At 40.1% G+C, this 70,465-nt stretch overlaps 6 protein-coding genes and 1 long non-coding RNA gene across 7 annotated transcripts; 1 reads left to right on the top strand and 6 right to left on the bottom strand.

Moving 5' to 3' along the window:
• Positions 1-712: 712 nt before the first annotated feature.
• LOC141560009 (uncharacterized) lies at positions 713-4,354 on the bottom strand. The gene is made up of 3 exons (XR_012487613.1): positions 4,191-4,354; positions 3,408-3,473; positions 713-1,502 (listed from the first exon to the last, which is right to left on the bottom strand). It is a non-coding gene; the product is annotated as an uncharacterized LOC141560009 (long non-coding RNA).
• A 19,388-nt stretch (positions 4,355-23,742) lies between these two features.
• LOC141564407 (F-box only protein 50-like) lies at positions 23,743-26,973 on the top strand. The gene is made up of 5 exons (XM_074306868.1): positions 23,743-23,874; positions 24,047-24,098; positions 24,327-24,422; positions 24,548-24,686; positions 25,926-26,973. Exons 3-5 carry the CDS (start codon positions 24,415-24,417, stop codon positions 26,064-26,066), a joined length of 288 nt encoding a protein of 95 aa, XP_074162969.1. The 5' UTR covers positions 23,743-23,874; positions 24,047-24,098; positions 24,327-24,414; the 3' UTR covers positions 26,067-26,973.
• A 653-nt stretch (positions 26,974-27,626) lies between these two features.
• On the bottom strand, positions 27,627-28,091 carry SYCN (syncollin). Its single transcript, XM_074306866.1, has one exon. The coding sequence runs from the start codon at positions 28,089-28,091 to the stop codon at positions 27,681-27,683; it is 411 nt and encodes a 136-aa protein (XP_074162967.1). The 3' UTR covers positions 27,627-27,680.
• Positions 28,092-29,306: 1,215 nt separating this feature from the next.
• LOC141562589 (interferon lambda-3-like) lies at positions 29,307-30,632 on the bottom strand. Its single transcript, XM_074302592.1, has 5 exons — positions 30,456-30,632; positions 30,152-30,229; positions 29,847-29,990; positions 29,578-29,658; positions 29,307-29,402 (listed from the first exon to the last, which is right to left on the bottom strand). Exons 1-5 carry the CDS (start codon positions 30,630-30,632, stop codon positions 29,307-29,309), a joined length of 576 nt encoding a protein of 191 aa, XP_074158693.1.
• A 6,923-nt stretch (positions 30,633-37,555) lies between these two features.
• LOC141562587 (interferon lambda-3-like) lies at positions 37,556-38,878 on the bottom strand. The gene is made up of 5 exons (XM_074302591.1): positions 38,702-38,878; positions 38,399-38,476; positions 38,097-38,240; positions 37,827-37,907; positions 37,556-37,651 (listed from the first exon to the last, which is right to left on the bottom strand). The coding sequence occupies exons 1-5, from the start codon at positions 38,876-38,878 to the stop codon at positions 37,556-37,558; spliced, it is 576 nt and encodes a 191-aa protein (XP_074158692.1).
• Positions 38,879-56,355: 17,477 nt separating this feature from the next.
• On the bottom strand, positions 56,356-57,682 carry LOC141562586 (interferon lambda-3-like). The gene is made up of 5 exons (XM_074302590.1): positions 57,506-57,682; positions 57,202-57,279; positions 56,897-57,040; positions 56,627-56,707; positions 56,356-56,451 (listed from the first exon to the last, which is right to left on the bottom strand). The coding sequence occupies exons 1-5, from the start codon at positions 57,680-57,682 to the stop codon at positions 56,356-56,358; spliced, it is 576 nt and encodes a 191-aa protein (XP_074158691.1).
• Positions 57,683-64,487: 6,805 nt separating this feature from the next.
• Positions 64,488-65,928, bottom strand: LOC141562585 (interferon lambda-3-like). The gene is made up of 5 exons (XM_074302589.1): positions 65,752-65,928; positions 65,449-65,526; positions 65,147-65,290; positions 64,877-64,957; positions 64,488-64,701 (listed from the first exon to the last, which is right to left on the bottom strand). The coding sequence occupies exons 1-5, from the start codon at positions 65,926-65,928 to the stop codon at positions 64,606-64,608; spliced, it is 576 nt and encodes a 191-aa protein (XP_074158690.1). The 3' UTR covers positions 64,488-64,605.
• Between the last annotated feature and the right edge of the window lie 4,537 nt (positions 65,929-70,465).

The following is a 70,465-nucleotide window of genomic DNA, read 5'->3' as shown; positions in this document are numbered from 1 at the left end:
CACTGGGAAGTGAATGTAAACTGTTAGCACTACTGTCTATGTACCCAGGTTACTTATACCTTCGGAATCTAATACTTAACCTGCAACAAGAAAATGGTATTTACACACATATATTGTATCTCGGTTATATTGTAACACATGTAAAATGTATGGGATTACCTGTCATCGGGAGGAGGGAGTGGAGGGAGGGAGGGGAAATTTGGAAAAATGAATACAAGGGATAATGTTATTTTAAAAATTGCTCATGCATATATACTGTGGGAAAAAAAATTCTAAAAAAAAAACAAACCAATCTTTCCTCTACAACAAGACAACTGCATAAATATGTATACATATATTGTATTTAACAAATACTTTAACATATTTAACATGTATCGGTCTACCTGCCGTCTAGGGGAGGGGGTGGGGGGAAGGAGGAGAAAAGTTGGATCAGAAGTTTTTACAGAATAAATGTTGAAAAATTACACATGCATATATTTTGTATATAAAAAGCTTTAATAAAAAATAAAATTTAAATAAATAAATACCTAAATAAACAGTTCATCCTTATTAGAAGAAGAAGAAGAAGAAGAAGAACAACAACAACAACAACAACAACAACAAGCAGCAGCAGCTATGAGACAAATAATGAACTATGCAAAGGAATAGAGTGTTATGCTAAAAAAAAAAAAGAAAGAAAGAAAAAAAGAAAGAAAGTAATCTAGTCCTTAAATCCAAGGTATCTTGCAGATGAGGGTACGATAAAGGGAAGAGAGGAAAGGGGAGGGAAGGGAAGAGGAAGGATATGCTGCTGAAGTGGCCAATCCTACTTGGGTCCCCAGTGGGGCAGCTCCTCCTCACAAAGGTTGTTATTAGTCCTTCATTCTCAGAGAGGACCAAGACATTAGGGAGTGTTAGGTTCTTACTAAGTGCTAAGTCGGTACTTAACAATTCTCTAGTTCTGGCCTTTACTGGGAGTTTTACTTGTGAACTCCTGGGGAGGAGCAAGTTCATTGGTTGAAGTAATTTTCCCCAGAAACCCTTGCGATATCCCACGCCCATTCTCTGGGAGGATAAAAGAGGGCGGCACTCCAGAGAGAGAGTGTGTCTCTGCTCTAGGCCAGACTTGAGGCGACTCTCTGGAAGAAGAAGTCTCTCCTCTAGACCAGAGAGCGATCGGCAGTCTCTGGAGACAACAGCACGTTACAAGGAAGGAGATGCCATGACATGCATTGGAACTGGATTTCAGCCAGGGAGGCAGGGCGGAGTCACCAGAGGAACTAACTTTCTCCTCCAGAACCATGGCCAGAACTTCCCTTCCCAGCAGATTTTTTTTGGACAGAGTGAAGGAGGTCATTCTCTGCCTCATTTCTTACCTAGCCTTCATCACCGAGTGGGTGCAGCCTCAGCCAAAAGGCGAGTTGGTCAGGGCCTTAGCTTAGAAAGGCCATGTTCTCCCATTACATCCAGGGCCATCTCCAGTCATTCCTGACCTCTGTCTATGCTATTGGACCCAGATGACTCTGGAAAAGGAAAGGAGGCTGGTGACTCTGTGTCTATCCTTTTGCCTCTCCCTCCTTTCTCTTTGCACTTTTCTGTCTCCCTCTTTCGCTCTCCCTCCCTTTCCCATCTTCCCTCTTTCTTCTTTTCTGGTCCATATGGTTGAACATCCAGGCATGGGCGAATGGGCCACTGGGAGTTATCGATTCATTGCATTTTTCATCAGGGGATCATCTATATTCTTAGCACATCCAGCATCAAATATACAACCCTATTTTAGGTTCAAAAACCTTCAGCACCCAGCCCCCTCCTACATCCCAGTCTTCTTACATCTTACAGTCCCACCCTGTTCTCTATGATCTGGAGACTCTGGTCTCCTGACTGTTCCTTGAGCTAGACTCCATCATCTCCACATTTGTGCTTTTCTGTGAGTAGTTCCTCATGACAGAGAGGGGTGTCCTGGATTACTTGGCTTTCTTTCATCTCAGCTAAAATTCTCCCTCTTACAAAAGCCTTTTCAGGTCATCCTTAATTCTAGAGCTCTCACTTTGCTGATTATTTCTAATTTATCCCATATCTATTTTGTGTGAATATACTTGTTTACATGCTGTCTCCCCCATTAGGCTGTGAATACTTGAGAGTAGAGATTGTTTTTTGACTCTTTGCCTCAAAGCTTAGCACAGTATCTGGCAGACGGAAGGGGCTTAATAAATGTTTGTTCACAAATTTTAATAGAAAACTTAATCTAGGGGTCAGCAAACTACAGCCAGAAGTCCAAATCTGGCCGACTAACTGCATTTTTTAGTGTGATTCATAAACTAAAATTTTTTTTTAATATTTTTAAAAACAATAAAAATTTTTTTAGAATATAAAAAAGCTCAAGGGCCATACAAACCAGGCAGTGCCACCCCTTCTTTAATCTATTCACATTTCAAATTGTGAGTTAGTTCTACTATTCTTTTTTCTAAAACTATTTTTTCCTAATTGTTTTTGTTTGTTTGTTTGTTCTTCCTTTGTAAAAGCTAGTATTTCATTTCTTCAGTTATGTTTGCTTACCCTATTTTCAGGCAATCCTATTCATTCCCACACACTCTCTTTCCCTCATTCTTGAACCATGTCTACGTTCTCATTTTCTATTCCTTTCTTCATTTTGAAGTTTAACTCATTAATTTCTTGTTCTTTCTTTATCTTGTTTTCTAATTCTTGTCTTTTTTCTCTCTCAGTTAAGTACTTGGGTAAATTCCTCCTCTTCCATGAAAAAGTAAAATAAAATAAATCCTCATTCTTCTATTCCCCTTCAATTTGGTTTATTAATCATGTTTGGGACTGCCTGCCATCTAGGGGAGGGGGTGGAGGGAAGGAGGGGAAAATTCAGAATTGAAGTGAGTTCCAGGGATAATTGTTGTAAAAAAATTATCCATGCAGGGCAGCTAGGTGGTGCAGTGGATAGAGCACCAGCCCTGAATTCAGGAGGACCGGAGTTCAAATCTGATCTCAGACACTTAACACTTCCTAGCTGTGTGACCCTGGGCAAGTCACTTAACCCCAGCCTCAGAAAGAAAAAAAAATTACCCATGCATATGTACTGTCAAAAAAAGTTATACTTATAAAATTAATTTTAAAAATAAAGTATATAAAAATTTGGTTTATTAATTTTTGTTTCATTTTCTTTTCTTTTCTTTCTTTTCTTTGCTGAGGCAGTTGGGGTTAAATGACTTGCCCAAGGTCACACAACTAGGAAGTGTTTAGTAATGTCTGAGATCAGATTTAAACTCAGGTTTTCCTGAATTAAGGGCTGGTACTCTATCCACTGCACCACCTAGCTGCCCTCATTTTCTTTTTCTTCAAAAGGATTTCTTTCCCTTATTTTCTTCATTATTTTTCTTCTTTTTCTACTTTAGACTTTTATTCGTGGTTCTTATACTTACTTTATTCCTTCTTTAATCTCTGTATTCCTTGTAGAATTCCTTGTTGCTTCTAAGGGGCCTCTTTTCCTGTTAAGGGATAACCATCAGAAGCTTAGTTGGAACCTAAAATTTATTTCTTATAGACTAACAATATTTAAGAGAACAGAGAGAGAAAATTCTAACTCAATCTCCCCCCACCTTTATGAGGAGAGAAGATTAGTAGTGTCTAGTGCAAGTTCCTGCTTCCACATCCTGGCAGGAATCAGTCTTTCTTAAAGAAGGGTAGAGGAAGAAATTCTAGAGATACCCATTCTTGCCTCCCTGCAAGCTATTTTTGTATGGACCCATGCAAACACACATAATCTAGGCAAAAACAATACAGGGCACCCACACACACCCCTACATTTCCCCCTCTTTCAAACCCTTCCTTTGCCATCTCCTCCGTTTTCCAAAAGTCCTTTTTTTCCCAGAGAAAGAACAATTTCCCCTTCACTATTTACCACTGACTTAAATAGGGGACATCACACATTCCCCTCTATCTTCATCTTCCTCTGTCCCCTTTATGAGCCTCCCATTCTGTTTGAGTTATCTATAGTGGTGGGTTGTAAAGTATCCTCCACAGTGTTTCAGGCCTGGTCTCCCACCAGTGATTCTTCCATTTACCTTCATTTCTCATCTGTCTCTTCTTATGTACTTTTAGAAAGGGGTATAGTGTATGTTCGAGGAAGCCTGGTTCTGCTGGTGTATGAGGGCTGCTCATCTACCTCTGGGGTTCACCTGATCCACCTGACTCTCATCTCTCACCTGTATCTCCATATAGCAGGCACGGCGGCCACAATCTGGCAAACCAGGCTAAGACAGGCTAAACCAGACTGAGGGTAACTGGAAGCTGTACACACAGGTGGTCCAGATCATGGGGTCTTCTCACTGGAAGCAGCAGTGGCAGTCCCCTGGATGTTTAAGCATCTTTTTTTCTATTTATTTAAGACAAATGCAAAATAGAAAAAGAAAAACCATTGTTATGTACATAGCAGAACATGAGAGGATTCAAAATATGAAACAACAAATTTCTATTTAGAGAAACATATATAACTACATATTGTGTTCAGAGATATCCATCTTTTTTTGCCTCCTTTTAGATTTTCTGTTGTTCTCTGATGTGCACTTTTTACTTTATTCTTTTTCCCCCTTTCCTTCCCACCATCTTTCCCAAGCAGATCACAGTTAAGCACAGATAAATTTATAAATACACACACATATGTACGAATACATATATATACCTATGCATATACACACACACACATTTATATACATAAATATTGTACATACATACTTCCACATATAGGCAAGGTTGTACTATGCTTATTTCTCTGAAGACAGAAAATATCATCCTTCTAAGGTCCAAGCCTTTTCATATTTTTCTAAATTCACCAACTCATCCTATCCTATGCCACAGCAACATTCCAACCTTATACTATCAAGTTGTTTTAGACTATATTAATCCATTACAACCCAAGATCGGAAGAAAGACCCCAGATGGGCATTAACCCCTGTGAAATACTAACACCTCCAGGCTAGTTCCACACAAACACAAAGAGGGGAGCCCTGGGGCTACTGAGACTTGGCTGGAACCATAGAAACTGTCATCTCCTGGACTATTTGTGGAGAAATCTGAATCTGGGAAGACTAAGGGATGATGGTTGATGGGGAACACAGGGACCAGCTGTGCTGCTGAGACATGGCCCTGGGCAAGAAGGAACCAGCACACCGGGAGTGCAGAAGCAAGGGGTAGGGATGCTGCTGGCTGCAGGCACCTGTAGCAGAGGGGAGCTTTTGGGTTAGGGTTCCAGGTCAGAGGGGATACACAAAGTGAAGCTTAAGACACCATTCCCCACCTCACAAATAGAGATGCTTATACTAATACTTCTAATTTTAAAAAAATGAACTGGCAAAGAAGAAAGAATTCCACCATAGAAACAATGGGATAAAAAAGACTAGGGTCCATCTTCAGAGGAAGACACTGAAGTTAAAAAAAAAACTAGCTTCTTCTACTCCCAAGGGGTAATGTTAAATGACTCTCTGCCCAGAGAGAATTTATAGAAGAACTCAAAAATGAATTCAAAAATCAAATGAGAGACATTGAGGAAAAACTAAAAAAAAAAATCCAAAAAAAAACAAAAAGATTATAGAAAAAAGTTATCTTACTAGAAAAGGAAATACAGAATCTCAAAGATTAAAATAGTTCTTTGAAAATTAGAATTAGGCAAGGGGAAGCCACTGAAACTATAAGAAACCAAGAAATAACAAAACAACATATAAAGAATGAAAAAAATAGAACAGAATGTGAAACATAGGAAAAATAATAGATCTGAAGAACAGATTAAGAAGAAAAAATAAAGAATAATTAAGCTGCCTGGTTTCAAACAGTTAATACTTCCTAGCTGTGTAACCCTAGACAAGTCACTTAACCTCAATTGCCTCAGGGGAAAAAATGAACATCCAATCAATTTGCAGATTTTCAGGACTTTATTTCAACTAAATGTGAACTCAATAGAAAATTTAAAATATAAGAGCCAATATCAAGGATCAATTTCAAGGAACTTAATATAGGCAGGTTGTATGGGGTTTTTTTTAACATGGAAATATATATCATATGTTTAAGATTGTTATCAATAACTGGGTAGCTCAAAATTTAAGATTTAAACAAATGAGGTACAAAGAATACATACAGAAGCATTAAAGGGGAGAGGTGAGCTCATAGTTCCGAAAACTTTCAAAATGTATAAAGAGATAAGAGGGGGAGAGATGAGTGGTATGGGAAGCAAAAGATGAAGAAGATGGTGGTAGATTGGTAAATGGTGGGAGGTTGAGCAATATAGCAAGGCAAGCAAAGGAGCAGAATTAAAGTAAAAGCAGGAATAGGTAAGGAGGGATATATACAAACACATATAAGTGAGGGTTTCTGAGTATCTGTAGATATGTATGCATGTCCCTCCATATATATATCTATATAGATATGTATATGTTTGTGGGTCTGTGGATGGGTGTGAATATATGCATATATGTGGGAGAGGAGACATGTATGTGTGTATGTGTATATGTATGTATGTGTATAATTATATCTATTAAATATATCTATGTTGAATATAGATTGCTTTGGGGAGTTAGAGGGGATGAAAGTGGGGAAAAACAATAAAGTGAAAAAAGTGCACAGCAGAGAAAAAAAAGAACAACCTATAAGAAGTCAAAGAAAAGATTGACACTTCTCAATATAAATTTTTCTACTATTATATATCCTCTCTTGAACTGGAAATTTATTGTTATATATATCTTGAATCCTCCCCTATGTTCTGCTGAGCACATGACAAGGTTATGTTTTGTTTTCTTTTCCTTTACTGTCTTTCTTTTTTCTGTTCTATTTCTTTTACTAAGCATAAAAAAGACAGAAAAAAATATCCTGGACCTCCTTTTCTAGTTGGTTAACTTTTTTTTTCATAATTTTCTTGTTTTTCTTGGATTGTTTGTTGCCCATGTTTTGTTTTGTTTTTAGTTTTTCCTCCATCTTTCTCATTATTTTTAGTTTTTTTTAAGTTCTTCTATGAATCCTAGAAAATTTAGATATGATAGCTCTCTGAAGAAAATTGAATAGGGACAGAAAGGAATATACTTTTTTCTCAGCATACATAATACCTACAGAAAAATTGACTATTAAGGCATAAAAATCTTACAATCAAATACAGAAAGGCTGAAATAGTAAATGCTTCCTTTTCAGACCACCACACAATAAAAATTATATTCAAAAAGGACTAAAAATCCATTGGAAATTAAATGAATGAAAATGAATAAAGAATGAATAGGCCAAACAAGAAATAACAGAAATGAATGATAATTTCATCCAGGAAAATGCCAATAATGAAACAACATACCAAAAACTATGGGGTGCAGTCAAAGCAGTTCTTAAGGGAAATTTTATATCTCTAAATAGTTACATGAATAAAATAAAGAGAGGAGATCAAAGAATTTGGCATACAACTAAAAGAGCTAGAAAAAGAACAAATTAAACCCCCAATTAGAAATTCTGAAACTCAAAGGAGAGATTAATAAAATTGAAACTAAGAAAACCATTGAACTAATGAATAAAATTAAGGTTTGGCTTTGTGGAAAAAAAAATAAACGTTTGGTTAATTTGATTAGAAAAAGGAAAAGGAAAAAAATTATCAGCATAAAATAATAAGAGTGAATTTACCACCAAGGAAAAAGAAATTAAAGCAATAATTAGGAACATATTTTGCCCAACTGAATATCAGCAAGTTTGACAATCTAATCAAAATGGATAAATATTTTCAAAAATATAAATTGCCCAGATTAACAGAAAAGAAAACAAATTACTTAAATAGTCCCATTTTAGCTTAAAGAAATTGAATAAGCTATCAATGAATTCTCTAAGAAAAAGTCTCCAAGACCAGATGGTTTACAAGTAAATTCTACCAAAAATTTAAAGAACAATTAATTCCAACAGTACATAAATATTTGGAAAATAAAGGAATCCTGCCAAATTCCTTCTATGACACAAATATGATAACTGACACCCTTAAATGGAAGAGCCAAAATAGAGAAAGAAAATTACAGACCAATCTCCCTAATGAATATCGATGCAAAAAAGTTAAGTGAAATATTAGCAAAGAGATTACACCAATTTATTAGCAGGATAATACACTATGACCAAGTGAGATTTATATCAGGAATGCAGGGCTGGTTCAATATCAGAAAAACTATTGCCATAATTGACCATATCAATAACAAAACCAACAGAAATCATATGATAATTCAATTGATGCAGAAAAAAAACTTTTCACAAAATATAGCATCCATTCCTATTAAAAACAGAAGAGAGCAAAGGAATAAAGGAAATTTTCCTTTTATTTTTTAATAAAGCTTTTTATTTTCAAAATGTATGCATGGATAATTTGACAATATTGACCCTTGCATAACCTTGTTTCTCAGATTTTCTCCTCCCTCCCCTCACTCCCTCCCTTAGAGGGCAAGCAATTCAATATATGTTAAAAATGTTAAAATATATGTTAAATTAAATATATGTAAACATATTTATATAATTCTCTTGATGCACAAGAAAAATCAGCTCAAAAATGAAAGTAAATGAGTAAGAAAACAAAATGTAAGTGAACAACAAAAAGAGTGGGAATGTTAAGTTGTGATCCACGCTCAGTTCCCACTGTCCTCTCTCTGGGTGTAGATGGCTCTAGATGGTTCTCTTCATCACAAGATCACTGGAACTGGCCTCGATCATCTCATAGTTTGAAAAAGTCACATTCATTAGAATTGATGATTGTATAATCTTGTTGTTGAAGTGTATAGTGATCTCCTGGTTCTGCTCATTTCATTCAGCATAAGTTCATGTAAATTTCTCCAGGAATCCTGCTGGTCGTTTCTTACAGAACAATAATATTTCATGACATCTATATGCCATAACTTATTCAGCCATTCTCCAGCTGATGAGCATCCACTCAGTTTCCAGTTTCTCACCACTACAAAAAGGGCTGCCACAAATCTTTTTGCACGTGTGTGTCCCTTTCCCTCCCTTAAGATCTCTTTAGGAAACAAGCCCAGTAGAAACACTGCTGGGTCAAAGGGTATGCAGTTTGATAACTTTTTAAGCATAGTTCCAAATTGTTCTCCAGAATGGCTGGATCCGTTCCCAGTTCCACCAACAATGTATTAGCATTTCAGTTTTCCCACATCCTCTCTAACATTCATCCTTTTCTTTTGCTATCATCTTAGCCAATCTGATAAGTGTGTAGAAGTAGCTCAGAGTTGTCTTAATTTGCATTTCTCTGATCAATAGTGATTTAGAGCACCTTCTCATAAGATTAAAAATGGTTTTAATTTCTTCCTCTGAAATTGTCTGTTTGTATCCTTTGACCATTTCTCAATTGGAGAATGGCTTGAATTCTTATAAATTTGAGTTGATTCTCTATATATTTTAGAAATGAGGCCTTTATCAGAGCTCTTAAATGTAAAAATGATTTCCCAATTTATTGCTTCCCTTCTGAGCTTGTCTGCCTTAGTTTTGTTTGTACAAAAACTTTTTAACTTAATATAATCAAAATTATCTATCTGGTGTTCAATTATGAGTTCCAATTCTTCTCTGGACACAAATTCCTTCCTTCTCCACAGATCTGATAGGTAAACTATCCTATGTCCTAATTTGCTTATAATATCACTCTTTATATCTAAATTATGAACCCATTTAGATCTTATCTTGATATGTGATGTTAGGTATGGATTGAGCCCTAATTTCTGCCATACTAGTGTCCAATTTTCCCAGAAGTTTTTGTCAATAGTGAGTTCTTATCCCAAAAGCTGGGGTCTTTGGATTTGTCAGACACTAGACTGCTATAGTTATTGACTATTTTGTCTTATGATCTTAACCTATTCCACTGATCGATTACTCTATTTCTTAGCCATTACCAAATGGCTTTGATTACAATAGTTTTGGCCACCTTCATTAGCTTTTTTTTTTTCATTAATTCCCTTTAAAAATACTTGACTTTTGTTCTTCCATATGAACTTTGTTACTAGTTTTTTTTGGATCTGTAAAATAACTTCTTGGGAGTTTAATTGGTGTGGCACTAAATAAGTAGATTAATTTAGGTAGTATTGTCATTTTTATTATGTTCACTCAGCCTACTCATGAATACTTGATATTTTTCCAACTGATTTGAGCTGACTTTGTGTGGAAAGTGTTTTGTAGTTGTGTTCATATAGTTCCTGACTTTTCCTTGGCAGATAAGATTCCCAAATATTATATACTATCAACAGTTATTTTGAATGGAATTTCTTTTTGTATCTCTTGCTGCTGGACTTTGTAGGCAATATATTAAAATGCTGATGATTTATGTGGATTTATTTCATATCCTGCAACTTTGCTAAAGTTGTGAATTGTTTCTAGTAGTTTTTTAGTTGATTCTCTAGAGTTCCCTAAGTATACTATCATATCATCTGCAAAGAGTGACAATTTGGTTTTCTCATAACCTATTCTAATTCCTTTAATCTCTTTTTCTTCTCTTATTGCCAAAGCTAACATTTCAAATATAATAGGTTGACAGTGGGCAGCCTTGTTTCACTCCTGATCTTATTGGGAATGGTTCTACTTTGTCCCCATTACATATGATGCTTGCTGATGATTTTAAATAGATGCTACTGATCATTTTAAGGAAAAGTCCATTTATTCCTATACTCTCTAGTGTTTTTAATAGTAATGGGTGTTGGATTTTATCAGATGCTTTTTCTGTATCTATTGAGATAATCATATGATTTTTGTTAGTTTGGTGATTAATATAGTTCCTGCATTTCTGGTATAAATCCTACTTAGTCATAGTGTATTACTGGGGGTGACTCTGTAATTTCATTGCTAATACTTTAAGATTCTTGCATCAATATTCATTAGGGAAATTTGTCTACAATTTTGTTTCTGTTTTCACTCTACCTGGTTTAGCTATCAGTGTCATATCTGTGTCATAAAAGGAACTTGGTAGATCTCCTTCTATCCCCTAGTCTTTCAAATAGTTTATATAGTATTGGAATTTATTGTTCTTTGAGTATTTGGTAGAATTCATGTGTGAATTCATCTGGCCCTGGAGATTTTTTCTTAGGGAGTTCTAGTTCTTTTTCTAAAATAGGACTAAATATTTCCTCTTCTGTTAACCTGGGCAATCTTGTAGATATTCCTCCATTTCATTTAGATTATCAAATTTGTTGGCATATAGTTGGGCAAAACAACTCCTAATTATTTCTCTAATTTCCCCTTCATTGGTGGAAAGTTCTCCCTTTTCATTTTTGATAAAAACAATTTGATTTTCTTCTTTTCTTTTTCTAATCAAATTAACTAAAGGTTTATCTATTTTGTTGATTTTTTCGTAAAACCAACTCTTAATTTTATTAATTCAATAGTTTTATTTTTATTTTCAGTTTTATTAATTTCCCCTTTTATTTTCAGAATTTCAAATCTGATATTTGAGGGTTTTTAATTTGTTATTTTTCTAGCTTTTTTAGCTGTAAGTCCAGTTCATTGACCTTCTCTTTCTTTTATGCAAGCAAGCATCTAGAGATACAAAATTTCCCCTTATAACCACTTTGTCTGCATCCCACAAATTTTGGTATGTTGTCTCATTATTGTCATTCTCTTGGATGAAATTACTGATTGTGTCTATGTCTATGGTTTGCTGTTTCACCCATTCATTCTTTAGGATTAGATTATTTAACTTCCAATTAACTTTTGGTCTATTTCCTCTTGGCCTTATATTACATGTGATTTTTATTGCATTATGATCTGAAAAAATGCATTTACTATTTCTGCCTTTCTGCATTTCATTTCAAGGTTTTTATGTCCCAATATATGGCCAATTTTTGTATAAATTCCATAAACTACTGAGAAAAAAAGTAAACTCCTTTCTCTCTCCATTCAATTTTCTCCAAAGATCTATCATACCTAATTTTCTGACATTTTGTTTACCTCCTTAACTTCTTTCTTATTTATTTTGTGGTTCGATTTATCTAGTTTTGAGAAAGCAAAATTGAGATCTCCCACTAGTTTTACTGTCTATTTCTTCTTGCATCTCTCTTGACTTCTCTAGGAATTTGGATGCTACACCACTTGGGGCATATATGTTTAGTATTGATATTGCTTCATTATCTATGGCACCCTTTTGTAAAATATAGTTTCCTTTCTTATCTTTTTAAATTAGATTGTCTTTGCTTTTACTTGATCTAAGATTAGGATTGCTACCTCTACTTTTTTTTTTTTTTTTTTTTTTTTGCTTCACCTGAAGCATAATAGATTCTGCTCCAGACCTTTACTTTCACTCTCTATGTATCACTATGCTTTAAATGTGTTTCTTGTAAATGACATATTGTAGAATTTTGGCTTTTAATCCAGTCTGCTATCCATTTCTGTTTTATGGGAGAGTTTATCCCATTCACATTTACTGTTAAAATAACTAATTCTATATTTCCTGCCATCTTATTTACCCTAAGTTCTGCTTTTCTCTTTCCTTTCCTCTTTCCCTCCTCCCCAGTATTTTGATTTTGATGACCAGCTCCCTCAACCAGCCCTTCCCCTTTAGAACTCCTCCTCCTTTTTTATACCATTTCCCTAATACTGATGTTTTTCCTCCTATTGGTCTTTTTCCTTTCTTTTCATTATTTCCCTCCCATTTTCCTATAAGGTGAGACAAGTTTCTCTGTGAAACCAAATATGTCTGATATTCTCTCTTTGAGCCAAATCTGATGAGAATAAGATTTACACAATGCTCATCTTCCTCCCTCTCAAAGTGATTAAGATGTCAAGAAAAGATAATGATAAATGTTAGAGGGAATATGGAAAAAATTGAGACACTAATGCACTATTGGTGGAGGTGTGAAAATATTCAACCATTTTGGAGAGCAATGTGGAATTATGGTCAAAAGGATACTATAAAACTGCATACCCTTTGACCCAGCAGCTCCACTACTGGATCTGAATCCTAAGGAAATCATAAAGGAGGGGAAAGGATTCATATATGCAAAAAATGTTGTAGCAACTCTTTTTGTGGCTGTAAAGAATTAGAAAATGAGTAAATGCCCATCAATTGGAAAATGGCTGTTCATATCCTTTGACCATTTATCAGTTGGGGAAAGATATGTATTCTAATAAATTTGACTCAGTTCCCTATATATTTGAGAAATGAAGCCTTTATCAGAAACACTGGTTGTAAATCCCACCCCACCCCCAGCTTTGTGCTTCCCTTTTAATCTTGATTGTGTTGGTTTTCTTTGAAAAACTTTGAAAAAGTTATGGTGAATGAAAGTAATTGAATATTGTTGTTCTATTAAAAATTATGAACAAGCTTCTTTTAGAAAGATGTGGAAAAATTTACATGAACTGATTCTGATTGAAATAATCAGAACCAGGAATATATTATATACAGTAACAACAAGATTGTGTGATGATCAACTATGAAAGACTTGGTTCTTCTCACAGTGATCTAAAGCAATCCCAATATACTTTGAACATGAAATGCCTCTGCATCCAGAAAGACAACTATGGAGATTAAATTAAGTCAACACATGTTATGTTCACTTCTTTTTTGTTTTTTTTTTTTCTCTTTCTCATGGTTTTTCCCTTTTGTTCTGATTTTTCTCTCCCAACATGATTCATAAATATGTATTTTTAAAATTAATATACATATGTAACCAGAAAAAATAAAACAATTAATAAAATATATGAAAATAAAGTTCTGTGAATTCATTTTCAGCAGGTGACCATTTGACATTACTCTTTGAAGTAGGAAATTTTTTTTTATTTCAGTATCCTCCTCTCAAGGATAATCTATTCCCATAGTAACTTTCTAAGGTTGGGTTCTTTCTTCTTTGTTCATTTAATAGCATTTTGTTAGCTAATCACCTCTAGCTCTGGAGTATGGAGGATAGTGACTCTGGCCTGGGGTCCTCCAATTCTCCCCTCTGGCCTGGTACCAAAAACCCAGAACTGCACCCTCCTGTAAGTGCCCCCAGCCAACAGCATCTCTGCCCTGTTGCTCTTGCACTCCTGGGTTTGTGCTGGTAGCTTCTGCCTGAGGCTACATCTGGCAGCACCTCTGGTAGCACTGCTGGCCTAATATATTTTGGGCCTGGAATTCCTTCCTCCAGAGGTTTCCTCATTCTTTCCTGACTCAGATGCCAGATTCCCCATTCTTTCTGGGTTGTGGCTGGAGTCCAAGCTACCCACCGACACAGCTAACTCCAGAGCTCACCTGCTATTTGTTCAGTGGAACTAGGTGGAGATGATTATTCTTCACAGGGGTCAAACCTCCAGTCTTCTCCGGTTTTTCCAGGAGGACCACTGTTCTACTCCATTTTGTTTTTAACTGTTCTGTATTAACCCTGAGGTACAATTTTGTCTTATTTGAGGGGAAAATCTAGAGAGCTTGGAATTTCCTGATTTAGTCTGCTATCTTTCCAGAATCTTCTCCCTATTTTATTCTTTTTTTCCCTTTTCCTCTCCCTCCCACCTCTCCCAAGCAGGCTACAGTTAATTTGCATATATATATATATATATATATATATATATATATATGTATATATATACACATACATATAAATATATATGTTATATACATACATATGTGTATATATACACATAGTGTTTATATATATTATATAAATATATGATATTAAAATGTATTATATACATACATACATATAAATATATATTTATATACATACATATGTGTATATATATTATATAAATATATGATATTAAAATGTATTATATACATACATATATACATGTGCACACATACATACACATAGGTATCTATAAACATCCACCTATAGACACATATCCATTCATTATCTAAGGCTGCACTACACTGGTCTTTGAAGTCTGAAGTCTAAGTCTAAGTCTTTTTCTCTACTTTTCTAAATCCACCAACTCATCATTTCTTAAACCATGGCAATATTCCAACTTTACAGCATCTACCTAATTGACATAGTCTAAAACAACATTGATTAATATGGCTGACAATATCGTGTAGTTTCCCTATTTTTCTCTTTTGATTAAATCGATTTTAGCTTTATCTTTGTCTGAGCTATTGTTTAAAGGACCACACTGTTCACTTCCTGGTGTGTGGAAGGGGCTAGAAAAGGCCTCCTAAAAGTTGTCTCCTTAACCAATCATGGCCTGCATACTGCAGAAGGTGGGAATCCTCAAATCACAGACACACACACACACACACACACACACACACACACACACACATAATGTACAAAAACTTCAAAAAAGATGATTCCACTTGTCATCAGTACATCGAATATACTCACACTTACAGACAATACAAAGTCCAGAGGAAATTCAGAAGCTGCCATGTGAAAAACTAGATCTAGAACTTCCCACTGAACAAGACATTCTGAATCCCATTAGGCCCCTCCTAGGGCAAAGTACCTGGTGCTGATTCTATTCCATCTAAGATTTACAAGGAAAGAGGGTCCACTGCTCATACAAAAGCTGATTGAAGTTTTCCAGGTTGCATGGCAAGAGGAGGTTAAACCCAGGAGTTCAAGGACGCCTCCCTTGTCCATCTCTGTAAAGGTAAAGGAAATAGATCTGGCAAGATTCTTTCCAGAGTGCTCCTTAACAGTCTGATTCTGGAAGATGGTCATTCAAAAGGGCTAAGGAATGATTGCTATGACTGACCCAGCAACTCCAAAAGAAATGACAAGGGCAGAACAGAGTTCTATGCACATGTTCATAGATCTGAACAAGACCTTTCTCACAGATAATCACAAGGAATTATGGGAAATGAGGTCAAATCTGGTGGCCCAGAGAAATTTCACAATGGCGTGGTAGACTGGCTTTGGATAACGGACGACGCTCTCACACTTTCCCAGTGGAGGGAAGCATGGCTACGCTTGCTCTTGGGCTTTCTTTAGAGTGAAGTTTTCAGCAGCATTGTCAGATGTCTTCAATGGAAGAGGAATATGGCATCAAGGTCACTAATGAACTGATCATAAATTACTTAACTTGAAGAGGCTACAAGTCAAGGCTAAAGTACAGGGGGAGTTGGGACATTTTGTTATTCACAGAGGATTATGTTCTCAAAGCAGTCTCTGAAGCTGTGATGCAACAAAAGTAGGGATCAGTTCTCTGCCACTTGTGCTAATTTTGGTCTAACAACTAATACTGGCGTTGCACCAGCCAGTACCACAATAGCATCTATACGTGGAATCGTTGGTTATAGCAAATGGAGAAGTTTTAAATATCGTGGATATTACCTCGGAGGTCTGCTTCCCAAGGATGCACACACTGATGATAAGGTTGATGTTTAGCTCAGTGTTTGGGAGGCTCTGAAGGGGTATTAAGGCTGATGACCAAACTGAAGGCCTACAGAATTATTGTGAAACCTGGAACCAGCCAGGAAACGGGATTACTTCCATCTGAATTGTCTTAGGAAGATACTGAAGGTCACCTGGCAGGATAAGAGAGGACACTTAGGTCCTTTCCTGAACTGAAATGCAAAGCATTCAAACTGTACTGCAGAGGCTGGCCATCTTGTTCAGATTGCCTAAAAAACATTTCACCGAGAACCAAGCGAGGAAGGTGCTCCCATGGTGCTCCCATGGTGGTCAGAAGATGCAGGACAAGGATACTTTCAAAAATCTCTCTGAAAAATTTTGGAATTGATTGACATGGGAGACACGCACGGGACCACCCAGTACGACATGACCACATCAGAGAAGCCATGTTTTTCATTGTGTTTTTGAATAAGGTTTTCTCTTCCAGAATCATATTTCTGTCATAAATCTCATTCCAACAATTCTCAGGAATACCTATAAGACTTCTAACAGTAGTTCTCTAGTTTGTCTTATTTGTGTCATGGACTGGGGAACAAGTATTTCAGTTTTATCTGAATCCTCCACAGTTATATTCATGTATCATACATTTCTGTACGGCCTTCCTAGGCTAATGGTTTTATTATTGAATCATCAACTAATCAAGAGGAATTAGTACCTACTCTGGGCCCAATTCTATGAAAAGACAAAAGGAAGAATCCAGCCCTCAAAAACATTATATTCTATTATATTACTATTTTACATTATATTCCATATTTATAATATAATATAATATACTCTAATATAAATATACTCTTATATTACAATTTATATTACGAATGATATTAATTATGTTATTAGCTCCTTTCTTGGATTTTTTTGCCTTTTAATGTTTACTTGTTTTCATTGTTACCCTCCTTCCTACATTGAAAGTACTCTCTATGGCAGCTTGGTGGACATGTAAATGGTCCTAAATATGAATTTTTGTATGAATGATCCTTTGTGAGGGAGAATGAGAAGTTAGGTTTTCACAGGTATTGTCAAACAAGATAAAGAAAGGGGTGAAATATCTGGTTAAGATATCTCCAACCAATCACCATGGAAGGCAAGGAACTAGCTAAACAACAAAGTTCTTGACATGGGAGACCTGGGACACCGGTGTTGGCCGGGAGAGTGACTGGACAAATCCAGGGAAGAAGAGCAAGCAGCCAGGTACCACACGAGTCAATATATGGAACGACGTATGAAAATTTGAGGCAAATATGGTCTTTGTTGGTCCAGGGTCTTCCTCTTGACTAAAGCAGCCTAGTCAAGGACCCTTTGAGGAAGATTCCTAGAGTGAGAGGTACAAAGGCACCTGGGGTGGATGCTCTAGCCCTAACCCTAACCCTAACCTCCCCAAAGTTCCTCAGACTAGTCCACTGGAATAAGGAGAAAATGTTAGTGAGGTCTGAGATCAAGGGGACTGTAGAGGATTTCCACACAGAAATGCAGAAAAGATCTGCACAGGGATGTTTACAAGAAACTCTGGGGGAGAAGGAGCAAAGAAGGGGGGGCCCCAAAGAGAAGTCCCTCTTTTCCAGAAAACGTTCCTCTGAGAGGAGGTAAAAATAGGGATCACTCGTCAGAAAAGAAAGGAATTTAAAAGGAGTGTGTGTGTGTGTGTGTGTGTGTGTGTGTGTGTGTGTGTGTGTGTGTGTGTGTGTGTATTGTGGGTCAGCTGAATTACAAATGAAAAGTTCTAGCCAACTAGAATTATTTAAAAGCAGGATTTCTGTTTCTGGCCTCTGTCTCTGCTTGTAAGGGCTCTCTCTATGAACATTTTTTCTCCTTGTGATTCAAACTGAGTTAAATTTTTCTTAAAAGTTAAGCTCTCAAAAGATAAAAGCAGCCTCTACAGACACTGGAAAATGGCCAACTTGGGGAACAGAATTCTAATCCAGCCTCTCTAAAGAACAGTGGGCTTCCCAAACTCTCACCCCATGCTCTGGAGGAAGCCTCAATTTCTCTCTAGGTGTTTTTTTTTTCCCTGAGGCTGGGGTTAAGTGACTTGCCCAGGGCCACACAGCTAGGAAGTGTTAAGTGTCTGAGACCACATTTGAACTCGGGTCCTCCTGAATTCAGGGCTGGTGCTCTATCCACTGCGCCACCTAGCTGCCCCCTCTCTAAATGTTTCTGATCCCAGAGTTCTAATATCCTTCTCTGGGGGACTCAGGATTCTGCAGAAGGATGCGATCTTTAAGATTAGACATGCTCCCTCCCCCCCCCCCCAGACAGGCCTCCACATAACTTGGAAAAAGAAATTTTGCCCAAAAAATGATTTAGATATTACCCATATTCTGAATCTTAAGGCTCCTCATGCTTTCTCCATTTAACAAAGAAATATACTTAAAGGATAGAGTTTGTAAAATCCTATAGAGATTTTTTTAAAAGGGGTTTTGAACAATAAGGGACAAGAAAGCATTAAGGTCAAGTTTGTGGGCCTGCACTAGTGAAAATCTCAAAGTGAAAAGGTCTGCATCTCCAGGTAAAAACGGGTACTTGACCCTTTCCTGGGTAAAAAGAAAGAAAAGGATTGTGTGAATTGGGAAACAAGGAAAAGGTAATTGAATTTGAATGGAACATCTAGTTAGAATTTAGGAAATCTCACAAACTAAAATACTGGTTGATTATAAAATCATTTTTCCAATTGGTGTGTGTGTGTGAAAATTGGAAACTTATTGTAAATTACATAAGATTCCTATTCGTTTCCAGAATACACTGTTATATCTGAATTATAAGACTATTTGACTAATTGTGAAATTGTTAATCAAGTTATTTGGGGTAATTGTCATAATACTGGAATCTAAAATTGATAATTACTATGAGTAGGAAAAGCTTATGGTAACTCTAAAAGTAGAAAAAGAAGAATTGGCCTATCCTCTGCTCTGGGGTCCCTTGCTCTAATTTGTAAACTTTCCAGGTTTCCTGAAATGATTTTTGCTATCAAGATCTTCAGTACCAGGAAAAAGCTGGGTTCTAGGTATAAAATCCCAATCTCTTCACTTTTAAATTTTGGAAAATTCTTAATTAGAATTAAGAAATAAGAATTAAGAAATCCTAATTGGGATTTCTGGAATCTGGAATAATCTAGAAGTTAGTATTGAAAACTATTTACTAGTTATTTGCATAATTTCATGTTTTTATTTTAGATTATTTGACCCTGAAAGGTGAGGACATAGTCCACCCTTCCCCTACTGGGTGTGGCTGTTCCTTAGCCTTGGCCTGAGCCTTCATCCTGGGATGGGGAATCAGAAAAAAACCCAGTCACTGATGCTCACTGCCACACTCTCTGGGCCCCCTGCTGGTTAAATAAAATTGCATCCCTATTTAAAGGGATAAATTATTCCTCTAATGCTGAAGATCTACATAGAGAAGATGCTATTACATGAGTTTTAATGCTTAGTAATGCAAGGAACTTCTAAGAGAAGTTTGTTAGAATGATGGCTGATTGTAAATTCTCTGAAAATGGTTATTTCAAACCCCATTATTTCCACCAAGATCTCAATTTGTCTTCTACAAATTATTTAACATTTATTTAAGGGCATCATGGTCTCATTATTTAATTAATATAATAATAAATATGATCTGTAGCTTCCTTAAAATACCTAAAAGTAGGGTTTTAACCCGACACCCGGTTTTGACTGGGCCCTGCAGACATATGGCAAAAGAGAAAGCATATCATGAGAATGTCTGCCACCTTATCAGCCCTGAGATGGTTTAGGTTATGCACTATGATTTGTAAGTTTGCTTTTTAGTTCTGAAGCTTTGATGTGGGACTTGGCTGTTTGAGAGAAAAATTATTGGGAAACCATAACTAATATTTCTCAATTTTGAATCCAACAAATTTCTATATTCAGAGCAAGTGGTCTAGCTTAAAAGCCACGAGTAACGTACAAATATAAAAATCTTACTAAAAATGTGTAGTCATGCACACCTCAGATTGGCTAAGATGACAAGACAAGATAATGATGAATGTTGGAGGGGATGTGAGAAAACTGGGACACTGATGCATTGTTGGTGGAACTGTGAACCAATCCAATCATTCTGGAGAGCAATTTGCAACTATGCCCAAAGGGCTATCAAACTGGCACATATCATAGGTCCAGCAGTGTTTTTACTGGGCCTATATCCCAAAAAGATCATAAAAAAAGGGAGAGACCTATATGTGCAAAAATGTTTGAGGCAGCCCTTTTTGCAGTGGCAAGAAACTAGAAACTGAGTAGATGCTCATCAGTTGGAGAATGTCTGAATAAGTTATGGTATTTGAGTGTTATAGAATATTATTTTTATAAGAAATAATCAGCAGGATGATTTCAGAAAGGCCTAGAGAAATTTCTATGAATTGATGCTAAATGAGCAGAATCAGGAGAACAATGCACACAGCAACAATCATCAATTCTGATGGATGTGGGTCTTTTTAACAATGAGATGATTCAAGCTAATTCCAATAGACTATGATGAAGAGAGCCATCTGCACCCAGAGATAGGACTGTGGGGACCAAGTGTGGATCAAAACATAATATTTTCAACTTTTTTGTTGTTGTTTGCTTTCTCAGGTTTTTTTTCCTTTTTTATCTGATTTTTCATGTGCAGAAATGTGGAAATTTGCATAGAAGAATTACACATGTTTAATATATATTGGATTACTTGCCATCTAGGGGAGGGGTGGGGGGAAAAAGGAGGAAAAAAATTTGGAACAAAAGGTTTGGAAAGGCTGAAACTTGAAAACTACCTATGTATATGTTTTGAAAATCAAAAACTTTAAATTTAAAAAAAAATTTAAGAAGATATCTAGTTCTTAGATAAATAACAGTTTTCCATCATTCAATAGATGGATATTTGGCCTAGTCATCTGCCTATTACTAATTTATATCTTATTAGAATTATGTTTCTATAAACATGTAAAATTCAAAATATAAGAACATAGAGCTACTGATACTATTTGTGGGACCCTGCTGTTATTTTATTGATTATTGAAACTAAAGCTGAAATATCTTTAGTGTAGTTAGGAGAAAAGAATTTTAGTGTGTTCAGGTTTTCTTGAAAGGATGTATTTTAATATATCAATGGGAAATTCAGTTTAAGTTTATTCCTAATGTGGCAAAACATGATTTCCTTTAAATGATTTATGTAATATGAAAAGCTGCTGGCAGCGGTCACTAAAACCATTTGGTATTGGCTAGAAATAGACTAGTTGATCAGTGGAATAGGTTAGGTTCACAGGATAAAATAGTCAATAACTGTAGCAATCTAATGTTTGACAAACCCAAAGATCCCAACTTTGGGGATAAGAACTCACTGTTTGACAAAAACTTCTGGGAAAACTAGAAATTAGTATGGCAGAAATTAGGCATGGACCCACACTTAACACTGTACACCAAGATAAGATCAAAATGGGTCCAAGATTTAGGCATAAAGAACGAGATCATAAATAAATTAGAGGAACATAGGACAGTTTACCTCTCAGACTTGTGAAGGAGGAAGGAATTTGTGACAAAAGAAGAACTAGAGATCATGATTGATTACGAAATAGAAAATGTTGATTACATCAAATTAAAAAGGCTTTGTACAAACAAAACTAATGCAGACAAGATTAGAAGGGAAGCAACAAACTGGGAAAACATTTTTACAGTTAAAAGTTCTGATAAAGGCCTCATTTCCAAAATACATAGAGAATTAACTCTAATTTATAAGAAATCAAGCCACTCTCCCATTGATAAGTGGTCAAAGGATATGAACAGACAATTTTCAGATGATGAAATTAAAACTATTTCCACTCATATGAAAGAGTGTTCCAAATCACTATTGATCAGAGAAATGCAAATTAAGACAACTCTGAGGTATCATTACACACCTGTCAGATTGGCTAAGATGACAGGAACAAATAACGATGAATGTTGGAGGGGCTGTGGGAAAACTGGGACACTGATGCATTGTTGGTGGAGTTGTGAAAGAATCCAACCATTCTGGAGAGCAATCTGGAATTATGCCCAAAAAGTTATCAAAATGTGCATACCCTTTGACCCAGCCATACTACTACTGGGCTTATACCCCAAGGAACTACTAAAGAAGGGAAAGGGTCCTGTATGTGCCAAAATGTTTGTGGCAGCCCTTTTCATAGTGGCTAGAAGCTGGAAGATGAATGGATGTCCATCAATTGGAGAATGGTTGGGTAAACTATGGTATATGAATGTTATGGAATATTATTGTTCTGTAAGAAATTACCAACAGGAGAAATACAGAGAGGCTTGGAGAGACTTACATCAACTGATGCTGAGTGAAACGAGCAGAACCAGAAGATCATTATACACTTCAACAATGATACTGTACGAGGATGTATGCTGATGGAAGTGGATTTCTTCAACATAGAGAAGAGCTAATCCAATTCCAATTGATTAATGATGGACAGAACCAGCTACATCCAGAAAAGGAACACTGGGAAATGAATGTAAAGTGTTATTTTTACCTTCTGAATCCAATTCTTTCTGTGCAACAAAAAATTCGGTTCTACACACATATATTTTTGTATCTAGAATATACTGTAATATATTTAACATATATAAGACTGCTTGCCATCTGGGGGAGGGGGTTGGGGGAGGAAGGGAAAAAAATCTGAATAGAAGTAAGTGCAAGGGATAATGTTGTAAAAAATTATCCATGCATTATGTACTGTCAAAAAAAATGTTATAATTATAAAAATAAAAGAAAAAAAAAAGAAAAAGAAAAAGAAAAAGAAAAAAAAAAAAAAGAAATGACCAGCAGGAGGAATACAGAGAGGCTTGGAGAGACTTACATGAACTGATGCTGAGTAAAATGCAGAGAGTCATTATACACTTCAACAATGATACTGTATGAGGATGTATTCTGATGGAAGTGAATATCTTCGACAAAGAGAAGAGCTAAACATGCCGGATCCATCTCTGACCCCGTTCCTACGCCCTTGTCTGTCCCCCTCTGTCTCTCTCCTCCTCCCTTTGTCTCCCTCTAATTCTGGTTCTCGACTTTCTGCTCTGCCCCAGGAAGGGAACTGCAAGGTTCTGATGCTCTCCCGCCTCTTTCTCTGGAAGCTCGGCTCCTAATCCCTCCCCTCGGAGGGGAGTTGTTTCTCTGACTCAGGCCCTGGGCCCTGACTCAGCCTGGGCCGGCCTGTCTTGCCTCACCCCAGGGAAGAGCCGGAGGAGTGTGGGGTTTTTCTGGGGGGGTGGCTAACCCTCGGAGGGAGTGGGAAGGAGGGGGTCAGAGGAGCTGTGAGAAGGACTGTCTGGGAGAGGTTTGGGGGAAAGTAGAAGCATAGGGGTCAGTGACCGGGGAATCCATGGGCAATAAGCCAAGGATGAAGGGATCCCTGGGATCTGGCGCTAGTGGAAAGCTGAGGTGACCGGAGAGCTGTAAAAGTCAAAGAGAGAGAGATGGGGGTCAGTGAATGTTGGGGGGCATCCGCCAGGGTATATAGCAGGAGGGGGTGTCTGAGAGGTTGACCCCTCCCCCTCTATTTCAGGCATCAACATCTATGAGCCGCCCCCGCCCTGTGGCCCTGCTCGGCCCCTGGAGACCCTGGGTAAGGATCCCGCGCCCTGGCGGACACTGTGGGGCTGGGAGAGGGAGGAGAGCTCACTTTGTCACCCTCCACTGTCCCCAGCCCAGAAACAGCCTCCAGGAAGGGGGAGGAGGGGAGGCTTAGGTGCTGCCGGGCATGGCGCCTGCCTCTAACCCCTGCCTTCCTCCCTCAGGTAACTTTAGTGGATGGCAAATCAGCACTGAGAAACTGCTCCCCCACTTCAGGTGAGGGTGACGCCTGAGGACTCTGGGGCCCGGCAGGCGAGAGCTCAGACATCAGGGTGCTTCCTTTAGGGGCTGTCCTAGTGCCCGCCTTTGTCTGGGCTGGAGGGCTTGGGGAGAAGGGCAAATGGCAAAGAGGCCAAATGCTGGGGTTCTCATCTCCCAGGGAATAGGGGAGGGGGAGGACGGGCCTCTGACCCCAGTCCCCTCCCATCCTCCTCCTGTCGCCAGCTGGACAGTGAAGCAGCAGTGTGTGGACCTCCTGGCCGAGGGGCTCTGGGAGGAGCTGCTGGATGATGAGCAGCCGGACATCACCGTCATGGACTGGTATGGGGGCAGGGAGTGCAGGGCTGGGGGCTGAGGAAGGGGGGCCCCCTGGGGCCCTGCCTCCCCTGCTGGGGCCAGAGAGCCAGGTGCCTAGAGCCTTTCTCCCCCCAAATTCCCCCTCCAAGGTTTGAGGACAGCCGCTTGGACGTGTGTGTGTATGAGCTGCACGTGTGGCTCCTGGCGGCTGACAGACGGACCATCCTCCGGCAGTACCACACTGCTCCCCGACCCTCTCCCCGGGGCCCAGGAGGACGGTGGTGCCAGGTGAGCCTCTGAGAGCCCGGGCTTGCCCTCTGCCATCTGCTAGCGGGCACCTGCATCTCCTTCTCTCATGTGCTTGGGACCCTCCCCTCCCCTCCCCTCTCCTCCCCAGGTGCACCTCCAGTGTCCTCACCAGTCTTTTTTCACTGTTCTTCAGTCTTGGCCGGTGACTTAGAGCTGTGAGCCATTGAAGCGAAAGCTTCTCACTTTAAAGAGGTGCAAAGGGATGCAATGAGTAAATAGCCGGGATTTGAACTCAGCGTCTCTGATTTGGGAAATTAGGTGGCTCAGTGTCTAGAGTGCCCAGCTCAGGATCAGGAAGACCTGACTTCAAATCCAGTCTCAGGCATTCACTCACTGTGTGACCCTGAACAAGTCACCGAAGCTGGGTTTGCCTCAGTTTCCTCAACTGTAAAATGAGCTGGAGAAGGGAAAGGAAAACCATTCCAGTGACTTTATCAAGAAAATCCCATGGACAATATTGGGGTGATATGGCCCGCGGGCTTGATAAACAGTTGGACACAACTGACTGACCCCAAATATCACCTTCTTTCCCCCATACTTCTTACACCCCCCCCAGGATTCTCCAGTGCCTTCTGCAAAGATCACACCTTGTTCCCCAAATGTTCTCCAGTGTTTCCTTTCTCTCTTCCAATGTTATATATGAGCCTTCCCTCCCAATCTTCCCCCTAAAGTTTCCCCAAAACCTTCTTCCCAGGATCTACCAATATTTCCATTTCTATTCCAATATCTCAATTCCCTCCCAGTGTCTTACAACATCTCCCAGTGTTTCCTCCTGATGCCTTCCAACCTTTCTCCAGTACCTCGTATTGTCTTCTCCCAATGCCCCCTAATTCTTTTTCCCAGTGACCCCACAGGGTTCTTTCCCCATGTCCCCTACTGTCTTCTCCCAGTGTCTCTTAGTATTCCTTCCCAATGTTCCCTACTGTCTCCTCCCAGTGACCCCACAGTGCTCCCTCCTAATGTGCCCCCATGCCCTCTCAGTGCTCCAGTGTCATCTCCCAGAGTCTCCTAGTGTTCCTTCCCAATGTTCCCTAGTGTCTTCTCCCAGTGACCCCACAGAGTTCCCTCCCAATGTCCCGAATTTCCTCTCCTTAAGTCCTCCTTCACATCCCACTCTCAATTAACTGGGGAAGGAATGAGTAGGGAGGGAAGGTTGGAAAGTGCCTTGTCTTTCCCAACCAGAGAAGGATCCCTCACTCTGTTGCCCTGCCCTTCCAGGTGTCTCATGTATTCAAATGCTATGGCCCGGGAGTGAGATTCGTTCACTTCTTGCACAAATCGAAGAACCGCCTGGGCCCCGAAGGGTTCTGGAGAACTCGGGTGACTGACTCCTCAGTGTCCGTGCAGCTACAGACATAGCCTGTCACCCCTCGTACATCTCTGCCCCAGGGACCCCTTCTCTCCCTCCAGTCCTTGATCCCTCATGCAGGTGACAAGGAACTTTCAGGTGACCTCCCTCACTTTCTGGGAAGGATCTTCTCTCCCCTTATGGACACTCCCTCTGCCTATGTTGTGTAACCTCAGGAGAGGATGACTTATCTGGGGTCATACAGCTAATGTGTATCAGAGTTAGAACTTGACCCTGAAGGCCGGGCCACACTTTCTTAGCTCCTGCTTGCCCCATTTAAAGACACCTCCTCTCTTCCCAAATATATTTTCCCAGGAAACCAAAATCAATTCATCCCAAACACCTCCACCAAAAGGGAACTCCCATCTCCTAAAATTTCTAGGAATCCCTCAACTCTCCTCACATATCCTCCCTAGGAATTTCTCTCTCCCAAACATATTCTGGGAATTCCAAAATATCTTCTCAGATATGCCCTGGGGACCCTGCCTTTTCTCCTAAATATCCCCCTTAAGAATGTCTCTTCTCCAGGAGAGTATCCCCTCAAGGATTCCCATGCCATTCTCAAACTAACGAATGCTTTGTTTAAAAAAATAAAAAAAATCCACATAGGGTCATCTCATCCCTCAAAATCATTGCTCTAAATCTTTTAGGAATCCCTTCTCTCTCCCAAATATTTCCCAGAAACCCCTAATATCTCCCTAAACACTCCTCACATCCCAAATAATATCTTCCTTAAGAACCCCATATTTCCTCAGTATTCCCTGAAGACCCTTCATAGTCACCCCAGTATATTCCTTGGGGACACCAGTGCCATCCCTAGACATCTCCCTGGGTTCTGTTTCGTGGGATAGTCTCTCAATGTTTTTTCCTCATCTTCTTTTCCTATAGAAATGTCTCGATTAAAGTTGTGCTGTGTGACTTTGTCCCTATTTCTGTATTTGTCTCTGGTCCCTGATTTTGACTATCCCATGGGGACCATACTCTACAGAACTCTCAAACTTTGAATGAGTTTTGACACTGAGCCCCACTCCCCTAAAAAGGAAGAGAAGGTATTGGATATTTTCACAAAAGCTCTTTATTGAGAGGGTGAGCCTGCATCTGAGACTGTCTCCAGCTTATGAGCAGGAGTGGGTGATGGGACAGAAAAATAGGGCGAAGGACCTGGAGTGAGGAGGAAAAGGAAGAAGGGTCAGGTGAGCTTCCTATGGGCTTCCTGGCTGGGTCCAAGTTACGTGCCTGGTTTCCTGACTTTTTAGCTCAGGCTCTGCAGTCCAGGTCAGCTCTGGGGTCCAGATGATGGCATATGGGACAGAACAAGGGGCCCAGGTGGGACTCCTGAAAGGGATACAGGACCTCAGCTAACTTTAGGATTCTGGGGTTAGAGTGGACTCCTCTAGCCCTAGAAGGCTAATGGGCTGAACTCCGGGGCTCTTGGAAGTGGAGCTGTGGGAACTTAGTCTCCTGGATCCCTGAAGTTGATGGTTAATAGTCTCGGGGCACCAGAGTAGGGCCAGGTGCTCACCTGGGCATTTGGCCAGTCAGCAGTCAGAGGTGGCAATGAGGAGGGCATGGGGTTAAGGTGCAAGGCTTGGGCTGCGATGGATGAGGAGGGGTCCCAGGCCAGTTTAGTAGCACTTGCAGTAGAGAGCCCCTATGGCGTTATTCCAATCGCCAAATATTCCGAGGCGAAACTCCGCCAGCCGAGGGTAGGCTCCGGATGAGAACTTTCGGGTCTTGCCACCTTTGCCGGAGCGAGACCAGACTGTGAGCTCACAGCGGGGACCCACCACCAGGGAGGACGCTTTGTGGTACCAGTCGGAGGGCAGGTACGGCAGGTCGACCCCGGGCTCCAGGCTCAGCTGAGCTCCGGCACAGCAATTCTCATAGTAGGCGTCACTCTTCTCATAAAGGCGGGCACATTCTCGGGGTCCCTCGGTGGGCTTCAGGGTGGCAGGGACCGGACACGCAGCCCAGGTGCCTGGCAGAGCCCTCAGAAGGGCCAACAGGAGGAGCGAAGGCAAGAGAAATGGTGCCATAGTTAAAGGCAGAGATCACACAGGCACCTGTCCTCCTTGCTCCCCAGCCTCCTTATAAGAGCCGTGGGAGAGATTGTGGGAAGAGCAAAACCTGGCCAGGAAGAGATAAGGGGCAGGGGTGGGCAATGGGATTCAAGCACCTGGTAGTCTTTTTTTTTCCACAGTATATATGCATAAGTAATTTTTTTTTATAACATTATCCCTTGTATCCATTTTTCCAAATTATCCCCTCCCTCCCTCCACTCCCTCCCCCCGATGACAGGCAATCCCATACATTTTACATGTGTTACAATATAACCCAGATACAATATATGTGTGTAAATACCATTTTCTTGTTGCACATAAGTATTAGATTCCGAAGGTATAAGTAACCTGGGTAGATAGACAGTAGAAGCACCTGGTAGTCTTAACTTGACCCCTCCTGACTGGCTCTCCCAACCCCAGCATCCAGCTGGCTCCTCTAAGAGGGCACACCGCCTCCCCAGTACCCATCACCTGTGCCCAAGGTGCTCACTCAGGGTCAGCCAGTATTGATTGACTGGAACCCCTATTCCCTGCAATCTAATCTTCCAGGCCAGGTGCTACCTTCCCAGCAAAATGGAGCCCACAAGCAAGGTCAGAGGAGACCCAGACTGCACCCCTGCCTCTGAGCACTGAGATCCAGGTCACTGCACACAGACACCTATATTCTACAGTCCCACTTATAGCCACATTACAAACCCACAATCCCACCAGCTCACAGCCATGCACAACCCTGCAAGTACACACACACACACATGGACACTCACAATCCCACCAACTCATAGCCATACACAGACCTATGACTAAATACACAAACCCACAACTGGGCTCACAAATCCATAACCCTACCCGTTCACAGCCATACACTGATTTACAATTACACACACAAACCCAGAAATCCACAATCCCACCTGCTCACAGCTACACACAGAAACCCACAACCACACTGGCTTATAGCCACAAACTGTCACGCAGAAAACAACTACAAAACAACAGACGGGCCTTCAAATTTTTTGTGTTTTCTTATTTATTTAACAAAATATAGAAAAATACAAAAGTACAAAACTATCCTCTGGCATATAAAGTATGTGGTTGTTGGGATGGAGGGAATAAATATACTAGAAGGGTATTGGTCCATAAATAAAGTTTGGAGTGCAAAAGTCCAGGCTCAGACTTCAGGCTGAGTCTGCATCTTCAACAGAGGTCCCCATAGGCTACACATCGGAGGTCTTGGGTCAGGAGTCTGAAGAGATTGAGCATGATCGCTGCTTCTAGGCAATTGTGAGGCTCCTGAAGAGAAGAGACACAGGGGTAAGGGTCCTCTGGGGAATTCTGAGTCCTGCTCCTCCCTCGGGGTGGGGGTGGGGTGGGCAGAGTCTCTTGCTGCCCAGGCTCTGGGGTCCCCTCTGACTCCTCCCCTCCATCCCCGGGTGCCCTCCGTAGATCTGAAGCTTTCCTGACTCACCTTTCTGGCCTCACTGAGCTTGTTCAGCCAATTCTTCAGGCGGCCTGGAGGCCTGTGTTCCTTAGAGGGCCTGGAAGTAACCTGTGTAGGGAGAGGGTGGACTTGATAAAAGCGAAGGGGAACTCGGGTATTTGATGGTGGGGGGAGAGGGAGGAATCCAGGTATTGCAGCCTCTCAGCCTCACTGCAAGGGACAGAGGCGCCTGAGAGACAGGGAACAGCTCCATGCCCATTGGTCCAGGGGAGCCCCGCCCATCCTCCAGTACTCACACAGCTTTGGATCTCTTGGTAGATGTGGCTGAGCGTTTGTAGGGGTTGAGCCAGAACTCTGTCCAGCTCAGGCTTGGTTACGGCTTTCAAGACGTCCAGAGTCAATTTCAGCTCAGCCTGTAAGACCAGGGGCCGGACGGACGGCTGTGAGGAGAGAGATGAGAGGCGATGTGAGGGAGAGGCTGATGAAGGGGACAGGGGAAGGAGACGGGGAGGACCCACAGATGGGGGAAGAGAAATGGGGAGGCTACAGATTTCGGAGGCAGGCGATGGGGGACTGAGAGGTGGGGAGCGCCCCTTCTTACCGGCAGCTGCCGAAGGTCCCAGTTTCTGTGGAAGAATCGGGAGCTACATTTCCTCTCCGTCTGAATCATGATCTTCTCCTTTGGGGGATGAAGAGGAAGGAGTTAAAGGCTTGTGACCCTTCTAGATCCTTGCGATGTAGAACGGAGGTTAGAAACAGAGAAAGCGACAGCTCAAGAAGGAAGGATGAAGGTTAGGTCTCAGTGCGAGAGATGAGTATTAGAGCCCAGTAAAAGAGATCGAGGTTAGACCCCGGGAAGTGAGGGATGGAAGGAGTGGGGTACAAAAATTACTCCAGGAACTCACGTAGGCATTTTGGGCCACCTTGAAGGTTTCCAGCTCCCGAGGCGAAAGAGACTTGAAGTGGCTGATCTGGCAGTTCCTCTCGGGGGGAAGGCTGCTGGGAGTCGGGGCCAGGGACTTCGAAATTGCCCCTGACATCAGGGCACAAAGCAGCAGCGGGAGAGCCTGCGGAGTCCTCATGGCCTTGGAGAAGTGAGGTGACAAGTGATGCAGGAGACCGCTTCATCCCTGCACTTTTAAGCGGCAGAGCCGGAGATTCCCCTGATGTATGAAAAGTGGAAACAGATTCCAAAAATCCCGCTGCGAAAGGGGCGGGGCCAGGTGTCTGCAGGTAAGAAGGGCGGGTACCAGGAAAGGAAAACTGAAAGAGCAAGGTCCAGCCCAAGGCAGACTGACAGCAAGCGGCTCTTGTAGCCAGTGATTCCACAAAAGCAGCAGCTCCTGCGCTCGCTCAGGTTGGGGCGCACCTTCTCTCCTCCCGACTTTCAGATTTCCTTTTCAGATCTCCAGGGTATTCCTGCCCACACCCCTCCTCCTTTTCCTTCCCTTCTTTCTCCCTAGGATCTCTTTATGCCGGCACTCCTCCTCCAACGCATCTCTTCCTTTTTCCTCTGTCTCCCCTCTAATCTTTTACTCTCAGCTTCCTCCTTCTCCCCTTTCTTACCCTATCAATTTCCCCCACATCTTTCCTCTTCTCCACTCAAGACTTAATTAGCTTTTCCCTTTTTACAGAGCCATTTGGGGTTAATTGACTAGCCCACACAGGTAGGAAGTGTTAAGTATCTGAGGCGGGATCTGAACTCAGGTTATCCTGACTTCAAGGCCCATGCTCTATTCACTGACATTGAGCTGCCGCTCCACCCAGTGACTTTTTTTTTTCTTTTTTTTTTTTTTCCCCCTGAGGCTGGGGTTAAGTGACTTGCCCAGGGTCACACAGCTAGGAAGTGTTAAGTGTCAGAGATCAGATTTGAACTCTGGTCCTCCTGAATTCAGGGCTGGTGTTCTATACACTGTGCCACCTAGTTGCCCCCCACCTAGTGACTCTTTAGCCAAATATCTTCCCCTCTGTGAATCTGTGGGAACTAGAGCAAATTATTTAATTCCTCTCTCCTTAATTCTCTCATGTATAAAATGGAGCTCATAATACTTGTAATACTTTATTCACAAAGTTTTTGGGAGAATCAAATCAATGTATATAAACTGTTTTGCATTCCTTATAAACATATAAATGTTACTGTTCTTCGAAGCCTTTGTTTCTGGGAGAAGCTTAAATTATTAAAATAATATTGTAATTTCCCAAATATATTGTTTCTGCTTTCTTTTTCCTTTACAATTATGGACCCAGCTCTTTGTCTATTTGCAATGGAAGTACAAAATATGTATACTGCAAAACAAGTTTTATACATTGTATGTCCAATTACACATTACCTTGACCAATAATTATAGATCATCTTTGAAGAGACTATGGAATTTATCTATAAGGCTGCAATAACCTGTCACTTGAAGCAAAAAAACAAAAAACAAAAAAACAAAAAAAAAAACTGGGCATTTGTTAAGGATTATGCCTAAGTTTAAAGGGGAAGATCAGTTCTCCAGAAAGCCCCCACAACTGTGAATCATAACATGACTGAAGCAATTGCAAATCAGTTTTTATTAACACAGATGTTGCTTGTGGATTGGGAATGAAATAAAATGGAGACAAAAGAGAAAAGGAGGGAGATCAGAGATTGCAATCGCTTCTCAGTCTCCTTGTGTTGTTATCATCCACTCACATGAAAGGATCTATCCTGCTGGTCAGAAGTAGATCCCCAGCAACCACTAACAAGAGGCTTCAGTAACAAATGGCGCCCAATGTGGGGCACAAGAGGCATAAGAAACAAAAAAGCAGTAACAGCAGCAGCAGTGCTTGAAAGCTGTTGGTAAATGGGATCTTCCCAGGAGAGTTCCTGCTGTAACCTGTGGGGAAGGAAAGGGAAAAGAGACCTGGTAACACTTTTATCTGTTGGGGTAATTAAAATGGGCCAACATACCAAAGTGTTGAGCCAGGAGACTGATGAGAGACTTATGAAAAATGTCTGTTCTGACTGCAGTCCTACTTCTCCATTTGTCAGAAAGTTTACCTCCATGACATCTCACGAGATTCAATACCTAGTATAATGACTCACTCTGCAACCAGGCAGAAGAACAAGACAGAAAAATTTTGATAATGCTGTTTATATTCCTCAACATTCAGACTCAAATAACAGCCCTTCACAATACTCGACAAACTTACTGACCATATTGTTGGGGGAAAAATAACTGTGTTCCCATAAAACAAAAAAGGGGGAATATATTCCCAGCAGCCACTAACAAGAGACTCCCATAACAAATGGCACCCTTGGTTTCACATACTCTGGGAATAAACTTTCAACATCTTCATAATTGGGCTGCCTCTAATGCAAATCTCTGGTTTCTTCTTTGCTATTACCATTTCCTCTCTTAGCACATCTGGGCCTTTGCTGTTAGAGTCCAGATATGGCATCTCTACTGTCCTTAACAGTGAAAAGATTTAACCTGTGGCCCACACAGTGCCTTTGGGTTTGACTGTTTGAGGATAGAAAAGAGGGAGGAGCATTGCTCACCAATAACATGTCCATGAGTGTGAGGAAACAACATTACACTGCTGTGGTATAATATCTTGTTGAATTAGAGTTCCATGACAAGAAGGTAAGCCTAACATTGGAGAAAGGAAGGGAGACTGGTGGTTTTACCTAAAATTTACTTTCTCCCTTATGTTTCCCTTTGATCTCAAGAGACATTTCCTGATACCCTTTGAAGATGTGGGGAGTGGGGCAGGTTGAAGGGACTTGCTATAATCAGGATTGTCCTGGCAAAGCTGGACTACCAGATTGGACAGCTACAGCAGTTGGAACAATCAGGAGCCATGATAATGACAGACTAGTGGCTAGAATGTTCAGCTTTTGAAAATCCCTTTGTTCAGGAAAGAGATACCAACACCCATCTACCACCTTCTCTTTCCACACCTTCCACTGATCATAGTTCTGTCCCTGAGGTGAGGTCTCAGACATACAACTCCCTTTCCCAATATTTCCCACAAATACACACTTGGTCTTTCCTATGACCTGCAGGATCAGAATACAAGTTTTTTGAAATTATCCCTCTGACAACTCAAAAAAAAATGGCAATAAAGGCAATGAAAAGAAAGTTTGGGAATCTAAATGGGGTTAAAATCAAGACAGCACTCTGAATCCTTTTCCCTACATTTTTTGTTATGTGGCCATAGTGTTATGAATTAAGAGAAAAGAGGATGTTTCAGCTGATAAACTAAAGTCTAGGAGAAGGGTTGGAGGACTTTGAGTTCTTTAAAGACCAATGATTTCAGATTTTAATGTTTTAATAATTCATAATTCTCTAATTTAAATTCAGAATCTATTCAGAATAGATCCAACTTTTGGTCAAGTTTTGTTTTGGCTTACTTGCCCATTTGTTTAGAGCCAGACTGCTTGGTGCAGTAGGGGAGGCTTGGTGCCAAAGAGACCCTGATGAGACCACTTGGTTGGTGACTTGAATATAGCACCATCTGGTGGACAATTCAAATATGCTGTCCTCTCCCTTCCCCCAATGAATCAAGGGATACTGATTTGATGGGGGTTTCACAGGATGATGACACTAAAATTGATGACTTAGACTTCTTACCTAGCTGCTGTGGCCCAGTTGACACATGGAGTACTCACCAAGTGTCACACACAGTCAATAAGTGTTACATGAAAATATGTACCTCTCTCTCAACTTTAATCTTTTGTTATCTTCCACTTTTATCTTTAAATGTCCTCAGGATGAATGTTTTTAGTTGCCAATATCTTGCCAAGCTTTCTTGAAATTTCTTTGCTTTGCTGAATTGATACTGTTCAAACTCTTCCTTACCATTTTACAGTTTTCTGTTGTAAAAATGATACATTCCTTAGCTACTACATCTCTCCACTTGGCAAATAGCTCAAACATTTGCTGACTCAAGTGGTTTGTTGACTCCTTTGATTTACACAGGCTAAACTTCTAAAACAATGTGTTATTATCTGAGTCAATATCTGTTCCTCCATCCATTTTCTATTTGGGGATGTCAATAACTCTTTTCAATGGGGAAGACTGCTTTGATTGCCCATCATATTTTTTCCTAATTTTAAATGATTTAATCTACATATAACTAATCTGAAGGACTCCAAAGAAATCAGTTTCTTTACTTTAATCTTACCCCAGACATCCAGATTTAATTCAGGAAAAACTCCAAAATAAAACATAGCCCATGACTCATTTCCTCTAAATGTAGGCAATACAGCCCCCAACTCATAGAGATATTTAATGTATAATATAAACTTTAGGGATGAGGCAACTTGTATTTCATCATGTAGAAAACACAGATAAGATGCTAAAGACCTGTAGAAGTGAATAAACCAATACAGAAAGAGAAAATCGATCATAAGATTAGAAGGGAATCAATAAATTGGGAAAATATTTTTACATCCAAAAGTTCTGATAAAGGCCTCATTTCTAAAATATATAGAGAATTGACTCAAATTTATAATAGTTCAAGCCATTCCTCTATTGATAAATGGTCAAAGGATATGAACAATTTTCAGATGAAAAAATTAAAACTATTTCTAGTCACATAAAAAGGTACTCCAAATCACAATTGATCAGAGAAAAGCAAATTAAGATGACTCTGAGATACCTCTACACACCTCTCAGATTTGCTAAGATGACAGGAAAAGATAATGATGAATGTTGGAGGGGATGTGGGAAACTGGGACACTGAAGCATTGTTGGTGGAACTGTAAATAAATGTAACCATTCTGGAGAAAAATTAGGATCTATGGTCCAAAAGTTATCAAACTGTGCATATTCTTTGACCCAGCAGTGTTTCTACTGGACTTATATCCCAAGGAGGGCTTAAAGGAGGAAAAGAGACCCACGTGTGCAAAAAGGTTTGGGACAGCCCTTTCATAGTGGGAAGAAACTGGAAACTGAGCAGATGTGCGTCAGGTGGAGAATGGCTGAATAATTTATGGTGTATGAATGTTTTGGAATATTATTGTTCTGCAAGAAACGACCACCAAGTTGATGCCAGAGAGGCTTGGAGAGACTTACATGAACTGATGCTGGGAAAAATGAGCAGAACCAGGAGATCATCATACATGGCAACAACAAGATTATTGGATGATCAATTCTGATGGACCTGGCTCTCTTCAACAATGAGATGATTCAAACCAGTTCCACTTGTTCAGTGATGAAGAGAACCCATCTACACTAGAGAGAAGACTGTGGGAGCAGAGTATGGACCACAGCATAGCATTCTCACTCTCTCTGTTGTTATTTGCTTGCATTTTGTTTTCTTTCTCAGTTTTTCTTTTTCTTCCCTCTTGATCTGATTTTTCTTGTGTAGCAAGATAACAGTATAAATATGTACACATATATCGGATTTAACATGTACTTTAACTTAAAAAAGAAAAAGGACAGAAAAAGAAAAAACACATTGTCATGTACTCAGCAGAACATCAGTGAGGATTCAAAATATAGAATAATACATTTTCATTTCGAAAAGGCATATATAACAATAGAAAATATATTCATGAGGGTTTATCTTTGTTTCCCTATAGGTTACACTTTTATTCTCCCTTCACCTCTCCCAAGTAAGCTACTGTCAATCAAGATAGATATATATAGATATATATATATATATAGATATATATATATATATGTATATATTCACACCCCCACTCCCCCCCCAATACACACATATATAAAACAACTAATGATTTAAAAGTGGCCTTTCACATTTGGGTCAGTGGCATTACTGAGTGCCAAAGACTGCTCATGGAACTGAATCAATGCTCATATAAACTTGGAAGACTAGTTGTTCTTAATGATGGCAATAACTGTGATAGGAAACAATTAATGAGAAGAATGAATATTATAATGAGAGGTGGGCTTATTCTAATGAGAGAATGGGGGAACTTGATTGGATCACTTGGTCTTAGACAAAGGGACTTCACTCTTATCCAAACTACCTCTACATGGGAAGTCTTGACAAAAGGGGGTCTGCCTCTACTCAGTTTTGGCAGACTAAAACAGAGAAGGTTGGATTTCTTGGGACTAGAATCTCTTTGAAAGGTTTTTCTATTTGGATGGGGAAACAACTGCAACTTGACATGATAGGTAGTCCATATTCTGGGTAAGGTCAGAAATCTCTGCATTAATTTGTTATTTAATAAGCATTTCCCTCATTACCCTGTTTTCTGCTCCCCCCTTACTTTATGCTCTATCTTCAATTGATCTGATTGGGGAAGAGGAAGAACCAAGTTATGTGTAAATACCATAAGGTCTTTGTTCTGCAAGGGAGGCAATATGCACAAATCCCATGGACTGTCTTCTTTCTGATGGGAGGACACTGAATCAAGAAGTCTCCTTATGTCTAATGGTCTCCCAACCCCAGCATCCAGCTGGTTCGTCTAAGAGGGCACCCTGACTGCCCGGTCCCTATTACCTATGCCCAAGGGGCTCACTCAGAGTCAGCCAGTATTGATTTTCTAGAGACCCTATTCGATGCAATCATCTAATTTTCCATCCCAGGTACTATCTTCCCAGCTAAGTGCAGCCCACACACAAGGTCAAAGGAGACCCAGACTGCACCCACACTGAGATACAGGTCACTGAACACATTCCCCCATTCCCCCTTATAGCCATACATACAAATCCATAATCCCACCAGCTCACAGCCATACCCAAACCTACAACTACATACACATATAAACACTCACAATCCTGCCTGCTCACAGCTACACAAAAAAACCCACAATCACACTTGCTTATAGCCATAAACTGTAACACAGAAAACAACTACAAAACAACAGACAGGCCTTCAATTTCTTTGTGTTTTCTTATTTATTTAACAAAATATAGAAAAATACAAAAGTACAAAACTATCCTCTGGCATATAAAGTATGTGGTTGTTGGGATGGAGGGAATAAATATACTAGAAGGGTATTGGTCCATAAATAAAGTTTGGAGTGCAAAAGTCCAGGCTCAGACTTCAGGCTGGGTCTGCATCTTCAACAGAGGTCCCCATAGGCTACACATCGGAGGTCTTGGGTCAGGAGTCTGAAGAGATTGAGCATGATCGATGCTTCTAGGCAATTGTGAGGCTCCTGAAGAGAAGAGACACAGGGGTAAGGGTCCTCTGGGGAATTCTGAGTCCTGCTCCTCTCTCGGGGTGGGGGTGGGGTGGGCAGAGTCTCTTGCTGCCCAGGCTCTGGGGTCCCCTCTGACTTCTCCCCTCCATCCCCGGGTGCCCTCCGTAGATCTGAAGCTTTCCTGACTCACCTTTCTGGCCTCACTGAGCTTGTTCAGCCAATTCTTCAGGCGGCCTGGAGGCCTGTGTTCCTTAGAGGGCCTGGAAGTAACCTGTGTAGGGAGAGGGTGGACTTGATAAAAGAGAAGGGGAACTCGGGTACTTGATGGGTGGGGGGAGAGGGAGGAATCCAGGTATTGCAGCCTCTCAGCCTCACTGCAAGGGACAGAGGCGCCTGAGAGACAGGGAACAGCTCCATGCCCATTGGTCCAGGGGAGCCCCGCCCATCCTCCAGTACTCACACAGCTTTGGATCTCTTGGTAGATGTGGCTGAGCGTTTGTAGGGGTTGAGCCAGAACTCTGTCCAGCTCAGGCTTGGTTACGGCTTTCAAGACGTCCAGAGTCAATTTCAGCTCAGCCTGTAAGACCAGGGGCCGGACGGACGGCTGTGAGGGGAGAGATGAGAGGCGATGTGAGGGAGAGGCTAATGAAGGGGACAGGGGAAGGCGGGGAGGACCCACAGATGGGGGAAGAGAAATGGGGAGGCTACAGATTTCGGAGACAGGCGATGGGGGACTGAGAGGTGGGGAGCGCCCCTTCTTACCGGCAGCTGCCGAAGGTCCCAGTTTCTGTGGAAGAATCGGGAGCTACATTTCCTCTCCGTCTGAATCATGATCTTCTCCTTTGGGGGATGAAGAGGAAGGAGTTAAAGGCTTGTGACCCTTCTAGATCCTTGCGATGTAGGACGGAGGTTAGAACAGAGAAAGCGACAGCTCAAGAAGGAAGGATGAAGGTTAGATCTCAGTGCGAGAGATGAGTATTAGAGCCCAGTAAAAGAGATCGAGGTTAGACCCCGGGAAGTGAGGGATGGGAGGAGTGGGGTACAAAAATCACTCCAGGAACTCACGTAGGCATTCTGGGCCACCTTGAAGGTTTCCAGCTCCCGAGGCGAAAGAGACTTGAAGTGGCTGATCTGGCAGCTCCTCTCGGGGGGAAGGCTGCTGGGAGTCGGGGCCAGGGACTTCGAAATCGCCCCTGACATCAGGGCACAAAGCAGCAGCGAGAGAGTCTGCGGAGTCCTCATGGCCTTGGAGAAGGGAGGTGGCAAGTGATGCAGGAGACCGCTTCATCCCTGCAGTTTTAAGCGGCCGAGCCGGAGATTCCCCTGATGTATGAAAAGTGGAAACAGATTCCAAAAATCCCGCTGCGAAAGGGGCGGGGCCAGGTGTCTGCAGGTAAGAAGGGCGGGTACCAGGAAAGGAAAACTGAAAGAGCAAGGTCCAGCCCAAGGCAGACTGACAGCAAGCGGCTCTTGTAGCCAGTGGTTCCACAAAAGCAGCAGCTCCTGCGCTCGCTCAGGTTGGGGCGCACCTTCCCTTCTCCTGGCCTCTTTCCGGCTCATCTCCCCTTTCAGACCTCCAGCCTGTCCCTGTCCACACATCCCCTCCTTTTTTTCGCCCCTTCTTTCTTCCCTTGTGGGAAGGGGAAAACCTGGCCAGGAAGAGATAAGGGGCAGGGGTGGGCAATGGGATTCCAGCACCTGGGAGTTATAACTTGACTGGCTCTCCCAACCCCAGCATCCAGCTGGCTGCTCTAAGAGGACACACCGCCTCCCCGGTACCCATCACCCCCACTTTCCCCCCCCCCTACTTTCTCCCTTGGATCTGTCTCTGCCACTCCTCCTCCTCCAGCGCATCTCTCTCTTTTTCCTCTGTCTCCTTTCCAATCTTTCACTCTCAACTTCCTCCTTCTCCCTTTTCTTAACCTATCAATTTCCTCCACATCTTTCCTCTGCTTTACCCAAGATTCTTAATTAACTTTTCCCTTTTTACAGAGGCATTTGGTATTAATTGACTTGCCCACACAAGTAGGAAGTGGTAAGTGTCTGAGGCTGGATCCTCCCTCTCCCCTCCCCCCCAATGAATCAAGGGACACTGATTTTCTGGGGGTTTTCAGGATGATGACACTAAAATTGATGACTTAGACTTCTTACACAGCTGCTGTGATCCAGGTGACACATGGCACACTCACGAAGTGTCACACACAGTCCACAGGAGTTACATTTGGTATTAATTGACTTGAGTCAATTAGGAAGTGATAAGTGTCTGAGGCTGGATTTTAACTCAGGTCATCCTCACTTCAGGGCCGGTGCTCTATCTACTGCCATTGAGCTGTCCCTCTACCCAGTGACTCTTTAGCCAAATATCTTCCCCTCTTTTAGCACATCTGGGCCTATGTTGTTAGAGTCCAGATATGGCATCTCTACTATCCTTGAGAGTGAAAAGATTTAACCTGTGGCCCACACAGTGCCTTTGGGTTTGACTGTTTGAGGATGGAAAAGAGGGAGGAGCTTTGCTCATCAACAACATCCCCATGAGTGTGGAGAAACATCATCACAGTGCTGTGGGATAATATATTGTTGAATTAGAGCTCCATTAACCCAGGATCTAGCAGCGTCCACATTAAAAGAACGAAGGGCCTGGATCATGATATTCCGAAAGGCTAAGGAACTTGGTATGCAGCCAAGAATAACTTACCCAGCAAGAATGAGCATCGTTTTCCAGGGAAGAAGATGGACATTTAACGAAATAAATGAATTCCATCTATTTTTGATGAAAAAACCAGACCTACATAAAAGGTTTGATCTTCAAATACAGAACTCAAGAGATTTCTAAAAAGGTAAAAAGAAATCTTGAGAACTATACTTCTGTCAAAAAAATATGTAAAGAACATATGTACAATTTGTCTTAGCAACTAGAGGTGGAAAGGAGATTATATCATAAAAAAGTGTAAAGTGGTGGTACTACATCTCATGAAGAGGCAAAGGTAACCTATTATATCTGAGAGAAAGAAAGGAGGGAGATGAACATAGCGTGTATCAATAGACATATTCGATTTATGGTGAAACTTCTTCCACTTCATTGAAAAGTGAAAGGGAAGGAGTAAGCTAAGGGCAAGGGAATACAGTAATTTCGAGGAAAAGGGGTAAAATAAGGGGAGGATCTTTAAGGTGGGGGAGGGATCCTAAAAAGGGAGGGCTGTGAAAAGCAAGTGGTGTTCACCAGTTTAATACTGGATAGGAGGGTAAAAGGGAAGGAAAGGGGAAAAGCATAAGCAGGGGTTAATAGGATGGCAAGCAATATAGAATTAGTCCTTCTAACCATAAATGTGAATGGGGCAAACTGCCTCATAAAGAGGAAGCAGTTAGCAGACTGGATTAAAAGTCAGAGTCCTACTATATGTTGTTTACAGGAAACACACCTGAAACAGGGTGAGACATTCAAACTAAAAGTAAAAGGGTGGAGCAGAATCTATTATGCTTCAGGCAAAAGCAAAAAAAGCAGGAGTAACCATCCTCATCTCAGATCAAGCAAAAACAAAAATCGATCTAATTAAAAGAGATAAGGAAGGGCATTATATCCTGCTAAAGGGCAGCATCAATAGTGAAGCAGTATCAATATTAAACATGTATGCACCAAGTGGTGCAGCATCTAAATTCTTAAAAGAGAAATTAAGAGAGCTGCAAGAGGAAATAGATAGCAAAACTATAATAGCAGGAGATCTCAACCTTGCACTCTCAGAATTAGATAAATCAAACCACAAAATAAATAAGAAAGAAGTCAAAGAGGTAAATAGAATACTAGAAAAGTTTGATATGATAGATCTTTGGCGAAAGCTAAATGGAGACAGAAAGGAATATACTTTCTTCTCAGCAGTTCATGGAACCTATACAAAAATTGATCATATACTAGGGCATAAAAACCTCAAAATCAAATGCAGCAAGGCAGAAATAGTAAATGCATCCTTTTCAGACCATAATGCAATCAAAATAACATTTAATAAAAAGCCAGGGGAAAATAGACCAAAAAATAATTGGAAACTAAATAATCTTATACTAAAGAATGATTGGGTAAAACAGCAAATCATAGACATAATTAATAACTTCACCCAAGAAAATGACAATAATGAGACATCATACCAAAATGTGTGGGATACAGCCAAAGCAGTAATAAGGGGAAGTTTTATATCTCTACAGGCCTACTTGCATAAAATAGAGAAAGAGAGGGCCAACGAACTGGGCTTACAACTAAAATTGCTAGAAAAGGAACAAATTAAAATCCCCCAGACAAACACAAAACTTGAAATTCAAAAAATAAAAGGTGAGATTAATAAAATTGAAAGTAAAAAAACTATTGAATTAATTAATAAAACTAAGAGTTGGTTTTATGAAAAAACCAACAAAATAGACAAACCCTTAGTAAACCTGATTAAAAAAAGGAAAGAGAAAAAGCAAATTGATAGTCTTGAAAATGAAAAGGGTGAACTCACCACTAATGAAGAGGAAATTAGAACAATAGTTAGGAGCTACTTTGCTCAACTTTATGCCGATAAATTCGATAACTTAAATGAAATGGAAGAATACCTCCAAAAATATAGCTTGCCCAGATTAACAGAGGAAGAAGTAAGTAGTCTAAATAGTCCCATCTCAGAAAAAGAAATAGACCAAGCTATTAACCAACTTCCTAAGAAAAAGTCCCCAGGACCAGATGGATTTACAGGTGAATTCTACCAAACATTTAAAGAACAACTAACTCCAATGCTATGTAAACTATTTGAAAAAATAGGGATTGAAGGAGTCCTACCAAATTCCTTCTATGACACAGACATGGTACTGATACCTAAACCAGGTAGATCAAAAACTGAGAAAGAAAACTATAGACCAATTTCCTTAATGAATATTGATGCTAAAATCTTAAATAAGATATTAGCAAATAGACTTCAGAAAATCATCCCCAGGATAATGCACTATGACCAAGTGGGATTTATACCAGGAATGCAGGGCTGGTTTAATATTAGGAAAACTATTAATATAATTGACCATATTAATAATCAAATTAATAAAAACCATATGATCATCTCAATAGATGCAGAAAAGGCATTTGATAAAATCCAACATCCATTCCTACTAAAAACGCTTGAGAGTATAGGAATAAATGGACTATTCCTTAAAATAATAAGGAGCATATATTTAAAACCTTCAGTAAACATCATATGTAATGGTGATAAACTAGAACCTTTCCCTGTAAGATCAGGAGTGAAACAAGGTTGCCCACTATCACCATTACTATTCAATATAGTACTAGAAACTCTAGCTTCGGCAATAAGAGCCGAGAAAGAGATTCAAGGAATTAGAGTAGGAAATGAAGAAATCAAATTGTCACTTTTCGCAGATGACATGATGGTATACTTAGAGAACCCCAAAGACTCTGCTAAAAAGCTATTAGAAATAATTCAGAATTTTAGCAAAGTCGCAGGATACAAAATAAATCCACATAAATCCTCAGGATTTTTATACATTACCAACACAATCCAACAGCAAGAGATACAAAGAGAAATTCCATTCAAAATAACAGTCGATAGTATAAAATATTTGGGAATATATCTACCAAAGGAGAGTCAGGAATTATATGAGCAAAATTACAAAACACTTGCCACAAAAATAAAGTCAGATTTAAATAATTGGAAAGACATTCAGTGTTCTTGGATAGGCCGAGAGAATATAATAAAGATGACAATACTCCCCAAACTAATCTATTTATTTAGTGCTATACCAATCAGACTCCCAAGAAACTATTTTAATGACCTAGAAAAAACAACAACAAAATTCATATGGAAGAATAAAAGGTCGAGAATTGCAAGGGAACTAATGAAAAAAAAGCCAGAGGAAGGTGGTCTAAGTGTACCTGATTTAAAGCTATATTATAAAGCAACAGTCACCAGAACCATTTGGTATTGGCTAAGAAATAGACTAGTTGATCAGTGGCATAGGTTAGGTTCACAGGGCAAGATAGTGAATAAAAATAGCAATCTAATCTTTGACAAACCCAAAGATCCCAAATTTTGGGATAAGAATTCATTATTTGACAAAAACTGCTGGGAAAACTGGAAATTAGTATGGCAGAAACTAGGCATGGACCCACATTTAACACCACATACTAAGATTAGATCAAAATGGGTCCAAGATTTAGGCATAAAAAACGAAATCATAAATAAATTGGAGGAACATGGGATGGTTTACCTCTCAGACTTGTGGAGGAGGAAGGAGTTTGTGTCCAAGGGAGAACTAGAGACCATTATTGATCACAAAATAGAACATTTTGATTACACCAAATTAAAAAGTTTCTGCACAAACAAAACTAATGCAAACAAGATTAGAAGGGAAGTAACAAATTGGGAAAAATTTTTTACAGTTAAAGGTTCTGATAAAGGCCTCATCTCCAAAATATACAGAGAATTAACTTTAATTTATAAGAAATCAAGCCATTCTCCAATTGATAAATGGTCAAAGGATATGAACAGACAATTTTCAGATGATGAAATTAAAACTATTTCCACTCATATGAAAGAGTGTTCCAAATCACTATTGATCAGAGAAATGCAAATTAAGATAACTCTGAGGTATCATTACACACCTGTCAGATTGGCTGAGATGACAGGAACAAATAATGATGAATGTTGGAGGGGCTGTGGGAACACTGGGACACTGATGCATTGTTGGTGGAGTTGTGAAAGAATCCAACCATTCTGGAGAGCAATCTGGAATTATGCTCAAAAAGTTATCAAAATGTGCATACCCTTTGACCCAGCCATACTACTACTGGGCTTATACCCCAAGGAACTACTAAAGAAGGGAAAGGGACCTGTATGTGCCAAAATGTTTGTGGCAGCCCTTTTCATAGTGGCTAGAAGCTGGAAGATGAATGGATGTCCATCAATTGGAGAATGGTTGGGTAAACTATGGTATATGAATGTTATGGAATATTATTGTTCTATAAGAAATGACCAACAGGAGAAATACAGAGAGGCTTGGAGAGACTTACATCAACTGATGCTGAGTGAAACGAGCAGAACCAGAAGATCATTATACACTTCAACAATGATACTGTACGAGGATGTATGCTGATGGAAGTGGATTTCTTCAACATAGAGAAGAGCTAATCCAATTCCAATTGATTAATGATGGACAGAACCAGCTACATCCGGGAAAGGAACACTGGGAAATGAATGTAAACTGTTATTTTTACCTTCTGAATCCAATTCTTCCTGTGCAACAAGAAATTCGGTTCTACACACATATATTGTATCTAGAATATACTGTAATATATTTAACATATATAAGACTGATTGCCATCTGGGGGAGGGGGTTGGGGGAGGAAGGGAAAAAATCTGAATAGAAGTAAGTGCAAGGGATAATGTTGTAAAAAATTACCCATGCATATGTACTGTCAAAAAAATGTTATAATTATAAAATAAAAATGAAAAAAAAAAAAAGTAGAGGGAGGGAGGGGAAAATTTGGAAAAATTAATACAAAGGATAATGTTATAAAAAATTACTCATGCATTTTTACTGTCAAAAATTTTATAATTATAAAATTTAAAAATTTTTAAAAATTAAATTAAATAAATAAAAAAAAAGAAAAAAAAAATTAGATCTCCATGACAAGAGGGCAAGCCTAACATTGGAGAAAGGAAGAGAGACTGTTGCTTTGGCATAAAATTGATTTTCTCCCTTGTGTTCCCCTTTGATCTCAAGAGATATTTCCTGATACCCTTTGAAGATGTGGGGAGAGGGGCAGGTTGAAGGGACTTGCTATAATCAGGGCTGTCCTGGGAGAACTGGGCCCACCAAATTAGACAACTACAGCAGTTGGAATAATCAAGACCCATGGTAATGACAGACTAGTGGCTAGAAGGTTCAACTTTTGAAAATCCCTTTGGTCGGGAAAGAGATACCAACACCCATCTACCAACCTCTCTTTCCCCATCTTCCACTAATCATAGTTCTGTTGAGGAAGTGGGGTCTCAGACATACAACTTCCCTCCCCAATATTTCCCACAAATACATACTTGGTCTTTCCCATGACCTGCAGGATCAGAATACAAGTTTTTTGAAATTATCCCTCTGACAACTCAAAAAAAAAAAAAAAAGGCAATAAAGGCAATGAAAAGAAAGTTTGGGAATCTAAATGGGGTTAAAATCAAGACAGCACTCTGAATCCTTTTCCCTACATTTTTTGTTATGTGGCCATAGTGTTATGAATTGAGAGAAAAGAGGATGTTTCAGCTGATAAACTAAAGTCCAGGAGAAGGGTTGGAGGACTTTGAGTTCTGTGAAGACCAATGATTTCAGATTTTAATGTTTTAATATTTCATAATTCTCTAATTTAAATTCAGAATCTATTCAGAATAGATCCAACTTTTGGTCAAGTTTTGTTTTGGCTTACTTGCCCATTTGTTTAGAGCCAGACTGCTTGGTGCAGTAGGGGAGGCTTGGTGCCAAAGAGACCCTGATGAGACCACTTGGTTGGTGACTTGAATATAGCACCATCTGGTGGACCATTCAAATATGCTGTCCTCTCCCTTCCCCCGATGAATCAAGGGATACTGATTTGATGGGGGTTTCACAGGATGATGACACTAAAATTGATGACTTAGACTTCTTACCTAGCTGCTGTGGCCCAGTTGACACATGGAGTACTCACCAAGTGTCACACACAGTCAATAAGTGTTACATGAAAATATGTACCTCTCTCTCAACTTTAATCTTTTGTTATCTTCCACTTTTATCTTTAAATGTCCTCAGGATGAATGTTTTTAGTTGCCAATATCTTGCCAAGCTTTCTTGAAATTTCTTTGCTTTGCTGAATTGATACTGTTCAAACTCTTCCTTACCATTTTACACTTTTCTATTGTAAAATTGGCACTGCCCTTAGCTACTACATCTCTCTACTTGGCAAATAGATCAGACAATGAGATGGACTCAAGTGGTTTATAGACTCCTTTGATTTACAGAGGCTAAACTTCTGTAAGAAACTGTTATTATCTGAGTCAATATCTGTTCCTTCATCCATTTTCTATTTGGGGATGTCAATAACTCAAATTGAGGAAACTACTTTAATTGCCCATTATATCTTTTCCTAATTTTAAATAATTTAATCTTCATGTGTATTTGTAACATGTGAACCCTTTCCTCACTCCCCCATGAAAATTATAAACTCACATGAAATATTCCTATTCTGAAGAACTCCAAAGAATTCACTTTCTTTTCTTTAATCTTCCCCACACACATTCCTGGAATTAATCCAGGAAAGACTCCAAAATAAATCATAGCCCATGACTCAGTTTCTCTAAATGTATACAGTCCCCAACTCATACAGATATTTAATGTATAATATGAACTGTAGGGATGAGGTGACTTTTATTTGATCATGTAGAAAACACACATAAAATGCTAAATAAACCAGTGCAGAAAGAGAAAACCCAACATCTCTTAATGGAAAAGATCTGAATTTGATGTTGTTTTCAGGGTCACCCAATCTCCTCAAGACTTGTGCTACTACCCTGTTGTGTAGACATCATCCCGAGAAAGTAAAAATGTCACAGTAATCTCCTTTCTATGGAATCTACACTTCTTTAGTTGATTCTTCCCAATTTGGTACTTGCAGGTATCAGGATAGATCTCAGGCTGGGAATAAAAGTTGGAAGGTGGAGAAGGAAGTGGCTACTACTTCAGATTCACAGAACTGCCTATGGATTTGCTCTTCAAAAACTATAGCTCACCAACCCCCACCAGTGTACTTAACTTTAATAGACAGTTCTCCAACAGATACATGGTCAAAAGTTCTTAGAACAGTGCACAGTTCTCAGAAGAAAAATTACAAATAAATACAATCACATAAGAAAATTCCTCAAATCACTATTTAAGTAGAAGGCAATTCAAAACAACTCTGAGGTTTTACTTCCTCTCCAGAGATCTGTCAAAGATGACAACAACTGGAAAAAGTCAGTTTTTGGACAAGTATTAGATAGTACATAAATGCATTGTTGGTGGAGTTGTGAATTAGTACAACCATTTAAAAGAGCAACTGTGTTTTATGCAAATTAAGCTTTTTAGCTTTTAGTCCATGCTCTTTGACCCAGAGTCCATTGCTAGACATATACCCCAGAGATTTCATTGATATGAAATAAGGATTTATATACACCAAAATATTACATCTTTTTTTTTTTTCTTGAAAAAGTTAGGGTTAAGTGACTTACCTAGGGTCACATAGCTAGGAAGTGTTAAGTGTCTGGTCACATTTGAACTCAGGTCCTACTGACTCCAAGAACCATACTTTAACTACTATACCATCCAGCTACTTTTCACTTTTTTTGGTAGTAAAAAATAACTGGAAACAAAATAAATGTCCATTGACTTTTGTTAAATGTTTCATTCTGACTCTCTGTGACCCTATTTTGCGTTTTTTTTTTTTTTCTTGGCAAAGATATCAGTTTGCCATTTCCTTTTCCAGATCATTTTATAGACGAACAAAGGCAAACAAGGCAAACAAGGTAAATGACTTGTTTGAGGTCACACAGCCAGTAGGTATTTCAAATGAATTTATGATGAGTCTTCCTGATTCCAAACCAAATATTCTATCTGCTTCCCTACCCAACTGTCCCTGCCCATTAATCATGGAATGGCTAAATACAATATGGTACATGAATATAATGGACTTTAACTGCCTTATAACTTAAATGAATGGAGGCAGACTAAAACAAGCAGAGTCAAGGAAAAAATATACTAAAGGACAATGAATCTGAGGTTTCCTGTTTTCTCCAGGATCAATGATAAAATCCTCTGTTTGAAGGCTTTCCTAACCTGGTGTCTGCTTCCCTTTCTAGACTTACTACATATTTCTCCCTTCCCTTTGCTTTGTTTTCCACTGACAGTTTTCCTTGCTCTTCTTTCAAGCAGGTAATCTATGTTCTCTGGCATTTTCATTGGGCATCCTTCCCCATGTCTGGAACTTTCTACCTCCTCATCTCTGCTTCTTGGCTTGACTGGCTTCCTTCAAGTCAAAGCTAAAATCTCACTTTCTCTAAGGAGCCTTTCCTTAAAACCAGGTGCTTTTCTTCTGTTGATTATCTTTAATTCAACTTGTGACTAGCTTATTTTTAGCTGGTCATTTGCTTCTTGTTCCCTATAGTCAGTAGACTGTGAGATCCTTGAAGGACTGTCTTTTGTTTTTCTTTGTATCCCCAGTGCTTAGTACACTGCCTGACAGAGCAGCTTAAAAGGGCCTGTTGGGTTGACAACACAGAGTAAATGAAAAGAACTGCCACAATCATGAAAAAATAGTCCAGCATTGCAAAGAACAAGCCTGGGAGGCCAAGGGTGTAGAGCAATGCTTGCACAGTCAGATTTTTCAAGTGATTCCATAATCACTTTTGATTTTTTTCCTTTCTCTTAAAAAAAAATGTTCATATATGACTCTCTGGAAAGGACAGGATGAAAGGTACATGGGAAAACATAAGTGATATTAAAACAAAAGTTACCAATCTATTTTTTTTCCAAAAAGAATCATTGTATATCCTGAACAGTATTGTAAAGAAAAATGGTGAATTTCTTCCCCTATTAAGAAGTGGCCCATTGATATGAACAGGCAGTTCTCAAAGGAAAGAAACCAAGTTATCAACAGAGATATGAAAAAAATCCAAATTACTAAAAGAAAAAGCAATAGCTAGGGGGGAAATAACATTTATTAAGTGTTTACTAGGTGTCAGACCTAGTGCTAAATATAAACAAAATAAAAGGAAGTCCCTGCCCTCTGGAAGCTTCTCTTCTAAAGAGGGAAGACAACTAGGGAAAGTGGAGTAGGGGAGAGTGGCTAAAAATATGGGCAGGAGGTACTCCAAGCAAGAAATCTGGAAAGAGCCTGGGGAGTCAGGGGCTAGAATCTGATTTGAATAGTATTTGATCTGGAAAGACTTATGAACTGATTCTAAGGGAAATGAGCAGAACTGGAGTAACACTGCACACAGTAACAACAAGATTATGTCATGGTCAACTGTCCTGGATTTGGCTCTTCTAAATAATGCGCAGATTCCAGGCAATTCCAATAGACTTGGGATAGAAAATACCATGTGCGTCCAGAGAGAGAACTATGAAGACTGAATATGAATGAAAGGAGATTATTTTCATCTTTTTGTTGTTATTATTGTTTGTTTCCTTGTTTTTTCTCATTTTTTTTTTTTTACCTTTTTATCTGTTTTTTCTTGGAAAAGATGAAAAATGTGGAAATATGTTTAGAAAATTGCTCATGTTTAATCTGTATCAGATTGCTTACTCTCTTGGGTCGGGAGAGAGGGGAAGACAGGAAGAAAAATTTGGACAAAATTTTACAGACGTGAATGTTGAAAGTTATCTTTGCATTTTGCAAGGGTGAATATTAATACTAATTATGCATGTATGTTTTTAATTATTTTCTTTTGTTATTAAAACTTTTATTTGCAAAACATATGCATAGATGATTTTCAACATTTACCCTTGCAAAAACTCGTGTTTCAAATTTTCTTCCCTTCCTTTTCTTTACCCCCTCCCCTAGATGGCAAATGTGGGGAATAGAGCAAGATAAGGTGAAGAACTTACAAGAATATGTGAATTCTTTTTCTGTATTTCATTTTCATTATTTCTGTGTTTCCCCTATGACCTGTATAATATGTGCAGGCCCATATTTACTTGAGCCTTGGCCAGCTATAACCGTATTTACTTAAGCTGAGCTGATGACATTTATCAGAATTTGACATTTATCGATACTTAGTCTATTAGCTGGACTACTATCTGCTTGATTGAGCCTGAAGGACTAATTTTCTATTTTCTAGAAATCAGGAGTTTTTTAGGAAAGAGAAACCTTCCGTTCCAATCTCTCCAAATAGCAATAACCAATTAGATGCCTCCTCCTCCCCTTCTCAATGCTCTCTTCCTTGTGATGTAATTTCTTGTCGAAAAGCTATGTATCTTTACTACTTCTTTAGCCCTCTTACCTTGAGCTTTCTTTTTCTTATCTCTTGATGGGACGGGTCATCCTCTGGAGGTTTTCAATAAACAACTTTTCTGCCTTCTACTGAGTGATTTCTGAGTAATCATTTTGGATAAGAGTCTTCTACATCCCTCACAGCAAGCAATCCAATATATGTTAAACATGTGTAATTTTTCTATACTTATTTCCACAATGATCATACTGCACAAGAAAAACCAGATCAAAAAGGAAAAGAATATGAAAGAAAACAAAATGCAAGCAAACAACAACAAAAAGAGTGAAAACACTATGTTGTGATGCAATCTGATTTCTCACAGTCCTTTCACTAGGTGCAAATGACTGTCTCTATCACAAGATCATTGGAAATGGCCCAAATCAACTCATTGTTGAAACGATAGGCATATATTTTGAAAATAAAAAGTTTTTTATTAAAGCTTTTTAAAAATATATGCTTGGGGGAAAAAAAGAAAAAATATATGGTTGGATTATTTTTCCACATTAACCCTTGAAAATCTTGTGTTTCAGTTTCCCCCCCTGTTTCCTCCATCCTCTCCCCTAGATGGCAAGTAATCTAATATATGTTAAGCATGTAAAATATACATTAAATTCAATATATGCATACATACTTATACAATTATCTTGCTTCACACACAAGAAAAATCAAATCAAAAAGAAAAAACTTTTATTTATTTATTTTTTAAATTAATTTTATAATTATAACTTTTTTTGACAGTACATATGCACAGATTTTTTACAACATTATCCCTTGTACTCCCTTCTGTTCCGAATTTTTCACATCCTTCCCTCCACCCCCTCCCCTAGATGGCAGGCACTCCTATACATATTAAATATGTTATAGTATATCCTAGGTACAATATATGTGTGCAGAACCAAATTTTTGTTGTTGTTGTTGTTGCAAAGGAAGAATTGGATTCTGAAGGTAAAAATAAGCTGGGGAGCAAAAAAAAAATGCAAACAGTTTACATTCATATCCCAGTGTTCCTTCTCTGGGTGTAGCTGAATCTGTCCATCATTGATCAATTGGAACTGGATTAGATCTTCTCTATGTTGAAGATATCCACTTCCATCAGAATACATCCTCATATAGTATTGTTGTTGAAGTGTATAATGATCTCCCAGTTCTGCTCATTTCACTCAGCATCAGTTCCTGTCAGTCTCTCCAAGCCTCCGTGTATTCATCCTGCTGGTCATTTCTTACAGAACAATAACATTCCATAACATTTATATACCATAATTTACCCAACCATTCTCCAATTAAGGGGCATCCATTCATTTTCCAGTTTCTAGCCACTTCAAAAAGGGCTGCCACAAACATTTTGGCACATACAGGTCCCTTTCCCTTCTTTAGTATTATTTCCTTGGGATATAAGCCCAGTAGTAGCAGTGCTGGATCAAAGGATATACACAGTTTGATAACTTTTTGGGCATAATAAAAAGGAAAAAAACTTTAAGAAAATAAAATGCAAGTAAACAACAAACAAAGAGTGAAAACACTATGTTGTGATCCACACTCAATTCCCACAGTCCCTTCTCTGAGGGCAAATGGCTCTCTCTATCACAAGATCATTGGAACTGGTTTGAGTCATCTCATTGTTGAAGAGAGCCACTACCATCAGAATTGATCAATGTGTACAATGATCTCCTACTTCTACTTCCCTCAGCATCAGTTCATGTAAGTCTCTCCAGACGTCTCTGAAATCATCCTGCTGGTCATTTTTTACAGAACAATGACATTCCATAACATTTATATACCACAATTTATTCAGCCATTCTGCAATTGATGGGCATCCATCTACTCAATTTCCAGTTTTTTGCTACTACTAAAAGGGATAGTACACACATTTTTTTTAACCTGTGGGTCCTTTCCCTCCTTTAAGATCTCTTTGGAGAAAATAAAAAATTTTAATTAAAAAAAAAACTATCGGGGCAGCTAGGTGGTGAAGTGGATAGAGCACCAGCCTTGAATTCAGGAGGACCGGAGTTCAAATGTGGTCTCAGACACTTAACACTTCCTAGCTGTGTGACCCTGGGCAAGTCACTTAACCCCAACTTGGGGGGGGGGAACCAAACTATCTTTGCATGTATTTGGAAAAAATAAAATACTATTAAAATAAATTTTAAAATCAGCTTGGGTGGCACTGGTGTTTCCTGAAAAAAAGATTCAGTGATGAATTCATCCATCAGATGATTATTCCTTACCTTTTTTTTTTTTTTTTTAATTTCTAGAGCTTAATGCCTGAAATCCAGTAAGCATTTAATAAATGGTTACTGACTACCTGTGAAACATTTAGAGTGAAAAAGGCCATTTCATGGTGGAAGACTGACTGAGTCCAGAAGCAACCCAGGGAGTTGTGGGCTAAACCAGATTTTGAATTGGTTATGGCATATCCTCCTATATTAATAGTGCCTCTGCAAAAAGTCATGGCTTGATGATGGAGGGAGGGAAAAAATCAATCACTGGCTCCACTATGGCCCTGCCCTTTCCTCTGGTAGAAGTGAAAGTGCTGTGATTCACAAAGTTGGGAATCAAACTTCTTCCTAGAACTGCTTAGCTCTCATCAAAGGCAGCAGGCTTTGTCTTCTCAGAGATACCGAGGTCATATCCGATTTTCAAGTATCCAATGCTTGGATTCCCTTCCAATTTAATCAGGGACCCTTCACACTTCCTAAAGAGATAATAGGATACAGTGACTTTCACTCTGATGATGTCTTATTACCTGCTTACTATGACATAAAAAGTTCAACAGACTTAGCTTCTGGGTAATTAATAATTAGATTATTGCTAGCACATCTTTTTTATTGACCTAAATACAAAATAATTTTTTAAAATCTAGAAAGAGGACAGAAGACCAAAGAATTGAAGATCATTATTGATTACAAAATAAATAATTTTCATTAAATTAAGTTAAAAAGTTATTGGATAAAACAAAACTAATGCAGACAAGATTAGAAGGGAAGCAATAAACTGGGAAAACATCTTCACATACAAAGAATATGATAAAGGCCTTATTTTTAAAATATATAGAGAATTGACTCAAATTTATAATAGTTCAAGTCATTCTTCAAGTGATAAATGGTCAAAGGATATGAACAGACAATTTTCAGATGAAGAAATTGAAATTATTTGCAGTCACATGAAAAGGTGCTCCAAATCACTATTGATCAGAGAAAAGCAAATTAAGACAATTCTGAGATAACACTACATACCTCTAGATTAGCCAAGATGACAGGAAAAGATGATGTTGAATGGTGAAGGGGATTTGGAAAAATTGGGACACTGATACCATATTGTTACCATATTGTTGGAAATGTGGACAAATCCAACCATTCTGGAGAGCACTTTGGAACTATTCTCAAAAAATTATAAACTGTGCATATCCTTTGATTCAGCAGTGTTACTACTGGGCTTATATTCCAAAGAGATCATAAAGGAGGGAAAGGGACCCACATTTGCAAAAATGTTTGTGGCAGCTCTTTTCATAGTGGCCAGAAAATGGAAACTGAGTGGATGGCCATCAATTAAAGAATGACTGAATAAATTGTGGTATCTGAATGTTATGGAATATGAGTGTTCTGTAAGAAATGATCAGCAGTATGATTTCAGAGAGACTTGGAGAGACTTACATGAACTAATGCTGAGTGAAATGAGCAGAACCAGGAGATAATTATACAAGACTATACCATGATCAATTCTGATGGATGTGGCTCTCTTCAACAATGAGATGATTCAAACCAGTTCCACTTGTTCAGTGATGTAGAGACCCACCTACACTAGAGAGAGAACTGTGGGAGCAGAGTATGGACCCCAACATAGCATTCTCACTTTCTCTGTCATTATTTGCTTGCATTTTGTTTTCTTCCTCAGTTTTTCTATTTCTTCCTTCTTGATCTAATTTTTCTTGTGCAACAAGATAACTGTATAAATATATGTGTAAATACATATATTGTATAAATATATATATTGGATTTAATATGTATTTTAACATAAAGAAAAAGGACAAAAAAGGAAAGTAAAAAACAAAACAAAACATGTGCCCAGCAGAACATCAGAGAGATTCAAAATGTAGAAAATTTTCATTTCAAGAAAGCATATATAACCATTGAAAAAATATTCATGAGGGTTTACCTTTGGTTCCCTGTAGGTTACACTTTTATTCTCCCTACACCTTTCCCAAGTAAGCTACTGGTAAGCACAGATATATATATTCACACTCACCCCCCCACACACACACACATATACATATAGCAGCTAATTATTTTAAAGTGGTCTTTGCCCTTTGGGTCAGAAGCATTTCTGAGTGCCAGAGACCACTTATAGAATCCAGTCAATGCTCATATACACTTGGAAGACTAGTTGTTCTTAAGGATGGCAATAACTGTGATAGGTTAACAATTAATGAGAAGAATGAATATTATAATGAGAGGTGGGCTTATTCTAATGAGGGAATGGGGAAACTTGATTGGATCACTCAGTATTAGACAAAGGGACTTCACTCTTATCCAAACTACCCCTACATGGGAAGTCTTGACAAAAGGGGGTCTGCCTCTACTCAGTTTTGGCAGACTAAAACAGAGAGGTTGGATTTCTTGGGACTAGAATCTCTTTGAAAGGTTTTTCTATTTGGATGGGGAAACAACTGCAACTTGACATGATAGGTAGCCCATATTCTGGGTAAGGTCAGAAATCTCTGCAATAATTTGTTATTTAATAAGCATTTCCGTCATTACTCTTTTCTGCTCCCCCCTTACTTTATGCTCTATCTTCAATTGATCTGATTGGGGAAGAGGAAGAACCAAATTAGTGTGTAAATACCATAAGGTCTTTGTTCTGCACAAATCCCATGGACTGTCTTCTTTCTGATGGGAGGACACTGAATCAAGAAGTCTCCTTATGTCTAATGGTCTCCCAACTCCAGCAATCAGCTGGTTCGTCTAAGAGGACACCCTGACTGCCCGGTCCCTATCACCTATGCCCAAGGGGCTCACTCAGAGTCAGCCAGTATTGATTGACTTGAGACCCTATTCGATGCAATCATCTAATTTTCCATCCCAGCTACTACTTTCCCAGCAAAGTGGAGCCCACAAGAAAGGTCAAAGGAGACCCAGACTGCACCCACACTGAGATCCAGGTCACTGAACACATTCCCACATTCCCACATTATAGCCATACATACAAATCCATAATCCCACCAGCTCACAGCCATACACAAACCTACAACTACATACACACACATAGACAGACTCACAATCCCAACAGCTCACGGCCATACTCAGACCTTTTGACTATATACACAAACCCACAACTGTGCTCACAAATCCATAACCCTACCTGTTCACAGCCATACACAGATCCTCAATTACACACACAAACCCACAAATCCACAATCCCACCTGCTCACAGATACACAGAAATCCACAACCACACTAGCTTATAGCCACAAACTGTCACACAGAAAACAACTACAAAACAACAGACAGGCCTTCATTTTTTTTGTGTTTTCTTATTTATTTAACAAAATATAGAAAAAAAAATACAAAAGCACAAAACTATCCTGTGGCATATAAAGTATGTGGTTGTTGGGGAGTGGAAGGAATAAATATATTAGAAGGGTGTTGGTCCATAAATAAAGTTTGGAGTGCAAAAGTCCAGCTCAGACCTCAGGCTGAGTCTGCATCTTCAACAGAGGTCCCCATAGGCTACACATCGGAGGTCTTGGATCAGGATTCCGGAGAGATTGAGCATGATCGATGCTTCTAGGCAATTGTGAGGCTCCTAAAGAGAAGAGACACAGGGGTAAGGGTCCTCTGGGGAATTCTGAGTCCTGCTCCTCCCTCGGGGTGGGGGTGGGGTGGGCAGAGTCTCTTGCTGCCCAGGCTCTGGGGTCCCCTCTGACTCCTCCCCTCCATCCCCGGGTGCCCTCCGTAGATCTGAAGCTTTCCTGACTCACCTTTCTGGCCTCACTGAGCTTGTTCAGCCAATTCTTCAGGCGGCCTGGAGGCCTGTGTTCCTTAGAGGGCCTGGAAGTAACCTGTGTAGGGAGAGGGTGGACTTGATAAAAGAGAAGGGGAACTCGGGTACTTGATGGGTGGGGGGAGAGGGAGGAATCCAGGTATTGCAGCCTCTCAGCCTCACTGCAAGGGACAGAGGCGCCTGAGAGACAGGGAACAGCTCCATGCCCATTGGTCCAGGGGAGCCCCGCCCATCCTCCAGTACTCACACAGCTTTGGATCTCTTGGTAGATGTGGCTGAGCGTTTGTAGGGGTTGAGCCAGAACTCTGTCCAGCTCAGGCTTGGTTACGGCTTTCAAGACGTCCAGAGTCAATTTCAGCTCAGCCTGTAAGACCAGGGGCCGGACGGACGGCTGTGAGGAGAGAGATGAGAGGCGATGTGAGGGAGAGGCTGATGAAGGGGACAGGGGAAGGAGACGGGGAGGACCCACAGATGGGGGAAGAGAAATGGGGAGGCTACAGATTTCGGAGGCAGGCGATGGGGGACTGAGAGGTGGGGAGCGCCCCTTCTTACCGGCAGCTGCCGAAGGTCCCAGTTTCTGTGGAAGAATCGGGAGCTACATTTCCTCTCCGTCTGAATCATGATCTTCTCCTTTGGGGGATGAAGAGGAAGGAGTTAAAGGCTTGTGACCCTTCTAGATCCTTGCGATGTAGAACGGAGGTTAGAAACAGAGAAAGCGACAGCTCAAGAAGGAAGGATGAAGGTTAGGTCTCAGTGCGAGAGATGAGTATTAGAGCCCAGTAAAAGAGATCGAGGTTAGACCCCGGGAAGTGAGGGATGGAAGGAGTGGGGTACAAAAATTACTCCAGGAACTCACGTAGGCATTTTGGGCCACCTTGAAGGTTTCCAGCTCCCGAGGCGAAAGAGACTTGAAGTGGCTGATCTGGCAGCTCCTCTCGGGGGGAAGGCTGCTGGGAGTCGGGGCCAGGGACTTCGAAATTGCCCCTGACATCAGGGCACAAAGCAGCAGCGGGAGAGCCTGCGGAGTCCTCATGGCCTTGGAGAAGTGAGGTGACAAGTGATGCAGGAGACCGCTTCATCCCTGCACTTTTAAGCGGCAGAGCCGGAGATTCCCCTGATGTATGAAAAGTGGAAACAGATTCCAAAAATCCCGCTGCGAAAGGGGCGGGGCCAGGTGTCTGCAGGTAAGAAGGGCGGGTACCAGGAAAGGAAAACTGAAAGAGCAAGGTCCAGCCCAAGGCAGACTGACAGCAAGCGGCTCTTGTAGCCAGTGATTCCACAAAAGCAGCAGCTCCTGCGCTCGCTCAGGTTGGGGCGCACCTTCTCTCCTCCCGACTTTCAGATTTCCTTTTCAGATCTCCAGGGTATTCCTGCCCACACCCCTCCTCCTTTTCCTTCCCTTCTTTCTCCCTAGGATCTCTTTATGCCGGCACTCCTCCTCCAACGCATCTCTTCCTTTTTCCTCTGTCTCCCCTCTAATCTTTTACTCTCAGCTTCCTCCTTCTCCCCTTTCTTACCCTATCAATTTCCCCCACATCTTTCCTCTTCTCCACTCAAGACTTAATTAGCTTTTCCCTTTTTACAGAGCCATTTGGGGTTAATTGACTAGCCCACACAGGTAGGAAGTGTTAAGTATCTGAGGCGGGATCTGAACTCAGGTTATCCTGACTTCAAGGCCCATGCTCTATTCACTGACATTGAGCTGCCGCTCCACCCAGTGACTTTTTTTTTTCTTTTTTTTTTTTTTCCCCCTGAGGCTGGGGTTAAGTGACTTGCCCAGGGTCACACAGCTAGGAAGTGTTAAGTGTCAGAGATCAGATTTGAACTCTGGTCCTCCTGAATTCAGGGCTGGTGTTCTATACACTGTGCCACCTAGTTGCCCCCCACCTAGTGACTCTTTAGCCAAATATCTTCCCCTCTGTGAATCTGTGGGAACTAGAGCAAATTATTTAATTCCTCTCTCCTTAATTCTCTCATGTATAAAATGGAGCTCATAATACTTGTAATACTTTATTCACAACGTTTTTGGGAGAATCAAATCAATGTATATAAACTGTTTTGCATTCCTTATAAACATATAAATGTTACTGTTCTTCGAAGCCTTTGTTTCTGGGAGAAGCTTAAATTATTAAAATAATATTGTAATTTCCCAAATATATTGTTTCTGCTTTCTTTTTCCTTTACAATTATGGACCCAGCTCTTTGTCTATTTGCAATGGAAGTACAAAATATGTATACTGCAAAACAAGTTTTATACATTGTATGTCCAATTACACATTACCTTGACCAATAATTATAGATCATCTTTGAAGAGACTATGGAATTTATCTATAAGGCTGCAATAACCTGTCACTTGAAGCAAAAAAACAAAAAACAAAAAAACAAAAAAAAAAACTGGGCATTTGTTAAGGATTATGCCTAAGTTTAAAGGGGAAGATCAGTTCTCCAGAAAGCCCCCACAACTGTGAATCATAACATGACTGAAGCAATTGCAAATCAGTTTTTATTAACACAGATGTTGCTTGTGGATTGGGAATGAAATAAAATGGAGACAAAAGAGAAAAGGAGGGAGATCAGAGATTGCAATCGCTTCTCAGTCTCCTTGTGTTGTTATCATCCACTCACATGAAAGGATCTATCCTGCTGGTCAGAAGTAGATCCCCAGCAACCACTAACAAGAGGCTTCAGTAACAAATGGCGCCCAATGTGGGGCACAAGAGGCATAAGAAACAAAAAAGCAGTAACAGCAGCAGCAGTGCTTGAAAGCTGTTGGTAAATGGGATCTTCCCAGGAGAGTTCCTGCTGTAACCTGTGGGGAAGGAAAGGGAAAAGAGACCTGGTAACACTTTTATCTGTTGGGGTAATTAAAATGGGCCAACATACCAAAGTGTTGAGCCAGGAGACTGATGAGAGACTTATGAAAAATGTCTGTTCTGACTGCAGTCCTACTTCTCCATTTGTCAGAAAGTTTACCTCCATGACATCTCACGAGATTCAATACCTAGTATAATGACTCACTCTGCAACCAGGCAGAAGAACAAGACAGAAAAATTTTGATAATGCTGTTTATATTCCTCAACATTCAGACTCAAATAACAGCCCTTCACAATACTCGACAAACTTACTGACCATATTGTTGGGGGAAAAATAACTGTGTTCCCATAAAACAAAAAAGGGGGAATATATTCCCAGCAGCCACTAACAAGAGACTCCCATAACAAATGGCACCCTTGGTTTCACATACTCTGGGAATAAACTTTCAACATCTTCATAATTGGGCTGCCTCTAATGCAAATCTCTGGTTTCTTCTTTGCTATTACCATTTCCTCTCTTAGCACATCTGGGCCTTTGCTGTTAGAGTCCAGATATGGCATCTCTACTGTCCTTAACAGTGAAAAGATTTAACCTGTGGCCCACACAGTGCCTTTGGGTTTGACTGTTTGAGGATAGAAAAGAGGGAGGAGCATTGCTCACCAATAACATGTCCATGAGTGTGAGGAAACAACATTACACTGCTGTGGTATAATATCTTGTTGAATTAGAGTTCCATGACAAGAAGGTAAGCCTAACATTGGAGAAAGGAAGGGAGACTGGTGGTTTTACCTAAAATTTACTTTCTCCCTTATGTTTCCCTTTGATCTCAAGAGACATTTCCTGATACCCTTTGAAGATGTGGGGAGTGGGGCAGGTTGAAGGGACTTGCTATAATCAGGATTGTCCTGGCAAAGCTGGACTACCAGATTGGACAGCTACAGCAGTTGGAACAATCAGGAGCCATGATAATGACAGACTAGTGGCTAGAATGTTCAGCTTTTGAAAATCCCTTTGTTCAGGAAAGAGATACCAACACCCATCTACCACCTTCTCTTTCCACACCTTCCACTGATCATAGTTCTGTCCCTGAGGTGAGGTCTCAGACATACAACTCCCTTTCCCAATATTTCCCACAAATACACACTTGGTCTTTCCTATGACCTGCAGGATCAGAATACAAGTTTTTTGAAATTATCCCTCTGACAACTCAAAAAAAAATGGCAATAAAGGCAATGAAAAGAAAGTTTGGGAATCTAAATGGGGTTAAAATCAAGACAGCACTCTGAATCCTTTTCCCTACATTTTTTGTTATGTGGCCATAGTGTTATGAATTAAGAGAAAAGAGGATGTTTCAGCTGATAAACTAAAGTCTAGGAGAAGGGTTGGAGGACTTTGAGTTCTTTAAAGACCAATGATTTCAGATTTTAATGTTTTAATAATTCATAATTCTCTAATTTAAATTCAGAATCTATTCAGAATAGATCCAACTTTTGGTCAAGTTTTGTTTTGGCTTACTTGCCCATTTGTTTAGAGCCAGACTGCTTGGTGCAGTAGGGGAGGCTTGGTGCCAAAGAGACCCTGATGAGACCACTTGGTTGGTGACTTGAATATAGCACCATCTGGTGGACAATTCAAATATGCTGTCCTCTCCCTTCCCCCAATGAATCAAGGGATACTGATTTGATGGGGGTTTCACAGGATGATGACACTAAAATTGATGACTTAGACTTCTTACCTAGCTGCTGTGGCCCAGTTGACACATGGAGTACTCACCAAGTGTCACACACAGTCAATAAGTGTTACATGAAAATATGTACCTCTCTCTCAACTTTAATCTTTTGTTATCTTCCACTTTTATCTTTAAATGTCCTCAGGATGAATGTTTTTAGTTGCCAATATCTTGCCAAGCTTTCTTGAAATTTCTTTGCTTTGCTGAATTGATACTGTTCAAACTCTTCCTTACCATTTTACAGTTTTCTGTTGTAAAAATGATACATTCCTTAGCTACTACATCTCTCCACTTGGCAAATAGCTCAAACATTTGCTGACTCAAGTGGTTTGTTGACTCCTTTGATTTACACAGGCTAAACTTCTAAAACAATGTGTTATTATCTGAGTCAATATCTGTTCCTCCATCCATTTTCTATTTGGGGATGTCAATAACTCTTTTCAATGGGGAAGACTGCTTTGATTGCCCATCATATTTTTTCCTAATTTTAAATGATTTAATCTACATATAACTAATCTGAAGGACTCCAAAGAAATCAGTTTCTTTACTTTAATCTTACCCCAGACATCCAGATTTAATTCAGGAAAAACTCCAAAATAAAACATAGCCCATGACTCATTTCCTCTAAATGTAGGCAATACAGCCCCCAACTCATAGAGATATTTAATGTATAATATAAACTTTAGGGATGAGGCAACTTGTATTTCATCATGTAGAAAACACAGATAAGATGCTAAAGACCTGTAGAAGTGAATAAACCAATACAGAAAGAGAAAATCGATCATAAGATTAGAAGGGAATCAATAAATTGGGAAAATATTTTTACATCCAAAAGTTCTGATAAAGGCCTCATTTCTAAAATATATAGAGAATTGACTCAAATTTATAATAGTTCAAGCCATTCCTCTATTGATAAATGGTCAAAGGATATGAACAATTTTCAGATGAAAAAATTAAAACTATTTCTAGTCACATAAAAAGGTACTCCAAATCACAATTGATCAGAGAAAAGCAAATTAAGATGACTCTGAGATACCTCTACACACCTCTCAGATTTGCTAAGATGACAGGAAAAGATAATGATGAATGTTGGAGGGGATGTGGGAAACTGGGACACTGAAGCATTGTTGGTGGAACTGTAAATAAATGTAACCATTCTGGAGAAAAATTAGGATCTATGGTCCAAAAGTTATCAAACTGTGCATATTCTTTGACCCAGCAGTGTTTCTACTGGACTTATATCCCAAGGAGGGCTTAAAGGAGGAAAAGAGACCCACGTGTGCAAAAAGGTTTGGGACAGCCCTTTCATAGTGGGAAGAAACTGGAAACTGAGCAGATGTGCGTCAGGTGGAGAATGGCTGAATAATTTATGGTGTATGAATGTTTTGGAATATTATTGTTCTGCAAGAAACGACCACCAAGTTGATGCCAGAGAGGCTTGGAGAGACTTACATGAACTGATGCTGGGAAAAATGAGCAGAACCAGGAGATCATCATACATGGCAACAACAAGATTATTGGATGATCAATTCTGATGGACCTGGCTCTCTTCAACAATGAGATGATTCAAACCAGTTCCACTTGTTCAGTGATGAAGAGAACCCATCTACACTAGAGAGAAGACTGTGGGAGCAGAGTATGGACCACAGCATAGCATTCTCACTCTCTCTGTTGTTATTTGCTTGCATTTTGTTTTCTTTCTCAGTTTTTCTTTTTCTTCCCTCTTGATCTGATTTTTCTTGTGTAGCAAGATAACAGTATAAATATGTACACATATATCGGATTTAACATGTACTTTAACTTAAAAAAGAAAAAGGACAGAAAAAGAAAAAACACATTGTCATGTACTCAGCAGAACATCAGTGAGGATTCAAAATATAGAATAATACATTTTCATTTCGAAAAGGCATATATAACAATAGAAAATATATTCATGAGGGTTTATCTTTGTTTCCCTATAGGTTACACTTTTATTCTCCCTTCACCTCTCCCAAGTAAGCTACTGTCAATCAAGATAGATATATATAGATATATATATATATATAGATATATATATATATATGTATATATTCACACCCCCACTCCCCCCCCAATACACACATATATAAAACAACTAATGATTTAAAAGTGGCCTTTCACATTTGGGTCAGTGGCATTACTGAGTGCCAAAGACTGCTCATGGAACTGAATCAATGCTCATATAAACTTGGAAGACTAGTTGTTCTTAATGATGGCAATAACTGTGATAGGAAACAATTAATGAGAAGAATGAATATTATAATGAGAGGTGGGCTTATTCTAATGAGAGAATGGGGGAACTTGATTGGATCACTTGGTCTTAGACAAAGGGACTTCACTCTTATCCAAACTACCTCTACATGGGAAGTCTTGACAAAAGGGGGTCTGCCTCTACTCAGTTTTGGCAGACTAAAACAGAGAAGGTTGGATTTCTTGGGACTAGAATCTCTTTGAAAGGTTTTTCTATTTGGATGGGGAAACAACTGCAACTTGACATGATAGGTAGTCCATATTCTGGGTAAGGTCAGAAATCTCTGCATTAATTTGTTATTTAATAAGCATTTCCCTCATTACCCTGTTTTCTGCTCCCCCCTTACTTTATGCTCTATCTTCAATTGATCTGATTGGGGAAGAGGAAGAACCAAGTTATGTGTAAATACCATAAGGTCTTTGTTCTGCAAGGGAGGCAATATGCACAAATCCCATGGACTGTCTTCTTTCTGATGGGAGGACACTGAATCAAGAAGTCTCCTTATGTCTAATGGTCTCCCAACCCCAGCATCCAGCTGGTTCGTCTAAGAGGGCACCCTGACTGCCCGGTCCCTATTACCTATGCCCAAGGGGCTCACTCAGAGTCAGCCAGTATTGATTTTCTAGAGACCCTATTCGATGCAATCATCTAATTTTCCATCCCAGGTACTATCTTCCCAGCTAAGTGCAGCCCACACACAAGGTCAAAGGAGACCCAGACTGCACCCACACTGAGATACAGGTCACTGAACACATTCCCCCATTCCCCCTTATAGCCATACATACAAATCCATAATCCCACCAGCTCACAGCCATACCCAAACCTACAACTACATACACATATAAACACTCACAATCCTGCCTGCTCACAGCTACACAAAAAAACCCACAATCACACTTGCTTATAGCCATAAACTGTAACACAGAAAACAACTACAAAACAACAGACAGGCCTTCAATTTCTTTGTGTTTTCTTATTTATTTAACAAAATATAGAAAAATACAAAAGTACAAAACTATCCTCTGGCATATAAAGTATGTGGTTGTTGGGATGGAGGGAATAAATATACTAGAAGGGTATTGGTCCATAAATAAAGTTTGGAGTGCAAAAGTCCAGGCTCAGACTTCAGGCTGGGTCTGCATCTTCAACAGAGGTCCCCATAGGCTACACATCGGAGGTCTTGGGTCAGGAGTCTGAAGAGATTGAGCATGATCGATGCTTCTAGGCAATTGTGAGGCTCCTGAAGAGAAGAGACACAGGGGTAAGGGTCCTCTGGGGAATTCTGAGTCCTGCTCCTCTCTCGGGGTGGGGGTGGGGTGGGCAGAGTCTCTTGCTGCCCAGGCTCTGGGGTCCCCTCTGACTTCTCCCCTCCATCCCCGGGTGCCCTCCGTAGATCTGAAGCTTTCCTGACTCACCTTTCTGGCCTCACTGAGCTTGTTCAGCCAATTCTTCAGGCGGCCTGGAGGCCTGTGTTCCTTAGAGGGCCTGGAAGTAACCTGTGTAGGGAGAGGGTGGACTTGATAAAAGAGAAGGGGAACTCGGGTACTTGATGGGTGGGGGGAGAGGGAGGAATCCAGGTATTGCAGCCTCTCAGCCTCACTGCAAGGGACAGAGGCGCCTGAGAGACAGGGAACAGCTCCATGCCCATTGGTCCAGGGGAGCCCCGCCCATCCTCCAGTACTCACACAGCTTTGGATCTCTTGGTAGATGTGGCTGAGCGTTTGTAGGGGTTGAGCCAGAACTCTGTCCAGCTCAGGCTTGGTTACGGCTTTCAAGACGTCCAGAGTCAATTTCAGCTCAGCCTGTAAGACCAGGGGCCGGACGGACGGCTGTGAGGGGAGAGATGAGAGGCGATGTGAGGGAGAGGCTAATGAAGGGGACAGGGGAAGGCGGGGAGGACCCACAGATGGGGGAAGAGAAATGGGGAGGCTACAGATTTCGGAGACAGGCGATGGGGGACTGAGAGGTGGGGAGCGCCCCTTCTTACCGGCAGCTGCCGAAGGTCCCAGTTTCTGTGGAAGAATCGGGAGCTACATTTCCTCTCCGTCTGAATCATGATCTTCTCCTTTGGGGGATGAAGAGGAAGGAGTTAAAGGCTTGTGACCCTTCTAGATCCTTGCGATGTAGGACGGAGGTTAGAACAGAGAAAGCGACAGCTCAAGAAGGAAGGATGAAGGTTAGATCTCAGTGCGAGAGATGAGTATTAGAGCCCAGTAAAAGAGATCGAGGTTAGACCCCGGGAAGTGAGGGATGGGAGGAGTGGGGTACAAAAATCACTCCAGGAACTCACGTAGGCATTCTGGGCCACCTTGAAGGTTTCCAGCTCCCGAGGCGAAAGAGACTTGAAGTGGCTGATCTGGCAGCTCCTCTCGGGGGGAAGGCTGCTGGGAGTCGGGGCCAGGGACTTCGAAATCGCCCCTGACATCAGGGCACAAAGCAGCAGCGAGAGAGTCTGCGGAGTCCTCATGGCCTTGGAGAAGGGAGGTGGCAAGTGATGCAGGAGACCGCTTCATCCCTGCAGTTTTAAGCGGCCGAGCCGGAGATTCCCCTGATGTATGAAAAGTGGAAACAGATTCCAAAAATCCCGCTGCGAAAGGGGCGGGGCCAGGTGTCTGCAGGTAAGAAGGGCGGGTACCAGGAAAGGAAAACTGAAAGAGCAAGGTCCAGCCCAAGGCAGACTGACAGCAAGCGGCTCTTGTAGCCAGTGGTTCCACAAAAGCAGCAGCTCCTGCGCTCGCTCAGGTTGGGGCGCACCTTCCCTTCTCCTGGCCTCTTTCCGGCTCATCTCCCCTTTCAGACCTCCAGCCTGTCCCTGTCCACACATCCCCTCCTTTTTTTCGCCCCTTCTTTCTTCCCTTGTGGGAAGGGGAAAACCTGGCCAGGAAGAGATAAGGGGCAGGGGTGGGCAATGGGATTCCAGCACCTGGGAGTTATAACTTGACTGGCTCTCCCAACCCCAGCATCCAGCTGGCTGCTCTAAGAGGACACACCGCCTCCCCGGTACCCATCACCCCCACTTTCCCCCCCCCCTACTTTCTCCCTTGGATCTGTCTCTGCCACTCCTCCTCCTCCAGCGCATCTCTCTCTTTTTCCTCTGTCTCCTTTCCAATCTTTCACTCTCAACTTCCTCCTTCTCCCTTTTCTTAACCTATCAATTTCCTCCACATCTTTCCTCTGCTTTACCCAAGATTCTTAATTAACTTTTCCCTTTTTACAGAGGCATTTGGTATTAATTGACTTGCCCACACAAGTAGGAAGTGGTAAGTGTCTGAGGCTGGATCCTCCCTCTCCCCTCCCCCCCAATGAATCAAGGGACACTGATTTTCTGGGGGTTTTCAGGATGATGACACTAAAATTGATGACTTAGACTTCTTACACAGCTGCTGTGATCCAGGTGACACATGGCACACTCACGAAGTGTCACACACAGTCCACAGGAGTTACATTTGGTATTAATTGACTTGAGTCAATTAGGAAGTGATAAGTGTCTGAGGCTGGATTTTAACTCAGGTCATCCTCACTTCAGGGCCGGTGCTCTATCTACTGCCATTGAGCTGTCCCTCTACCCAGTGACTCTTTAGCCAAATATCTTCCCCTCTTTTAGCACATCTGGGCCTATGTTGTTAGAGTCCAGATATGGCATCTCTACTATCCTTGAGAGTGAAAAGATTTAACCTGTGGCCCACACAGTGCCTTTGGGTTTGACTGTTTGAGGATGGAAAAGAGGGAGGAGCTTTGCTCATCAACAACATCCCCATGAGTGTGGAGAAACATCATCACAGTGCTGTGGGATAATATATTGTTGAATTAGAGCTCCATTAACCCAGGATCTAGCAGCGTCCACATTAAAAGAACGAAGGGCCTGGATCATGATATTCCGAAAGGCTAAGGAACTTGGTATGCAGCCAAGAATAACTTACCCAGCAAGAATGAGCATCGTTTTCCAGGGAAGAAGATGGACATTTAACGAAATAAATGAATTCCATCTATTTTTGATGAAAAAACCAGACCTACATAAAAGGTTTGATCTTCAAATACAGAACTCAAGAGATTTCTAAAAAGGTAAAAAGAAATCTTGAGAACTATACTTCTGTCAAAAAAATATGTAAAGAACATATGTACAATTTGTCTTAGCAACTAGAGGTGGAAAGGAGATTATATCATAAAAAAGTGTAAAGTGGTGGTACTACATCTCATGAAGAGGCAAAGGTAACCTATTATATCTGAGAGAAAGAAAGGAGGGAGATGAACATAGCGTGTATCAATAGACATATTCGATTTATGGTGAAACTTCTTCCACTTCATTGAAAAGTGAAAGGGAAGGAGTAAGCTAAGGGCAAGGGAATACAGTAATTTCGAGGAAAAGGGGTAAAATAAGGGGAGGATCTTTAAGGTGGGGGAGGGATCCTAAAAAGGGAGGGCTGTGAAAAGCAAGTGGTGTTCACCAGTTTAATACTGGATAGGAGGGTAAAAGGGAAGGAAAGGGGAAAAGCATAAGCAGGGGTTAATAGGATGGCAAGCAATATAGAATTAGTCCTTCTAACCATAAATGTGAATGGGGCAAACTGCCTCATAAAGAGGAAGCAGTTAGCAGACTGGATTAAAAGTCAGAGTCCTACTATATGTTGTTTACAGGAAACACACCTGAAACAGGGTGAGACATTCAAACTAAAAGTAAAAGGGTGGAGCAGAATCTATTATGCTTCAGGCAAAAGCAAAAAAAGCAGGAGTAACCATCCTCATCTCAGATCAAGCAAAAACAAAAATCGATCTAATTAAAAGAGATAAGGAAGGGCATTATATCCTGCTAAAGGGCAGCATCAATAGTGAAGCAGTATCAATATTAAACATGTATGCACCAAGTGGTGCAGCATCTAAATTCTTAAAAGAGAAATTAAGAGAGCTGCAAGAGGAAATAGATAGCAAAACTATAATAGCAGGAGATCTCAACCTTGCACTCTCAGAATTAGATAAATCAAACCACAAAATAAATAAGAAAGAAGTCAAAGAGGTAAATAGAATACTAGAAAAGTTTGATATGATAGATCTTTGGCGAAAGCTAAATGGAGACAGAAAGGAATATACTTTCTTCTCAGCAGTTCATGGAACCTATACAAAAATTGATCATATACTAGGGCATAAAAACCTCAAAATCAAATGCAGCAAGGCAGAAATAGTAAATGCATCCTTTTCAGACCATAATGCAATCAAAATAACATTTAATAAAAAGCCAGGGGAAAATAGACCAAAAAATAATTGGAAACTAAATAATCTTATACTAAAGAATGATTGGGTAAAACAGCAAATCATAGACATAATTAATAACTTCACCCAAGAAAATGACAATAATGAGACATCATACCAAAATGTGTGGGATACAGCCAAAGCAGTAATAAGGGGAAGTTTTATATCTCTACAGGCCTACTTGCATAAAATAGAGAAAGAGAGGGCCAACGAACTGGGCTTACAACTAAAATTGCTAGAAAAGGAACAAATTAAAATCCCCCAGACAAACACAAAACTTGAAATTCAAAAAATAAAAGGTGAGATTAATAAAATTGAAAGTAAAAAAACTATTGAATTAATTAATAAAACTAAGAGTTGGTTTTATGAAAAAACCAACAAAATAGACAAACCCTTAGTAAACCTGATTAAAAAAAGGAAAGAGAAAAAGCAAATTGATAGTCTTGAAAATGAAAAGGGTGAACTCACCACTAATGAAGAGGAAATTAGAACAATAGTTAGGAGCTACTTTGCTCAACTTTATGCCGATAAATTCGATAACTTAAATGAAATGGAAGAATACCTCCAAAAATATAGCTTGCCCAGATTAACAGAGGAAGAAGTAAGTAGTCTAAATAGTCCCATCTCAGAAAAAGAAATAGACCAAGCTATTAACCAACTTCCTAAGAAAAAGTCCCCAGGACCAGATGGATTTACAGGTGAATTCTACCAAACATTTAAAGAACAACTAACTCCAATGCTATGTAAACTATTTGAAAAAATAGGGATTGAAGGAGTCCTACCAAATTCCTTCTATGACACAGACATGGTACTGATACCTAAACCAGGTAGATCAAAAACTGAGAAAGAAAACTATAGACCAATTTCCTTAATGAATATTGATGCTAAAATCTTAAATAAGATATTAGCAAATAGACTTCAGAAAATCATCCCCAGGATAATGCACTATGACCAAGTGGGATTTAATATTAGGCTGGTTTAATATTAGGAAAACTATTAATATAATTGACCATATTAATAATCAAATTAATAAAAACCATATGATCATCTCAATAGATGCAGAAAAGGCATTTGATAAAATCCAACATCCATTCCTACTAAAAACGCTTGAGAGTATAGGAATAAATGGACTATTCCTTAAAATAATAAGGAGCATATATTTAAAACCTTCAGTAAACATCATATGTAATGGTGATAAACTAGAACCTTTCCCTGTAAGATCAGGAGTGAAACAAGGTTGCCCACTATCACCATTACTATTCAATATAGTACTAGAAACTCTAGCTTCGGCAATAAGAGCCGAGAAAGAGATTCAAGGAATTAGAGTAGGAAATGAAGAAATCAAATTGTCACTTTTCGCAGATGACATGATGGTATACTTAGAGAACCCCAAAGACTCTGCTAAAAAGCTATTAGAAATAATTCAGAATTTTAGCAAAGTCGCAGGATACAAAATAAATCCACATAAATCCTCAGGATTTTTATACATTACCAACACAATCCAACAGCAAGAGATACAAAGAGAAATTCCATTCAAAATAACAGTCGATAGTATAAAATATTTGGGAATATATCTACCAAAGGAGAGTCAGGAATTATATGAGCAAAATTACAAAACACTTGCCACAAAAATAAAGTCAGATTTAAATAATTGGAAAGACATTCAGTGTTCTTGGATAGGCCGAGAGAATATAATAAAGATGACAATACTCCCCAAACTAATCTATTTATTTAGTGCTATACCAATCAGACTCCCAAGA

Source organism: Sminthopsis crassicaudata, chromosome 3 (genome assembly GCF_048593235.1).
Source record: "Sminthopsis crassicaudata isolate SCR6 chromosome 3, ASM4859323v1, whole genome shotgun sequence".
Taxonomy (NCBI): Eukaryota; Metazoa; Chordata; class Mammalia; order Dasyuromorphia; family Dasyuridae; genus Sminthopsis; species Sminthopsis crassicaudata.
Note: the sequence above shows the minus strand (reverse complement) of the source record. Positions and strands in the feature narration are given on the sequence as shown.

Excerpts from the sequence above, each read along its gene's own strand:
- LOC141564407 (XM_074306868.1), top strand. Across the intron at positions 24,687-25,925 it reads CAGGAGGACGGTGGTGCCAG|GTGTCTCATGTATTCAAATG; the intron begins GTGAGCCTCTGA and ends CTGCCCTTCCAG.
- SYCN (XM_074306866.1), bottom strand. The coding sequence starts at position 28,091 with ATGGCACCATTTCTCTTGCCTTCGCTCCTCCTGTTGGCCCTTCTGAGG.
- LOC141562589 (XM_074302592.1), bottom strand. The coding sequence starts at position 30,632 with ATGAGGACTCCGCAGGCTCTCCCGCTGCTGCTTTGTGCCCTGATGTCA. Across the intron at positions 30,230-30,455 it reads AGGTGGCCCAAAATGCCTAC|GAGAAGATCATGATTCAGAC; the intron begins GTGAGTTCCTGG and ends CATCCCCCAAAG. Across the intron at positions 29,991-30,151 it reads GGGACCTTCGGCAGCTGCCG|CCGTCCGTCCGGCCCCTGGT; the intron begins GTAAGAAGGGGC and ends CTCTCCTCACAG.
- LOC141562587 (XM_074302591.1), bottom strand. The coding sequence starts at position 38,878 with ATGAGGACTCCGCAGACTCTCTCGCTGCTGCTTTGTGCCCTGATGTCA. Across the intron at positions 38,477-38,701 it reads AGGTGGCCCAGAATGCCTAC|GAGAAGATCATGATTCAGAC; the intron begins GTGAGTTCCTGG and ends CATCCCCCAAAG. Across the intron at positions 38,241-38,398 it reads GGGACCTTCGGCAGCTGCCG|CCGTCCGTCCGGCCCCTGGT; the intron begins GTAAGAAGGGGC and ends CTCCCCTCACAG.
- LOC141562586 (XM_074302590.1), bottom strand. The coding sequence starts at position 57,682 with ATGAGGACTCCGCAGGCTCTCCCGCTGCTGCTTTGTGCCCTGATGTCA. Across the intron at positions 57,280-57,505 it reads AGGTGGCCCAAAATGCCTAC|GAGAAGATCATGATTCAGAC; the intron begins GTGAGTTCCTGG and ends CATCCCCCAAAG. Across the intron at positions 56,708-56,896 it reads ACCAAGAGATCCAAAGCTGT|GTTACTTCCAGGCCCTCTAA; the intron begins GTGAGTACTGGA and ends CTCCCTACACAG.
- LOC141562585 (XM_074302589.1), bottom strand. The coding sequence starts at position 65,928 with ATGAGGACTCCGCAGACTCTCTCGCTGCTGCTTTGTGCCCTGATGTCA. Across the intron at positions 65,291-65,448 it reads GGGACCTTCGGCAGCTGCCG|CCGTCCGTCCGGCCCCTGGT; the intron begins GTAAGAAGGGGC and ends CTCCCCTCACAG. Across the intron at positions 64,702-64,876 it reads AGCTCAGTGAGGCCAGAAAG|GAGCCTCACAATTGCCTAGA; the intron begins GTGAGTCAGGAA and ends TCTTCTCTTCAG.